The sequence below is a fragment of the Bufo gargarizans genome, chromosome 4 (genome assembly GCF_014858855.1).
Source record: "Bufo gargarizans isolate SCDJY-AF-19 chromosome 4, ASM1485885v1, whole genome shotgun sequence".
NCBI lineage: Eukaryota > Metazoa > Chordata > Amphibia > Anura > Bufonidae > Bufo > Bufo gargarizans.
In genome coordinates, this window is record NC_058083.1 from 5,212,705 (window position 1) to 5,284,793 (window position 72,089).

The following is a 72,089-nucleotide window of genomic DNA, read 5'->3' on the forward strand; positions in this document are numbered from 1 at the left end:
GGTATCGCCGTACTCAGGAGAAGTTGGGGAATGTGTTTTGGGGTGTCATTTTACATATACCCATGCTGGGTGAGAGAAATATCTTGGCAAAAGACAACTTTTCCCATTTTTTATACAAAGTTGGCATTTGACCAAGTTATTTATCTCACCCAGCATGGGTATATGTAAAATGACACCCCAAAACACATTCCCTAACTTCTCCTGAGTACGGCGATACCACATGTGTGACACTTTTTTGCAGCCTAGATGCGCAAAGGTGCCCAAATTCCTTTTAGGAGGGCATTTTTAAACATTTGGATCCCAGACCTCTTCTCACGCTTTAGGGCCCCTAAAAAGCCAGGGCAGTATAAATACCCCACATGTGACCCCACTTTGGAAAGAAGACACCCCAAGGTATTAAATGAGGGGCCTGGCGAGTTCATCAAATTTTTTTTTTTTTGGCATAAGTTAGCGGAAATAGATTTTTTTGTTGTTTTTTTCTCACAAAGTCTCCCTTTCCGCTAACTTGGGACAAAAATTAAAATCTTTCATGGACTCAATATGCTCCTCAGCGAATACCTTGGGGTGTCTTCTTTCCAAAATGGGGTCAGTTGTGGGGTGTTTGTACTGCCCTGGCATTTGAGGGTCTCTGCAATCATTACATGTATGGCCAGCATTAGGAGTTTCTGCTATTCTCCTTATATTGAGCATACGGTAATGAGATTTTTTTTTCCGTTCAGCCTCTGGGCTGAAAGAAAAAAATGAATGCCACAGATTTCTTCATTCGCATCGATCAATGTGGATGAAAAAATCTCTGCCAAAAAAAAAAAAAAGGAGGGGAAAGGCGTCTGCCAGGACATAGGAGCTCCGCCCAACATCCATACCCACTTAGCTCGTATGCCCTGGCAAACCAGATTTCTCCATTCACATCAATCGATGTGGATGAATAAATCATTGCCGGGAATTTTTATTTATTTTTTATATACAAAGTGTTTGCCAAAGCATAGGAACGCCGCCTCCTCCTCAGCTCGTATGCCTTTTACTGCAGAGTAGAAATATCGTCTTGCAGCGCCGCATACACCAACTTGTGTGTAATTTGACAACAGCGCAATGCTTCTGTCAGAATGCACATCAGTGCTGCAGCTAGTCGATCGGTTGGTCCACCTGGAAGGTTAAAAAAAAAAAAAAAACAGGCCGCAACGCAATAATTTTATATAAACTTTAACTTTTTGAACTAAACATTAACCTTTTTGCTTACTGGTGTTTTTTTTTTACCTTTATAGAACAAACCTCTCCTTCCCCATGGGTCAATGTGCAAAGCGCAAATCGCCCAAAGATGTGGCGAAGTGCGTTATGCACTTTGTCCCAGGTGAAAGGAGACGTTTGCAGCAGCTGTGTGAGTGAATGGGCCCTAATAGCCCTGTGTGCCTGTCCTGGTGAGATGTGATCCCTATGCTAGGTGTACCTGTGTGTGGTACTTCCAGAAACACTCCCCTAAGCATAGGGCAGGGTGGTCAGGGCAGTCAGGACAGAAATAGCGGGTGTCACGCCTTATTCCACTCCTGCTACAGACACGACATCTTTTTCGGGGTGACGGGTGGGTTGAGGTACCGGCAACGACATTGGGGAAATGTCGCTCGTGTAGACGGCTAACTACACTGGTGGATGGGGCCACGGAACCTCCTGGGTACAGGAGGCTCTCGATGATCTCTTCCTGAAATTTGAGGAAGGATCGTGTTCTCCCAACCTTACTGTAGAGAACAAAACTATTATACAGAGCCAATTGAATCAAATATACAGACACCTTCTTATACCAGCGTCTGGTTCTGCGGGAAACTAAATACGGAGACAACATCTGGTCATTGAAGTCCACCCCTCCCATGTGAAGGTTATAGTCGTGGACTGAGAGGGGCTTTTCAATGACATGGGTTGCTCGCTCAATTTGTATTGTCGTGTCTGCGTGAATGGAGGAGAGCATGTAAACGTCACGCTTGTCTCTCCATTTCACCGCGAGCAGTTCTTCATTACACAAGGCAGCCCTCTGCCCCCTTGCAAGACGGGTGCTAACGAGCCGTTGGGGGAAGCCCGCGCGACTAGTTCGCGCGGTGCCACAGGCGCCAATCCGTTCTAGAAACAAATGCCTAAAGAGGGCCACACTTGTGTAGAAATTGTCCACATAAAGATGGTACCCTTTGCCGAATAAGGGTGACACCAAGTCCCAGACTGTCTTCCCACTGCTCCCCAGGTAGTCAGGGCAACCGACCGGCTCCAGGGTCTGATCTTTTCCCTCACAGACACAAAATTTGTGGGTATAGCCTATGGCCCTTTCACAGAGCTTATACAATTTGACCCCATACCGGGCGCGCTTGCTTCGGATGTATTGTTTGAAGCCAAGGCGCCCGGTAAAATGTATTAGGGACTCGTCTACGCAGATGTTTTGCTCTGGGGTATACAAATCTGGTACACAAATTTCTGGTTGAAATGGTCTATGAGGGGCTGAATTTTGTGGAGCCGGTCAAAAGCTGGGTGGCCTCTGGGACGGGAGGTGGTGTTGTCGCTAAAGTGCAGGAAACGCAGGATGGTCTCAAATCGTGTCCTGGACATAGCAGCAGAGAACATGGGCATGTGATGAATTGGGTTCGTGGACCAATATGACCGCAATTCATGCTTTTTAGTTAGATCCATGTTGAGGAAAGGCCCCAAAAAATTTTAATTTCGGAAACTTGGACTGGTTTCCACCGGAAAGGCTGGGCATAAAAGCTTCCGGGGTTGGCGGTTATAAATTGTGTGGCATACCGGTTTGTTTCTGCCACAACTAAGTCTAAGAGCTCCGCAGTCAAGAACAGCTCAAAAAATCCCAGGGCCGAACCGATCTGAGCTGTCTCAACCCGAACTCCAGACTGGGCGGTGAAAGGGGGAACTACAGGTGCGGCTGAAGTTGGGGACTGCCAATCAGGGTTTGCCAGCACCTCAGGGATTCTAGGGGCTCTACGGGCACGTCTTTGCGGTGGCCACGACGGGGTAACTACTGCACGTGCCACCATACCAGCTTCAACTGCCCTTCTGGTGCTCGCTACTTCACCATGTTCTACGGCAGTGCTGGTACTAGGTCCAGGAAGGGCTGCGCTGCTGGTGTATGCCTCACCACGTAATCCGACAGCACCAGCCCCACTCTGCTGCTCTTGAAGCGGATCCTGCGCAACCTGCGGTCTAGCGACACGGGGCCGGGTACGCCTGGTGCTATCAGGGACCTCAGCCTCCTCGTCCGAACTTTGGGTCAGAGAGCCACTGCTTTCTACAGGTTCATATTCTGACCCGCTAGATTAATCAGATGAGGGTTCCCATTCCTCATCCGACTGGGTCAGAAGCCTGTAGGCCTCTTCAGAAGAATACCCCCTGTTTGACATTTGGGCAACTAAATTTAGGGGTATTCCCTGAGACTACCCAAGAAAAAAAGCAAGCCTGTCTTACAAATGGGAGGCTAGCGAAGTACCGGAGGCCGCTGCGGTTGATAAAAAATATCAAAACAGATTTTTTTTATCGCTGCAGCGCGTGTAAAGTGAATGTGCAGTGATAAAAATAAATACATTTTGTCACTGCGGTGGGGCGGGCGTGGGTGAACGCACGTGTGGGCGACCGATCAGGCCTGATCGGGCAAACACTGCGTTTTGGGTGGAGGGCGAACTAAAGTGACACTAATACTATTATAGATCTGACCGTGATCAGTTTGGGGGCCGTACGGATGGGGGCCGTATCCCCTCCAGTGTACCAGATACTGAAGGGAACCCCGAAGAACTCTAGAGTCGAGAACCCTGGAGATCTCGAACTCCAAATTTCCATCGACCAGAACAGGAGGAGGAGGCAATGGCGATGGTTCCACCGTTTTCACGTAATTTTTCAGTAAAGACCTGTGGAACACGTCATGAATCCTCCAAGTTTGCGGAAGATCCAGCAGAAACGCTACTGGGTTGATCACTGCAGATATTTTGTACGGACCGATAAATCTTGGACCCAGTTTCCAAGATGGCACTCTCAACTTAATATTTTTAGTGGTCAACCATACCAGATCACCCACACACAGGTCCGGACCAGTCACACGTCTCTTGTCAGCCATGCGCTTATACCTCTCACCCATCTTCTCCAAATTCCCTTGGATCTTCCGCCAGATGGAAGACAAGGCAGAAGAAAATCTCTCCTCCTCTGGCATCCCAGAGGAACCAGTCCCAGAAAAGGTACCAAACTAAGGTTGAAAGCCGTATGCGCCGAAAAACGGCGACTTACCAGTGGACTCCTGCCTACGATTATTCAAAGCAAATTCTGCTAGAGACAAGAATGAGGACCAGTCCTCCTGATTCTCAGCCACAAAGCACCTCAAGTAGGTCTCCAGGTTTTGATTAGTACGCTCTGTCTGTCCATTCGACTGCGGATGAAAAGCCGAAGAGAATGAAAGATGAATGCCAAGCCGAGAGCAGAACGCCCTCCAAAACCTGGAGACAAACTGCGTGCCCCTATCGGAGACCACATCCAAAGGAATACCATGCAATTTCACAATATTATCCACAAAAATCTGCGCAAGGGTCTTGGCGTTAGGCAGACTAGATAAAGATATAAAGTGAGCCATTTTACTGAAACGGTCAACTACCACCAAAATTACTGTTCTCCCGGAGGAACTCAGTAGATCCGTAATAAAGTCCATAGACAAGTGCGTCCAGGGACGAGACGGAATAGACAATGGAAGAAGTGAACCAGCCGGTTGAGTATGAGCAACCTTTGACCGAGCACAGGTTTCACAAGCTGCCACGTAATTCTCAATGCTCTTACATAACCCAAGCCACCAGAACCTCCGGGACACAAGATTAAAGGTCGACTTACTACCAGGATGCCCAGCAAGGACAGTATCGTGATGTTCCTTAAATACCTTGTATCGCAGGCCCTCAGGAACAAACAACCTCCCTGGGGGACAAGAACCAGGAGCCCCCTCCTGGGCTCCCAACACCTCCATTTCCAATTCGGGGAACAGAGCAGAGACAACCACTCCATCCGCCAAAATCGGAGCAGGATCCTCTGAATCACCTCCCCCAGGAAAGCTGCGAGACAAGGCATCTGCCTTGACGTTCTTAACCCCTGGGCGAAAGGTAACCACAAAATTGAACCTGGTAAAAAAACAGTGACCATCTGGCCTGTCTAGGGTTCAGACGCTTGGCAGACTGCAAGTAAGCCAAATTCTTATGGTCTGTATATACCGTAACGGGGTGAGACGCCCCCTCCAACCAGTGACACCATTCCTCAAAGGCAAACTTGATAGCCAGCAACTCTCTATCTCCAACATCATAATTCCTCTCGGCGACCGAGAGCTTCTTGGAGAAAAAGGCACATGGGATCCATTTGCCAGGAGATGAACCCTGCGACAGTACCGCTCCAACCCCCACTTCAGATGCATCAACCTCCACGACGAATGGCTGAGACACATCGGGCTGCACCAGAATGGGAGCAGAGGCAAAACGCTCCTTAATAGCCGAAAAGGCCTGCAATGCCTCATCCGACCAGACAGAGACGTCAGCGCCCTTCTTAGTCATATCTGTGAGAGGTTTTACAATGGTGGAATAGTTTTAAATAAATTTCCTATAATAATTAGTAAACCCCAAGAACCGCATCATAGCTTTCTGATTCTCTGGTCGGTCCCATTCCAGAACCGCCCGGACCTTTTCGGAGTCCATACGAAAACCAGAGTCAGAAAGCAGATATCCCAAGAATGGAAGCTGCTGCACCGAAAATAAACATTTCTCCAATTTAGCATATAATTTATTCTCCCGAAGGATCGTCCAAACCTGTCTCACATGATCCTGATGGGTCTTCAGATCAGGAGAATAAATTAAAATGTCATCCAAATAAACCACCACGAACCTCCCCACCAGGTGATGAAAAATGTCATTGACGAATCGCTGAAATACTGCTGGCGCATTCGTCAACCCAAAAGGCATAACCAGATTCTCAAAATGACCCTCGTGCGTATTGAAGGCCATTTTCCACTCATCCCCCTCCTTGATCCTGATCAGGTTGTAGGCCCCCCTCAAATCCAACTTGGAGAACACCTTGGCTCCCACAATCTGATCAAAAAGGTCAGAAATCAAAGGCAGGGGATATGGATCCCGGACCGTAATACGGTTCAATTCCCGGAAATCCAAACACGGTCTCAGCAATCCATCCTTTTTCTTTACAAAGAAATAGCCTACTGCTACCGGAGACTTAGATGGCCTAATATGACCTTTTGCCAAACTCTCGGCGATATACTTTCGCATGACCTCTCTTTCGGGTTGAGAAAGGTTGTAAAGCCGAGATTTTGGCAATTTAGCCCCAGGGATGAGATTAACTGGACAATCATAGTCTCGATGTGGGGGTAATTCCTGAGCCCCACCCTCCAAAAAGACATCCGCAAAATCTGAGAGATACTGAGGTAAAATCGTAGTGGACACCTCAGAGATAGATGTGCCAAGACAATTATCCGAACAAAACTCACTCCAACCAATGATTTGTCTCGCTTGCCAGTCTATAATTGGGTTATGTTTAATCAACCATGGCAACCCCAAAACTATAGGAGCTGGCAAATCCTTCATGACAAAACAAGAAATAATTTCAACATGTGCATCACCCACCCTTAAGTGAATACCATGAACAATGTGAGTAAGACTCCTTTGAGAAAGAGGGGAAGAATCAATTGCAAAAACTCGAATCTCATTCTCTAAAGTGCAAGTACTTAGTCCTAGATTTTGAAGAAAAAGAGAGTCAATTAGGTTTACCCCAGCACCACAATCAAGGAATACTTCAGCCAAAAGTTTTATTGACTCTGGCGCCACCACAGTTGGAAGGAGAAAACGGGAACTGCAGGGAGCTTGCATACCTGCTTGCTCCATCACACCATTCACGCTACCAAGTGACAGGGAAGTTTTTTTTTCTTTCTTTTTCACTTCCACCTGCAGTTTAACATAAGGACAAGCAAAAATAAAATGACCACTCTTTCCACAATAGTAACACAGTTTGTGCAATTTCCTAAAGTCTCTACTATTAGAATGGCAAGAAACCTGACCCAGCTGCATGGGTTCCTCCGCTATCCCAGAGTTACCTGTAACATCACCCGGGGAGGTAGTAGAGACGAAACCACTCGCAGAAGGGATCCCTTGCGCGGAGGGAGCCCTACACCTTTCTCTGATACGTCTATCTAACCATACTGCTAAAGACATGGCATTCTCCAAAGAGTCTGGGTATTCATGAAAAGCAAGGGCATCCTTCAATCTCTCAGATAACCCTTGACAAAACTGACTACGTAACGCAGGATCATTCCACTCTGATTCTGTAGCCCATCTCCTAAACTCAACACAGTAAGCCTCTGCAGTATGTTCACCCTGAAATAAATTATGTAACCTCGATTCTGCCATCGAGACCCGATCTGGGTCATCGTAGATTAATCCCAGAGCCTTAAAAAATTCCTCCACCGACCGGAGGGCCCGAGAACCGGGTGGCAGAGAAAAGGCCCAGGATTGCGTGTCCCCTTTAAGCAGAGAAATTATTATTTCTATCCTCTGGCTCTCATCACCTGACGACGATGGACGCAGCCGAAAATACAATTTGCAGGATTCTCTAAAACGGATAAAGTCATCCGTACCCCCTGAAAATCGATCAGGAAGAGCCACTTTAGGCTCCACACAAATTTGACCTGCACCTGATGCCAGAGCATTCTGACACCGTGTGACCGAACCACGTAGCTCCGCAACCTCTAGGCATAGCCCCTAAATGCGGTCAACTAACGCTTCAATTGACGCCATCACAAAACCGCAGAGTAATGACAGTCAAAGTTTGGCGGGTTATAATGTCACGGCGGACAAGCACTCAGACACACAGAAAAAACAACAACCAGGCTCTGAGCGAGAAGCAGGGGAAGGGTCACCTCCTAGCTAACTTCTGACCTCTCTCCCTGCACTGCTCAGCCCACAGGCAGACCTTGGTGGTAGGAATGCTGTGTCCTCGTGCCTAGGCTAATACACCCTAACTTCCCTGAGATGGTGAAAAGGGCAGCCTGCTTGCACAGAACCTGGATGCACAGAACCTGGATGAGAGAGAAGATATCAACACAACTAAAACAGCAAACAACAAGAACAGAAACCACACTTATCTTAACAGAGCTGGGACAGAAAACCTTCCTTGCTTGCTTGCTTCCTAGGCCAGACTGATTTCTATAACCCACTCAGAGCACTGGAAATGAGAGCCATTTAAACTAATGACCCCACCCAGTGCACCTAATGGGAGGCGGATCCAGCACGACTCCAAAACAAACACTAAAGACGTGCTGCTATTCTGGCCGACCTCCGCACATAGTCAGAGCCGGGCATGACAAGACCCCTGCGAGCCCCTGAAAAGACAGTGCAGAGGATAGGAGTGGTAGTGGCTCTGATGAGATATTGTGTTGCAATGTACTCCCTCACACCGTTGCTCCCTGGGGAACGGTGCAGTGCATATGTAACTTGAAGAATCAGGTCAGAAGTTGATGTATAACTGTCTCTTTTTAATCTGTGCAAAATATAACTTATGGTACATCCAGCAGCAGTAAATGTGAAGTGCAGATTCTGGCACCAGATGAGGAAGAATGGTGGCAGGTAGGCTGACAATTAATTGGCACTAGCAGGCACTCGTGGATATAGGTGTCCATTGTAGTACAGACTTGATGTTAGTCTGGCCTAGTGATGATTCTAGATGATGGGTGCCTGAGCCGTAGTCCCTCGCTTTGCAGCAGTGTCTGTAATGCTGTATTTTGCTGATCACTCTACTGTATTGTTGCACTGATGCTTTCTGGAAGCAGTATTCTTCAGTTTGCTTAACTATCTGAAGTGTTGGTCTCACTGGAGAAGAATATCCTGTTCCTATGAGTAAGAGCTCTGGCATGTGCTTCCTCTCCTCCCTCCAGCTAGACTGGAACTCGCCCTCTTGGAAGGAAGCAGGACCAGCCCACTCCTACCAAGTGGGAAGGAACAGGGTGGTTAGCCCTGTTCCTGCCAACCTTTGCCAACCATACTTTCTTCTTGCTGGAACACATTGCCAAAACAATAAAATAAAAAATATTACAATACATAACTATATTCAATTACAGATACCCCCAGGTCAGGGGCACTGCAACCTCATATACTGTTCTAGAGAGTTCTGACCCCACTGAGGTCAGATGTAGGTGATTCATAGAGCTGCTCTGGTGACATACTGTAGTGTGCTCAGTAACCAGGCCTGAAACCTGAGTGTTTACACCACTTGCCGCTGGGGTATCAGCCTTTACAACCAGTTTATTCCAGGGCCCACCATACCCAGGCTGTGTTTTATAAGACTACCAGAGAAAGGCTTTATTGAACTGGATGAAAAGACTGTGGAAAACGGACCCAGACTGTAAGTAAATAGTGCACTACTCAAAGGTTGGGAATCAATAGAAGAGGACATCAATAGAAGAGGACAAAGACCCACCATTTTTAGCACATGCCACTTACATTTAGAAAAATGGTACATGAGAGACTGTATATAGCCATAGGGCCTTGTGAACCATGTATTTTGAACAGAACTCTAGTAAAATGGCAGGTGCAGTACCCAGAACAGGTTTACTGCCAAATGATAATTGCTTTAGTGTTGCATTGTTATGTTAAATGTTCAAATTTGTTGTATTTGTACACATAATGGACCATTTAGGATTAACAACCTTAGCTCATGCTCTTAGGTTGCCAGGAGATGGACCTGCACCTGCCCCTTGGTTAGTCAGCAAAGTGTCTAGTTCTGCTTGAGGAACAGTGAGGGCCTGCATGTGCAAGCTCCTCTGAGCTCCTCAAAGACTTCTGCAGCCAAGGAGGCTAGTTTAATATCAAAATTGCACCAGATAGAAGGATATCAGAAGGTCAAGAATCTACAATGTCGTGCATTGGAGTCAGCAAGGTATTGTCCACTTTTATGTTGTGAAAGCGAACAATGCTAATGCACCTTTCCATGCTGCAAGATGGTTTGGCCAACCATATCTTATAACTGCACTCTTCAGCCTGAGAATTGCAGAAACAGTTAACAAGAACCTCATTGCCACTTATGGTTTTGTTGAGAGACTTTAGAAAGAAGGACAGAGAGAAGAAATACTGCAACCTCAATCATTGCAACTGTCCATATGTCAAATGTACTACTACTCCTATTCTGCACTTTAGTATTTGATACCAACTGGCCTGGTTACTGTCTCTACCATTCGTCAGCAATTGCAAAAGCCTCCTTGCCTTACAACCAGACCAACACCTAATATCAAGGGCGCCCAAACTACCACCAGCCAGGAGCCCCCAAACCAGGGTGTGCCCCAAGGGAAGAAAGTGTGCACCCTTCAGTCACTGCACAGACCCAGGAAGAGCAAGAGGGAGAGATTGCCACCATGAACTCTGAGTAGTACTTCTACTACCGTCAGGGCCACAACTATAACTCCCATCTTCCTCTGCTCCCCTCCAAGAATACTGCACAAGTTGTGTCTGGTTCACTGTAATCACAAATCACGGCTTCAGTTTTTACCCTCATCAAGGACATCTGACACAGCATTTGCTACAAGAGGTACATCTAGGGGTGCTCCCTGGGGGAACAATTACAACCATCATTGGCAGGTCCCCACCAGGTGATTCACCTGCTCCCTTGTAAGACAGTCTGAGCCCTTTTTTCTCTAAAGCATCCGGCACATCCATGCATTACACAGACACCCCACTGAGTTTAATGGACAACATGTAATTCTTCACCTCTCCTGTGGTGGGGAACTAAACACTTGTTGCCAGATTCCCCTACATATTACAGATGGTCGCTGGGGATTCGGCATACACATGAGTTCAGGTAAATGAAGGAAATTACTACTCAGCTTCTTCTTCATTGTTCCAATGTTGGACCTAATTCTGACTATGATGAAACGAAGCGAGGTGATGACTTTATTTTTCCCCTAGATTGGAGGTGATAATGAAACATATGGTGCCTATCACACAGTATTAATATACCTAAAGAGCATAATTGGGTGGAAGAACCTGTCTATAGTTCCCTCTTGTTGTTATGATACTTAAAAAGCAGCATTAACCCCTTTAAATCAGGTATATTTTCTAGTAGGGTGAATCCTACTATCTTGTGAAAATTGTTTGCAGTGTTCCAGAAAATAAAAATTATTCTTTACGCAAATTAGAGCTTCACTGCACCCAGGGCCGGCCTTAGGTGTTCAGGCGCCCTGTGCGAGCTAACCTTGTGGCGCCCCCCCCCTTACACCTGGTCGCATAAACACACACAAAGAGGAAAAAAATCTTTGTAACAAATATACTACAGATAACACAGTGATAACTCTCTGAGTACAGTCTACAGATAATGTAGTACATGTCACCTGCAGTCCTATGTAACACCACAAATAACACTTAGCTCTCTGAATACAGATAACACAGACAGTGATGGCTCTCTGATTTCTGAAAATGTAGCAGTGTTACCTGCAATCCTATGTAAAACCACAGATAACACTAATGTAGATCATGTGGCAGTGTTACCTGCAGTCCTATGTAAAACCACAGATAACACTAGTGCTGATAATGTGGTAGTGTTACCTGCAGTCCTATGTAAAACCACAGATAACACTAGTGTAGATCTCGTGGTGGTGTTACCTGCAGTCCTATGTAAAACCACAGATAACACTAGTGTAGATCATGTGGTAGTGTTACCTGCAGTCCTATGTAAAACCACAGATAACACTAGTGTAGATCATGTGGTAGTGTTACCTTAGTCCTTAGTGTGCCTTCCTGTGTCTATCGCACGGACTCCCTGCTGGCGGCGCTGCCTCATCTTCCTTCTTCTTCCTCCGCACAGAACGTCCTGATGCAGCTGCGTCAAGACATAGGAACAGTGGGCATGGTGATGGTGACAGACAGGAAGAGACACACACACATACATACTATAAATATGATCACATCACAGTTCCTGCCTGTCTGCTTTGGTAAAGCTGGGCATAGCTGGGCGATGCCAGGCTTTAGCAGAGTGGGCACAGGACAGTGGACACAGGGCACAATATGTATGCAAGCACAGCTGAGCGAGTGCAGGGCAAGGGCCCGCATACACATTACTCCTCCTGCCTGTCATACCCCCCCCCCCACACCGGGCATTTTGGGGGGCATTAGGGGTTGGATGATGCGGATTGTGCACATAGCCACCAATCATATCCCCCCCCCCCCTCCTAAAGGTAACTGATGTGCTGGGGGAGAGGAATATGATTGGTGGCTATGTGCACACTCAACATCAGCAGAGAGGAGTTAAAGTCCAACCCTTAATGGCCCCCATAATACCTGGGGGGGGGTTGATGTAGTAGCAAGAAAGCACACTGTCCCCCTGTCCTCTATGAGCCCCCCCTGAGTCCTCTCTGAGACCACCCCTCACCCATTGCACACTTTTCCCACTCCAGCACACCCCCCCCCCCCCAGTCACCATGGCATTGGTACATTTCTCCCTGTCCCCTCCAGATGGGCAGCATCAGCACATCTCTGCCCCCCCCCCCAGTCACCATGGCATTGGTTACCAATGCCATGGTGACTGGGGGGGACGGGACAGAGATGTGCTGATGCTGCCCATCTGGAGGGGATAGGGAGAAATGTACCAATTCCATGGTGACTGGGGGGGACAGAGATGTGCTGATGTTGCTGCCCATCTGGACGGGGCAGGGAGCAATGTACCAATGATTGGTACATTTCTCCCTGTCCCCTCCAGATGGGCAGCATCAGCACATCTCTGTCCCGTCCCCCCATCCCCCATGGCACACTGTTGGCACATTTCTCCCTGTCCCCTCCAGATGCTGCATCTCTGTCCCGTCCCCCCATCCCCCATGGCACTGTTGGCACACACATTTCTCATTTTCCAAATAAATACATACTTGTTCTTGTAGATAGACCATAGACGACTAGCTCTAGCCTCCTCTAGCTGTAGTGCTGCCACCTGCCGCGTGGGCCTTGCTGTGTCTGCTGGGCGCGCTCCGTCTTCTCTCTGGGGGCGGAGCTCAGTGGCACTGGCAACGTCAAAAGGAAAGACGTGCCTGTGCAGTGCGGGCCGCGCCAGCTACGCTCCGTCTCCAGCAGCCACTGGTCTGCCGTCTGCTCTCTTAAAGAGACAGGCAGGCCAGCCAGGCAGCAGAGAGAGCGGAGCTCAGAGCGGCCGTGAGCCCCGCCCCCTCCTCAATCCTTCAGTCCGGACCGGAGCGCTACCTGTGTCAAACTGTGACTGTGTAAGTCCGCCGCCCGCACGCAGGCCCTGCAGAATAAAGATTTGCGTCACGGCGGGCTGTCGGCCGCCAGGCGCCCCTATTGCTATGGTGCCCTGTGCGGCCGCACAGCCCGCACACCCCAAAGGCCGGCCCTGACTGCACCCAGAGGTGGACCAATGCCCTCGGTGCACCTCAGCTCCTTTGCTCTCTAGTGCTGGCCGCGCGCCTCGGTTTTACTGAAGTCCTAATTTGCATAAAGATTTTTTTCTATGGAACTCTGCAACAAATTTTGACAAGACAGGTATCAGTTTAACCAGCCCTACTAGGCAGTATGCTTGGTTTTAATAGGGTTGATCTGATGACAATTGCTCCTTAAAGGGGATTCCCAAATCCATAATTATTTTTGGAGTGAAGAAGTAACACCTTACAATCTCATGCCGCTCCTGTGCCGATGCTTCCATGGTCTACCACCAGTCTTTATTTACTAGGTTCCAGCAATGATTCCACGTGGTCATCACAGCCAACCACTGCGTTCACCTCTGTGGCAGCAGTAACGTGACTTTGAGACACGACATCGCTGGTGCGGGGTGAACAGAGACCAGCAGGGGACGAGAGAAGCATTGGCATGGGAGGGGTAAGGGATTAGTAAGTTGAGAAGTACTGAGCTTCTTATTTTTATACCAATGTAAACAGTTTTTTGCTTTTTTTCATGGGTTTGGAAAAAACCCTTTTAGTTTGGATGATGTCCAGATTGTCTCCTCAGGATAATAGCATCAGCTTCAAATAATGTAAAAGTAATTGTTATAGAAAACTTCAGACATAACAATGCGTGTTCTTGAAAACCTGCATAGGCACGGATGAGAAAATAATGTGTTACAGGTCCTAGAGTGCAGAAGAGCCTCCTGCTCGCCAAGAAGGATCCACTTCTGGACATCATGAACAGCTTCTACATGCCAAACGATCAGCCTGGAACATCTGTTCTCCTCCCTTTGGACATCAGGAATGGGCTATCCTCTCACACTACTTAGCAATTGATATGGTTCGAAGGAAACAGGATACTGATCTGGCTGCACAGTATTAGGATGATCAGAAAACTGATATGAAATGAAGGTTGGAGCATCACACTTCATATAAATGAGAATAAACAGATCCTGTCAAGACATATTTCTGAAATCAAAGCCTAAGATGACTAAATATGGATTCACTAGTACAAGAATATACAATATGGGTAATATTTGGGTTTGTTTTTGGAATCATTCTCAGAAGGCTTCAGATGGATACTTGGAAGACTGCAGTATCTACATGTCTAAATGTCTCCTTCCTAGTAGAGATAGCACGTAGCTAATTTCTTGTATGGCACCAGTTGCCACTTTATTTGCTCATTTTTATTCAAAACCTCCTGATTTTCTGCATACTTTTGTCTGTGCAGCACAGAGAGGCAGCATATTGTGTAGGTGATAGAACGTTCTGCGACCATCTTGAGCCAAGTAGTGTAGCATTTACAGTCTATATCTCAAAGATGGTACAGGCTTATCGTTTACAGTTCTTTACATAGGCACAAGGTGTGGCAATTACATCTGGCATAGGCACTATTCTTGGCAGTTAAAATCCCTGGCAAGGGCACTATGCTTGGTGGTTACAATTCTTGACAGAGGTCTTATGCTCGGCAGTTACAACACTTAGAAGAGGCACTATGCTTGGCGGTTACAACTCTTTGTAGATGTACTATGCTCGGCAGGTAAAACTCTTGGCAGAGGCACTATGCTTAGTGGTTATAACTCTTGGCAGAGGCATTATACTTGACAGTTTCAACTCTTGGAAGATGCACTATGCTTGGCGGTTACAACTCTTGACAGAGGCAGTAGGCTTGGTGGTTCTGCAAATTGGTAGTCTCTCATAACTCTCCTCTGCAGGTGTACCAAACAGCAATCCACTCAGTCAGCAATCACCGATGATATGCCATGTGTGTACAATGATAACAGCTGTCATAACACACACATTGCGCTCTGTTCATCTGCTCTGCTGCCATGCTAAAGATGCATCTTGTACCTAACTCTGATCCTGGAACTTGCACCCTGAAAACACTTTGAGCTTGCTTTGGCAGTGTAGGGGCCCTTGGGGTATAAACCTGTGATTTGTACATTCTCATGGGAAACTCTAAGGGCCCTTGGGGTATCTTCTCTAGAGAGCCCAATGAACTGCAGTTTGACAACTCTGCTGCTTCACATTCCATGAAATGAAGATCAGAGATAGAGGAAGACTGCAAATACAGTGCCCTAGACCTGGTGTAATTTGCAATGTATATAGTTATTCTCCCGTGAGACCAACACTCCAGAGGGATCAGTAAAATCAAGAATACTGCTTCCAGAAAGCATCAGTGTGGCAAAGCACCAAAATTATGTGCTTTACATACACTGCTGCAAGGTGAGGGATCATGTGACCTTTACCTTGCCCTATTTAGTCTGACTTTTCCCATCACTCCTTGCTTGGGATAGTTCATTTGGTCTTGGAAGAGCTGGAGTGTGGTTCGTGTTAAAGTCCTGTTCATCCTTCATCCTCTGAAGTTAAGTGTTCTGCTTGTCGTGTTTTGTATTCCCCCCCGCCCTGGTTGTTTACTAGGCCTCAGTGAGACGCTAGTTCCTTCACCAGGGAAGGAACGTGTGGTCTCTGCCCTGTCATTATCTTCAGGGCATCTGAGGGTCACCAGGGTTTTCTAGGTTCCCATGTATGGGTATCTCTACCATCGAGAGGTGCCCATACGGATAGGAGTTAGGGACAGGAGCAGGGTTATATAGGTGGGGACCCTTTTCCTTCCCTAGCGGTGAGGCCTAGTGTCTTTCCCCTTCCTTCTTGATTGTCTTTTGGTGTTCTCCCCTACTACATTCGTGACAATGGCTCAGACACCCATCACCTAGACCACCACTAGGCCAAACAAATGACAAGCCTGAATCTTGAGTGGACAACTGTATCCACAAGTGGCTGCAAGTGCCAATCAATAGCCATCCAACCTGCCACTATATGTCTTCATTTGGTGCCAGAGAATTTGCACTTTATACTTAATACTGCTGGATGTACCACAAGTTATATTTATTATTAAGAAAAGAGACTGTTAAACTTTTACTTCTGGCCTAATTCTTCAAATTACCTTTCCACTGCAAAAGTCCCCAGTGAGCAATGGCCTAAGGGAGCACACTGTGACCCAACATCTCATCAGGGCCACTACCATTCCAATCCTCTGTGCCGGCTCCTCTGGGGCTCACTGCACAAATGCTCAACTAACTGCTACAACAATAGAAACCATACTGTATCAGTTACTTCTGGTAGCACACAGCTTGTTACACAGACATAAAAGTGTCCAATCTCACCTTAGATGTAATTTGTTTTAAGTATTCCAATTTCTCAGGAAACAAAGGCTACAGTCCACAACACAACCACTGGGTGGCTGCACATAGACACATATTGGATAGACATCTTGTGACAGAGTGTCATAAAATAATGTTGTTTTGTTATGTGGGTCATAAGATGATCAGCTTATCAGGACATGTCCAGTCAAGAGGAAAGGTAAGGAAAGATAGATTTGTATAAACACGATTGGACAGCCCCGTTTTGAATGTAATTTTCATCTATTTAATCTATGTATTTAATCTGTTTCACAGTTGTTACATTGCACAGTGAAGAGATCGTCTTTCAGGGAAGCAGCATCCGTTTCAGTTCCACAAAACGTGACAAGTTCTTGGGGCAGGATTTTCCTGCCATCCATGGGTAATGAAGTAGCTGTGAACGTAATAAGCTTCAGGCTCTAGCAAGGAGGAAATCTCTTTGTAGAAAATCTAGATATTCAGTATTTGGTTCAGGACCATGCACGTCATTACTAAGAACAAGCACTCCTGGAAATGTGATTGCTTTTACTTCTGGGCAGTGAGCTGTTGTCATTGGATGTCTTACTTCACTGACAGAAGAACAGAGTACAGTTTTGAAGGATTTACAGAATATCCCATAACAAGTTTCCTAGCATCTCACCGACGAGCCAGCTGTCCGGTATGGCGCTATTATCACAGGGCCTCTTGGATAGAACATTGTGTGTAGACAATGTGAACTTGTGGTTGAAGATTGGACGTGCATATTGCTGTACGTTTTAGGAGGATTTTCCATTGCAACATAAAATATCCTAAAGTCACCATTAAAATAAAGATATCTGTTGTTCCTGCAGTGACACTACACCATTATGCCCTGCTGGGTCTTTCTGATTGACATCCTACCCTGGACATATGACCGTGGCAGCCAGACAGTGGTTTCACAATGACATTACTTGTCCAGGATGAGACACCATTGAATCCACAGAAAGTCCAACTGGTTGCTTTCAAATATTGCTTTCCATCTTTAGATAATCCTGCTTTAAAGGGGTTATCCTGGAATTTATATTGATAACCTATCCTCAGGGTAGATCATAAATATCAGATCGTCAGGGTTCGATCTCCCTGGACCCCTGCCGGTCAGCTTTTAGAAGATGCTTGCACTTAGCCCTTTTCCTAGGCCGTGTGATGTCTCCATACATCAGTCACATGACCTAGTTGCAGCTCTGCTCCATTAAAGTGAATGGGGCTGAGCTGGGATACCAAGCACAGCAACTATACAATGTACGGCGCTCTGCTTGGAAAGCTGCCGGGAGCCGGTTGCGCTCACCGAAGCTTTCCCTGAAACAGCTAATTGGCTGGGTTGCCAGGACTCGGAGCCCCACCGATATGATAATGATCCTGAGGATAGGTCATCATTATCTATTCCTGGATAACCCCTTTAAATACCCCATATGGCAAAAGCATAAGATCCATATAGGAAAATGTTCACATGTGAACAGAGCCCAAAGGTGCAAGACAAGTCCAAATAGGTAATCCAGATGCAAACACAGTGGAGGTGAATCGAGTGTTCTCACACGCAGATACAACATTTCGTGATCCACCCCCATCCTCAAGCATGCTGGGAGACCACCACTGATTTTCTATCCCTTTAAAAAGAACCTCATAAACAGATTCAAATTGATTTTATTTGAAAACTCATTAGCTCTTAAACTAAAGACATTCAAATCTAATTAATGAAAAAATAATTAAAAAGGTTTTTAAGGTCCATGCAGAATATGTAATTGAACCTACCTCCCTTAGAAGTTGGCTCCAAACTTGGCTCCATACAGTAGGGGTGGTGCTCTGATCGGGCACGCACCACTCTGGTGCCGGCCTGATCAGCATAATGCACTAGTACGTCAAAGGTCGCCAAGGCACTGGCTACCATAACGTACTAGTATGACATGGGTCTCCAATGGGTTAAAATATAAGTGTATGTATCTTGTACGGTAAATGCTGATATGGAAAAAAAATAATCAAGATGAACTTTTCACCGGGTTTATTTTGCCACTTCACCTACCATTTTTTTAAATCTATATTTTTTATTTTTGGCGAAATTGTTTTATGTAGGGGCTCATTTTTTGCGAGATGAGGTTATGGTTTGATTGGTACTATTTTAGGATACATATGGCTTTTTGATCACGTGATATTACACTTTTTGTGATGTAAAGTGACAAAAAACAATTTTGGGCACAGTTTTAATTTTTCTTATTTACGGCGTTCATCTGAGGGGAAGGTCATGTGATATTTTTCTAGAACAGGTTGTTATGGATGTGGCTATACCTTTTTTTTACATTTATTTCACTTTGACACAATAAAAGCATTTTTGAAAGAAAAAAAACATGTTTTTGTGTCTCCACTGAAAGACATATTTATTTTATTTTTCAGAAGATTGTGTTATGTAGGAGCTCTCTTTTTGCAGGATGAGGTGACAGTTTGATTGGTACTATGTTGGGGTACATGTACGTCACTTGGTATTACACTTTTTGTGATGTAAGGTGACAAAAAATTGCTTTGTTGGCACTGTTTTAAAAAAAATTTTTTATGGAGTTCACCTAACAGGGTGGATTATGTGATATTTTTATAGAGCCAGTCATTACAGATGCGGCAATACCTAAAATGTCAGTTTTTTTCTATTTTTTACAAGTTTATATGTGTTTATTATGGGAAAGGGGCATTTCTTTACTTGAAACTTTGGGGGACTGATCCCCTCTGCAATGCATTACAATACATCTTTATTGTAATGCACTGCCTGTCACTGACAGTTGCCTAGGAGACCCAGCCTGGGGGATGGATCTCCTAGGCTTCAATAGAAGGCTGGTCCCGATGCCTCTGCAAGGCCTTCTCACCACAGCACGGGGACATAATGGGTATACGAATGCTGGCGCAGATCCCCACAAACCAGCATACAGATCAGCTTTGACCACAGCATACAAGGGGTTAATCTGCCAACATCACCGTTTACAGCGATATCGGCGGATACAGTAGGGGCCCGGCTGTCAGTGACTGACGGTTCCCTGCACTGATCAGGCACGCACCGCTCTGGTGCCGGCCTGATCAGCATGACGCACTAGTACGTAAAAGGTCGCCAAGGCACTGCCAGCCATGAGTACTAGTATTTCATTTGTCTCCAAGGGGTTAAAATATAAATGTTTTTATCTCATATGGTGAATGCTGTTATGGAAAAAAAATCAAGATGGACTTTTGGCCAGGTTTATTTTGCCACTTCACCTACCCCAAAAAAATTAGAAAAAGTGATCAAAAAGTCATACACACCCCAAAATAGTATCAATAAAACTAGAAATTGCCCCACAGAAAATGAGCCCTCACACAGGTCCATGTGCCTGATTCATGTTGACAAAGGTAATGTTCTTGACAGTTGCCCAGGACAATTTTGCCGACTTGGGTGTGAATGAAATTGCCCTGCTGAAATTGGCACAGTCATTTAGAAAACAAGACAATTTGAAACATTTTTAGAAGAAAATAAAATTGCAGCTGGCCAGAAGAAGAATATCGTAGAGCAGAATTAAATTATGGTGAAGGAGACAATTTTTACAGACAGCTTGCCAGAAGTACCGATGTTGTACAGAAGAATTACTGTATTTTTCGCTTTATAAGACGTACCTTATGATAAGACGCCCCTAGGTTTTTGATAAGGAAAATAAGAAAAAAAAATTTGAACCAAACGGTGTGCTTTTGGTGGGTTTTGAACTAATGGTGGTCTGTGGATGATGCACTGTTATTGGGGATCTGTGAAGGACACTATTATGGGGAATCTGTGGATGATACTGGTATGGGGGAATCTGTGGGTCACACTGTTATGTGATTATAACCCACATCATCCTAAAGAATACACTGATGTACTGTAGGTACTGTACATTGATGTATTCTTAAGGATGAGGGGAGTTATAGTCACATTAAATATAAACACTGTCCAGAGACTGTACCAATATTAGCTTACGGTAACTGATATGACTACAGTATAACCCCCCTCATCCATAGGAATCCACCCATATACAGCAGGACTCGCTCACCAATCAGCTGGATGGCCAGGCACTGGCAGCACAGAGAAGGGGATCCTCCTGCTGCTCCGGCTGTGGTGAGTGAAGGACGTGCAGGCTGGCGGCAGTACAGCGCCAACAGAGAAGCTGCCAGCCCGCCTGCCCAACGATACTGAATGGCATGAATAGAAGCGCGGGCTGCCTGCATCATTTAGGATTTAGTGAAGCCGCCAGCCCACCCAAGGTGCTGCTTAGTGCCGCGATGTATGCACGGGCTGGAGGCTTCAGTGAAGGCTAACTTCTGCTGCCAGCCTGCGCTAACTCCCGCTCGCCCACAGTTTCATGGAGGCTCAGGAGCCATTAGTGAGAGCCCCTGGGCTGCCACAGCCTGCACATTTGGGGTCACCTTGTGTTTATAAGACGCACTGACTTTTTCCCTCCACTTTGGAGGGAAAAAAGTGTGTCTCATAAAGCGAAAAATACGGTACATTTGAGCAAAGGCAAGGAATTGCATTAATGGAGACAATTTTTTACTGATAACTGTTGAGAAGTACTTATGCCGGATTTATTTTGGTGAAGGCGTGGAACTGCAGGACAAAGCACAATTACATGTAACTGTAGCAACTGAACCACCAGCAACTTGGCCAGGTGGGATTTCAGCATGCACACAAGCTAATTGCTGATCATAAATAGTTTTCTCATGGCCACACATTCTGATATGGATGTCTCACAATGGAATAGAGGATACAATGGAGGAGGAGTCTGAGGAGGGGAAGAAGTAGCTGATGATGATGATGATGACAAGGACACTACTGCTTGGGGATGCAGCCTGGCTGCCACAAAGAAGACGAAGAAAAAAGGAGGACAGACCTGTTCTCCAGTATCAGGAAGTATTACTTTACTGAGAGAGTAGTGGATGCATGGAATAGCCTTCCTGCAGAAGTGGTAGCTGCAAATACAGTGAAGGCGTTTAAGCATGCATGGGATAGGCATAAGGCCATCCTTCATATAAGATAGGGCCAAGGGCTATTCATAGTATTCAGTATATTGGGCAGACTAGATGGGCCAAATGGTTCTTATCTGCCGACACATTCTATGTTTCTATGTTTCTGAACACTGGGCAGTTCTATTTTCCCACTGGATACGGTGATGCTGCCTTATGTGCTGCAATAGAGCCCTGGTATCTATGTTTGTGTTTTAAAGCCCACAGCTTATTTTCATCCTGCAGATCTTGCACATGGCAGTGGTTTTGTGTGCAGTCTTGTCGAGAAAAACTGCCATATTGGACATACTTGCACAGAGCTAGGAGAAGCCGAGCTTGGCCTAAGTCTGCTCCTACAGTATCAGCAACATCACCAATTCCTGAGCTGACCACAATAGAAGCAGATCTGGCCCTGGAAGTTTTTTGGTAGGTTTTGATCAAATGTTGCCTCGACTTTTTATTGCTGCTCCTCCTCTGATGTCACCTCCTCTTCAGCACCCCGATCTGGCTGTGAGTTCCTGCCCAATACATCATCATAGTCCTAACCCTCCCTGCTCTGTCATTGTGGTCTCATTGGCCCCCTTTATGACTATCACTACCCTTTCTTACACCACTGTGGCAACAAATGGCAATACTACTATTACCACCACCCCCACCAACACAGCTATGCATTAGGTCCTCTGTCTCCACCTGAACATCCTCCTCATGGCAGTCCAAACACTAATGCATCTCACAGAAGTCATCAACAGGAAGACTATCTTAAAGGGAACCTGTCACTGGGATTTTGTGTATAGAGCTGACATGGGTTGCTAGATGGCCGCTAGCACATCCGCAATACCCAGTCCCCATAGCTCTGTGTGCTTTTATTGCGTAAAAAAGACGATTTGACAAATTAACTCACCTCAGTGACAGGACTCATCTGCATATTTGCATATGTATCAAATCTGTATTTTTACACAATAAAAGCACACAGAGCTATGGGGACTGGGTATTGCGGATGGGCTAGCGGCCATCTAGCAACCCATGTCCTCAGCTCTATACACAAAATTCCAGTGACAGGTTCCCTCCATAGAATATGGGGTGTTGTTGCCTTTTCTTAGGAAAAGAGAAGGCGCTCACAAGGAGGGGACAGTGAAGACAGAGATGATGCAAATAAAAGGCTTCTAAGGGGCAGCAAAGAGGAGGAGCAGGAGGAATGTGCTCACCCCTGGCTAAAGGGAACAGTGTCAGACTCAGAGGTGGCATCAACATCATCCTACTGCAAATGGGAGGATGAGTGAGCCATCCAGTCTACAATGTCATCCTCTTTGTTCTTGATAATAATAATAATTATATCTGTTGCCTACCAGAAGAGAGGGAGAGGTGTGGCCTGATGCCACAACTACTACTGGCCGGACGGGTGGTGCTGCTACGGCTGTTTGCACTACTATAGCGACCCACATTCTTACTTATGAGGAGTCACAGGTTTTTAGTTTTCCACTCTGTCATATACCATTTTATTGTGAAGCCTATTTAAGCAATAAAAAGTCACAGGTTTGGTACGCTAATTTAAACAGAAGCACAAATAAACATACCCTTCTATGAACACACTGCACATTGGTATTGACGATTTACAATGGTGTATTGATGCAGTAAAATGCATTGAATTAAACTTGTATATTGATGTAATAAAATGTATTGAATTGGTATATTAATGCATATTGGTCTGTCAGTCAGTCATGGTGGTTGTGGGCAAGCCCCCACCCCCTCCTCCTAGGGTCCCATGATTCTCAGTTTTCTTGCTTCCTACTCTGTTTCCCTAACATTTTAACAGTAAAATGGAGAGCACAGTTTTGGGTGATTCGTCCAAAGCGAATCACCAAAACTTCTGATTAATTTACAATCAATTTGCTCATCTCTAATGCCCATTTTGATCTTTGCTGAGACCCCATTGTATCAAACAAATAAACAAATCTGCCACACAGAACGAGCAAACTTGAACTCAGTTCAAAGCTTGTTGTTGTATGCTAGAATGTAGAGGTCTGGAAAATACATGATATTTCTTAGATGACATTAACAGACAGTTAATTCCTGTGATGAATACATTAAACGTTCTGTGACATCAAAATACATTACACTGATGCGTCTCTCTAGTCTATTATGGGCATCTCCCAATCCCACTTTTTGTCTATCACACAATGGTTATCAGGCCGTCCATGTCCATATATCCTTTAAATGGGGTCCTTTACTTTGATGTTTTCGATTAGCAGCGTGAGTAATAATCTGAACTGACTAGATGTTAATTCACTCAGTGCTCCTTTCTACGTTTTCCATCTCTCTCGGCTGATGTCATTATGCTTCATGTTATTGGTTTCAGATGCTGGAACACGGGATTTGTTCAGCAGATGTGAGCTCGGAGAGGGGCGGAGAGGTGCTGACAGGAGAAAAAGGTGCTATTACTTCTCCTGGGGACTATAATGTTGGGATCCAAGATGAATCTGTTATTTTTGGACTTCCCCAGATATGAATAATTCTCAATTACGCTTTTTGTCTTGCTTTCTCCCCCTCAGCTATATTAACTTCCTCATATTGTAGATATAATAGTATTTACACCTACATAGCCATTTTGACGGCCATTTTATCACAATTTATATTCCAGTGTTTTGGGTTTGTTTTTTTTGTCTTCGGGAGGTTTCCTCACTTCTACATTAAGGAACATACAAACTGCTCTGAGCTCCCAAAAAAGGGGTCTCACATTTTAGCCCCTCTAGATAGTTAACCAAGGTATACCTGTCATGTGTAGTTATAAAGCTCATGGTAGAGTGGATTTCATCACTAGGTGGGATTGCTCTTCAAAGAGCTTCGCTGTGTAAACTATTATGGAATAAAAGCCAAGTTTGAACTACCAAATCCCATTACCCCTTATTTCAGCTAGGTAATCTAAGAGGAACCCATAAAGAAACAGTGTGGGCCAGTACCTTAGGGTGGCAAGTATAATGTAGGGGTTGCATTTTTAGAGAGTGGTTACCATCTCATTGCTGCCAGAGCCATTGATTTCTCCTTGGAAAACAGTGGAAAGGTGTTTTCCAAGTCAACTAATACTGTGGTGAAGAGGTGTAAATGATCACACAGCGCAACATCCCCTTCATTCTACTGATCCATGGGATCCAGTCCATTGGTATAACATTGATGAACTATTCTTGATGGGGAAAAAAATGGAAAAATTCTTAAACTGTGTATATCTTTCTCGATCCTACCTTCTGAGCCCAGGTCTCATCTGTGTCGAGAAAAACCAAAACCGGTAAGCCACATTGGTCATAGTTGAAACTAGACCTTCTGTCACCCGCACAAAGATCTTGGTCACAAACCTAGCCCTATATCTCAATACCCTGGCCAAAGCAAAATGGCTTGTTAGCACTCCCCCATATTCCGGCACTTGAAGTACCAGTCTCCTGGCTACATCTATGAAATTTGCCAGAAAAATGGCGTTAGGATATTGACATTTTGACATGCCCTGTACTTTTCAATTGGATTAAACAGATATTTTTTTAAAGAATCTGAAAAAAAAAACATTGATCTATTATGATATAGAAATCAAAAGGGGGGGCATTTTACTCAGGAATTCTCAAATAGGCAGAGTGAAAAGTGGCTGAAAAATCCTCCCACATAGGAGGAGTCCATGATGGCTTATTCATTTGAATGTACGTAATGCAGTACCATGGTTATCCTGTAGTGGCTGCTGTGTAGCCATCAACATCTTTCCCAATTATAGAACCAAATTTTGCCCCAACTACAGGAATCTATGTTCATTAGCTAATCACTGTCATAAGTAGGACTATACACATAAGCCTATGGTATAACTAAAAAGTAAATACCTATAAATTACTGCCAGACTGCCTATAAATCAATATAAATTTATTACATGATTGCAAAAACATATATCACATACATAACTAAAAAGGGGTATAAGTGCACGGAAAAGGCGGCATCATCTGGAGGAAGGACATAGCGCATACAGAGTTCATATATATGTCCATATACACAAAAGCATAAATTGACAATAAAGTGCAAGTGCAATTATATCACATAACAATCAAATGGACAAAGAGCAGTTACCCATGCTGTGCTCCCTCCAGGATGGCGCGTGCTTCGGTGAAGCTTTGTCTCTTTTAATCTTTCCCAATTAAAAGAGTTGCCCAATTGAGAAAACCCATTTTAATATGCCTTATGGGCGAATTCTATGTTAGTAGAGGAGGGTCCCTGGTTGTAGAGCATTTACAGCAGAAAGCTGATCACTAGAATGTCCTTATTTAAGAAGAGACCTTACATAAGAATTATGAATTGATATGGCCCCATTAAGTAAAAGGCGGCCATTTGTCTGTACACAGCTTAGCAGTAATCGGAATAACACAGAATTTACTAAGAAATACCATTGCTGCCCCTGAGATGCACGATAGAAAATGTAATCTCCCCCGGGGCTTCTAAAGCTTACTTTTAACCAACTCTTTGTTTTTCTGCCAAAAATATATCTTGCTTTACTTTAGATTGGCCAATAAATGTACTATCCATGTCGGTGACATTACGTTTTGCTTTGAAGCACACATTACCGTTTTAAGCCTTTAAATATACAGTAAAGCTTCTATCATATTCATATGACTCATTTAAAGTGATATCACCAAGCATTAGAATTGTGATAGACAACCTGCACGGTTATGGGATATAGACAGGCTGATCGTTGTAATCATTGTCTTCTTTGAGAAATGACAGCTGATCAAAATTGAGTTTGGAGTTTAGTAGGTGTGGTCACTTCTATGTGTCATGTGATGAGCTAGAGCCAATAGCAATGGAGAGCATCCTGGCATGACACAAAGGAGGTCAATTACCCCTACTGAGCATGTGCAATGCCAGAGAAGAAGCTGGCATGTGAAATGGCGCTTGCCATTAGCTGAAATTAGTTGCCCTTGGGAACAATAAAAACTTTTATAATTTGTCTTATATTAAGGGGGTACTGAAAAGTAAGTACTCCACCCCCATACTTGTGCTACATTTAATAAATACAGTAATACATGAATTTGACCATTATTGGAATACCGATAAATAACCCAAAGGTGTTGTGTCACAAAATATATTTTACATTTTACAAACCAGCACCTGGATCTGAATAGTTATGTAATTGAATATCATAAAAAATTTTGCATAGCTAGTAAGCTATTCAATAAAATGTATCTGTATACCGCCACCTGCTGTTTATTATTTTCCTTATTTTTTGGTCCATCTCACTGAACTGGTCACACGTGCTCAGTTTAAATCTTTAACTGCAGAGCAATTGGAGCAATGAAGGTGGAGATCTTTGCATCCATGTGAGGTACAGGGCTGGTTCTAGGTTTGTTAGAGATTGTCATGTACTATATGATGTCTGATTTTAATTTTTTATATCAATCATGGCACAACCCCTTTAATTATGAAGACTGGCCCTCCGTGAACTAGAAAGTCAAATCTATGGCATCTATGAGCTGGCAGAGATCTGAGCTATAATATTCATGAATGTCTAGCGTAAGTTATAGTAAATTTACCATGCTGGGGGGCCCCTCGACTACCCAACCCACTTTTCAGAAAAGTCTAAATAGTAAAAAATATATATATATTAAATGATGCTTGTGCAAAAATTTTGACTTTAGTACACCACTTTTCTTGTGAAGAGGGGTTGATAAATTCCTCTAAGAATTTGAGAAGTGCATCCACTTAGCCACAATATATATGGCGATGGTTAGAGGAGGGTGCGATGTCCAAGGAATCTTCTCATTTTTCACCCATCCTCTACAAGGAGCTGTTGGACTTTTTCAGTTGTTTCCCATCACAGTCCCCAGAACTGTGATGAGTTAGCGATGGGTATGGTATAGCAAGAACTGGTAGCTCGAAACATAGCCAGCGGTTGTCATCAGAATAGTGGAGGTAAGGTAAGCCAGAGGATAAGAAGGAAACATAGCCAGGAGAAAGGCTAGGAGTCAGTACCAGGAGAGGAACTAGAGGTTCAAGGCAACAAAGATCAAGGATGAGAAAGGAGTGTAATCCAAGGGCAAGGTCAAGATCAGGATCAAGATTAAGGTCAGGAATAGCCATCATTAACCCCACAAATTCTGTACATACTTTTAGACAACAGAGTCATCGTAGGTAGAGTTGAGCGAACACCTGGATGTTCGGGTTCGAGAAGTTCGGCCGAACATCCCGGAAATGTTCGGGTTCGGAACCCGAACCCCATTGAAGTCAATGGGGACCCGAACTTTTCGGCACTAAAACGGCTGTAAAACAGCCCAGGAAAGGGCTAGAGGGCTGCAAAAGGCAGCAACATGTAGGTAAATCCCCTGCAAACAAATGTGGATAGGGAAATTAATTAAAATAAAAATTAAATAAATAAAAATTAACCAAAATCAATTGGAGAGAGGTTCCATAGCAGAGAATCTGGCTTCCCGTCACCCACCACTGGAACAGTCCATTCTCAGATATTTAGGCCCCGGCACCCAGGCAGAGGAGAGAGGTCCCGTAACAGACAATCTGGCTTCATGTCAGCAGAGAATCAGTCTTCATGTCATAGCAGAGAATCAGGCTTCACGTCACCCACCACTGTAAGAGTCCATTTTCATAAATTTAGGCCCAGCACCCAGGCAGAGGAGAGAGGTCCCGTAACAGACAATCTGGCTTCATGTCAGCAGAGAATCAGTCTTCATATCATAGCAGAGAATCTGGCTTCCCGTTACCCACCACTGGAACAGTCCATTCTCAGATATTTAGGCCCCGGCACCCAGGCAGAGGAGAGAGGTCCCGTAACAGACAATCTGGCTTCATGTCAGCAGAGAATCAGTCTTCATATCATAGCAGAGAATCAGGCTTCACGTCAGCCACCAATGCAACAGTCCATTGTCAGATATTTAGGCCCAGCACCCAGGCAGAGGAGAGAGGTCCCGTAACAGAGGATCTGGCTTCATGTCAGCAGAGAATCAGTCTTCATGTCATAGCAGAGAATCAGGCTTCACGTCACCCACCACTGTAAGAGTCCATTTTCATAAATTTAGGCCCAGCACCCAGGCAGAGGAGAGAGGTCCCGTAACAGACGATCTGGCTTCATGTCAGCAGAGAATCAGTCTGCATGTCATAGCAGAGAATGAGGCTTCACGTCACCCACCACTGCAACAGTCCATTTTCATAAATTTAGGCCCAGCACCCAGGCAGAGGAGAGAGGTCCCGCAACAGAGGATCTGGCTTCATGTCAGCAGAGAATCAGTCTGCATGTCATAGCAGAGAATCAGGCTTCACGTCAGCCACCACTGCAACAGTCCATTGTCATAAATTCAGGCCCAGCACCCAGGCAGAGGAGAGAGGTCCCGTAACAGACAATCTGGCTTCATGTCACCAGAGAATCAGTCTGCATGTCATAGCAGAGAATGAGGCTTCACGTCAGCCACCACTGCAACAATCCATTGGCATATATTTAGGCCTAGCACACAGGCAGAGGAGAGGTTCATTCAACTTTGGGTAGCCTTGCAATATAATGGTAAAATGAAAATAAAAATAGGATTGAATGAGGAAGTGCCCTGGAGTCCAATAATATATGGTTATGGGGAGGTAGTTAATGTCTAATCTGGACAAGGGACGGACAGGTCCTGTGGGATCCATGCCTGGTTCATTTTTATGAACGTCAGCTTGTCCACATTGGCTGTAGACAGGCGGCTGCGTTTGTCTGTAATGACGCCCCCTGCCGTGCTGAATACACGTTCAGACAAAACGCTGGCTGCCGGGCAGGCCAGCACCTCCAAGGCATAAAAGGCTAGCTCTGGCCACGTGGACAATTTAGAGACCCAGAAGTTGAATGGGGCCGAACCATCAGTCAGTACGTGGAGGGGTGTGCACACGTACTGTTCCACCATGTTAGTGAAATGTTGCCTCCTGCTAACACGTTGCGTATCAGGTGGTGGTGCAGTTAGCTGTGGCGTGTTGACAAAAGTTTTCCACATCTCTGCCATGCTAACCCTGCCCTCAGAGGAGCTGGCCGTGACACAGCTGCCTTGGCGACCTCTTGCTCCTCCTCTGCCTTGGCCTTGGGCTTCCACTTGTTCCCCTGTGACATTTGGGAATGCTCTCAGTAGCGCGTCTACCAACGTGCGCTTGTACTCGCGCATCTTCCTATCACGCTCCAGTGCAGGAAGTAAGGTGGGCACATTGTCTTTGTAGCGTGGATCCAGCAGGGTGGCAACCCAGTAGTCCGCACAGGTTAAAATGTGGGCAACTCTGCTGTCGTTGCGCAGGCACTGCAGCATGTAGTCGCTCATGTGTGCCAGGCTGCCCAGGGGTAAGGACAAGCTGTCCTCTGTGGGAGGCGTATCGTCATCGTCCTGCCTTTCCCCCCAGCCACGCACCAGTGATGGACCCGAGCTGCGTTGGGTGCCACCCCGCTGTGACCATGCTTCATCCTCATCCTCCTCCACCTCCTCCTCATCCTCGTCCTCCTCGTCCTCCAGTAGTGGGCCCTGGCTGGCCACATTTGTACCTGGCCTCTGCTGTTGCCAAAAACCTCCCTCTGAGTCACTTCGAAGAGACTGGCCTGAAAGTGCTAAAAATGACCCCTCTTCCTCCTCCTCCTCCTCCTCCTCCTGGGCCACCTCCTCTTCCATCATCGCCCTAAGTGTTTTCTCAAGGAGACATAGAAGTGGTATTGTAACGCTGATAACGGTGTCATCGCCACTGGCCATGTTGGTGGAGTACTCGAAACAGCGCAACAGGGCACACAGGTCTCGCATGGAGGCCCAGTCATTGGTGGTGAAGTGGTGCTGTTCTGTAGTGCGACTGACCCGTGCGTGCTGCAGCTGAAACTCCACTATGGCCTGCTGCTGCTCGCACAGTCTGTCCAGCATGTGCAAGGTGGAGTTCCACCTGGTGGGCACGTCGCATATGAGGCGGTGAGCGGGAAGGCCGAAGTTACGCTGTAGCGCAGACAGGCGAGCAGCGGCAGGATGTGAACGCCGGAAGCGCGAACAGACGGCCCGCACTTTATGCAGCAGCTCTGACATGTCGGGGTAGTTGTGAATGAACTTCTGCACCACCAAATTCAGCACATGCGCCAAGCAAGGGATGTGCGTCAAATTGGCTAGTCCCAGAGCTGCAACGAGATTTCGCCCATTATCACACACCACCAGGCCGGGCTTGAGGCTCACCGGCAGCAACCACTCGTCGGTCTGTTGTTCAATACCCCGCCACAACTCCTGTGCGGTGTGGGGCCTGTCCCCCAAACATATGAGTTTCAGAATGGCCTGCTGACGTTTACCCCGGGCTGTGCTGAAGTTGGTGGTGAAGGTGTGTGGCTGACTGGATGAGCAGGTGGAAGAAGAGGAGGAGGAAGCCGAGAAGGAGGAGGTGGCAACAGGAGGCAAAGAATGTTGCCCTGCGATCCTTGGCGGCGGAAGGACGTGCGCCAAACAGCTCTCCGCCTGGGGCCCAGCTGCCACTACATTTACCCAGTGTGCAGTTAGGGAGATATAGCGTCCCTGGCCGTGCTTACTGGTCCACGTATCTGTGGTTAGGTGGACCTTGCTACAGATGGCGTTGCGCAGTGCACACTTGATTTTATCGGATACTTGGTTGTGCAGGGAAGGCACGGCTCTCTTGGAGAAGTAGTGCCGGCTGGGAACAACATACTGTGGGACAGCAAGCGACATGAGCTGTTTGAAGCTGTCTGTGTCCACCAGCCTAAATGACAGCATTTCATAGGCCAGTAGTTTAGAAATGCTGGCATTCAGGGCCAGGGATCGAGGGTGGCTAGGTGGGAATTTACGCTTTCTATCAAATGTTTGTGAGATGGAGAGCTGAACGCTGGCGTGTGACATGGTTGAGACGCTTGGTGACGGAGGTGGTGGTGGTGGTGTTGGTGGTACATCCCCTGTTTGCTGGGCGGCAGGTGCCAACGTTCCTCCAGAGGCGGAGGAAGAGGCCGAGGCGGCAGCAGCAGAATAGGCCGAGGCGGCAGCAGCAGAAGAGGTAGCAGGGGGAGCCTGAGTGACTTCCTTGGTTTTAAGGTGTTTACTCCACTGCAGTTCATGCTTTGCATGCAGGTGCCTGGTCATGCAGGTTGTGCTCAGGTTCAGAACGTTAATGCCTCGCTTCAGGCTCTGATGGCACAGCGTGCAAACCACTCGGGTCTTGTCGTCAGCACATTGTTTGAAGAAGTGCCATGCCAGGGAACTCCTTGAAGCTGCCTTTGGGGTGCTCGGTCCCAGATGGCGGCGGTCAGTAGCAGGCGGAGTCTCTTGGCGGCGGGTGTTCTGCTTTTGCCCACTGCTCCCTCTTTTGCTACGCTGTTGGCTCGGTCTCACCACTGCCTCTTCCTCCGAACTGTGAAAGTCAGTGGCACGACCTTCATTCCATGTGGGGTCTAGGACCTCATCGTCCCCTGCATCGTCTTCCACCCAGTCTTGATCCCTGACCTCCTGTTCAGTCTGCACACTGCAGAAAGACGCAGCAGTTGGCACCTGTGTTTCGTCATCATCAGAGACATGCTGAGGTGGTATTCCCATGTCCTCATCATCAGGAAACATAAGTGGTTGTGCGTCAGTGCATTCTATGTCTTTCACCGCTGGGGAAGGGCTAGGTGGATGCCCTTGGGAAACCCTGCCAGCGGAGTCTTCAAACAGCATAAGAGACTGCTGCATAACTTGAGGCTGAGACAGTTTCCCTGGTATGCATGGGGGTGATGTGACAGACTGATGGGGTTGGTTTTCAGGCGCCATCTGTGCGCTTTCTGCAGAAGACTGGGTGGGAGATAATGTGAACGTGCTGGATCCACTGTCGGCCACCCAATTGACTAATGCCTGTACCTGCTCAGGCCTTACCATCCTTAGAACGGCATTGGGCCCCACCATATATCGCTGTAAATTCTGGCGGCTACTGGGACCTGAGGTAGTTGGTACACTAGGACGTGTGGATGTGGCAGAACGGCCACGTCCTCTCCCAGCACCAGAGGGTCCACTAACACCACCACGACCATGTCCACGTCCGCGTCCCTTACTAGATGTTTTTCTCATTGTTATGGTTCACCACAACAACAAATATATTATTTGGCCCAATGTATTGTATTCAAATTCAGCGGGATATAAATTTGAGGCCTAGTATTTAGGCGCTGGGTGACCGGTATGGATTTAGTGACAGAATTAGACTTGGAAATGCACAGAAGCGTGTGTGTGAAGTTATTCTGAATGACCCTATGTGCACCTTCAATATGATCTACCCTTTTAGGGATAGATTTCAAATAGCTCTGATATAGCAGAAACGACTAAATTATGAAATTGCTAAATTGGGAATTGTATTTCAACCCAGAACAAAAAATGTGCTTTGACGGACACTAAATAACTTTCCCAGCCACAACAGGACAGCGGTAACGAGAGATTTAGCGGGATATAAATTTGAGGCCTAGTATTTAGGCGCTGGGTGACAGGTATGGGTTTAGTGACAGAATTAGATTTGGAAATGCACAGTAGCGGGTGTGTGAAGTTATTCTGAATGACCCTATGTGCACCTTGAATATTATATACCCTTTTAGGGATAGATTTCAAATAGCTCTGATATAGCAGAAACCACTAAATTATGAAATTGCTAAATTGGGAATTGTATTTCAACCCAGAACAAGAAATGTGCTTGAACGGACACTAAATAACTCGCCCAGCTACAGCACTAGGGACAGATTTAGCGGGATATAAATTTGAGGCCTAGTATTTAGGCGCTGGGTGACAGGTATGGGTTTAGTGACAGAATTAGACTTGGAAATACACAGTAGCGGGTGTGTGTGAAGTTATTCTGAATGACCCAATGTGCACCTTGAATATTATATACCCTTTTAGGGATAGATTTCAAATAGCTCTGATATAGCAGAAACCACTAAATTATGAAATTGCTAAATTGGGAATTGTATTTCAACCCAGAACAAAAAATGTGCTTTGACGGACACTAAATATCTTGCCCAGCAACAACAGTACAGCGGTAACGAGAGATTTAGCAGGATATAAATTTGAGGCCTAGTATTTAGGCGCTGGGTGACAGGTATGGGTTTAGTGACAGAATTAGACTTGAAAATACACAGTAGCGGGTGTGTGTGAAGTTATTCTGAATGACCCAATGTGCACCTTGAATATTATATACCCTTTTAGGGATAGATTTCAAATAGCTCTGATATAGCAGAAACCACTAAATTATGAAATTGCTAAATTGGGAATTGTACTTCAACCCAGAACAAAAAATGTGCTTTGACGGACACTAAATATCTTTCCAAGCAACAACAGTACAGCGGTAACGAGAGATTTAGCAGGATATAAATTTGAGGCCTAGTATTTAGGCGCTGGGTGACAGGTATGGGTTTAGTGACAGAATTAGACTTGGAAATACACAGTAGCGGGTGTGTGTGAAGTTATTCTGAATGACCCAATGTGCACCTTGAATATTATATACCCTTTTAGGGATAGATTTCAAATAGCTCTGATATAGCAGAAACCACTAAATTATGAAATTGCTAAATTGGGAATTGTACTTCAACCCAGAACAAAAAATGTGCTTTGACGGACACTAAATAACTTTCCCAGCTACAACAGGACAGCGGTAACGAGAGATTTAGCGGGATATAAATTTGAGGCCTAGTATTTAGGCGCTGGGTGACAGGTATGGGTTTAGTGACAGAATTAGACTTGGAAATACACAGTAGCGGGTGTGTGTGAAGTTATTCTGAATGACCCTATGTGCACCTTCAATATGATCTACCCTTTTAGGGATAGATTTCAAATAGCTCTGATATAGCAGAAACCACTAAATTATGAAATTGCTAAATTGGGAATTGTATTTCAACCCAGAAGAAAAAATGTGCTTTGACGGACACTAAATAACTTTCCCAGCTACAACAGGACAGCGGTAACGAGAGATTTAGCAGGATATAAATTTGAGGCCTAGTATTTAGGCGCTGGGTGACAGGTATGGGTTTAGTGACAGAATTAGACTTGAAAATACACAGTAGCGGGTGTGTGTGAAGTTATTCTGAATGACCCAATGTGCACCTTGAATATTATATACCCTTTTAGGGATAGATTTCAAATAGCTCTGATATAGCAGAAACCACTAAATTATGAAATTGCTAAATTGGGAATTGTACTTCAACCCAGAACAAAAAATGTGCTTTGACGGACACTAAATATCTTTCCAAGCAACAACAGTACAGCGGTAACGAGAGATTTAGCAGGATATAAATTTGAGGCCTAGTATTTAGGCGCTGGGTGACAGGTATGGGTTTAGTGACAGAATTAGACTTGGAAATACACAGTAGCGGGTGTGTGTGAAGTTATTCTGAATGACCCAATGTGCACCTTGAATATTATATACCCTTTTAGGGATAGATTTCAAATAGCTCTGATATAGCAGAAACCACTAAATTATGAAATTGCTAAATTGGGAATTGTACTTCAACCCAGAACAAAAAATGTGCTTTGACGGACACTAAATAACTTTCCCAGCTACAACAGGACAGCGGTAACGAGAGATTTAGCGGGATATAAATTTGAGGCCTAGTATTTAGGCGCTGGGTGACAGGTATGGGTTTAGTGACAGAATTAGACTTGGAAATACACAGTAGCGGGTGTGTGTGAAGTTATTCTGAATGACCCTATGTGCACCTTCAATATGATCTACCCTTTTAGGGATAGATTTCAAATAGCTCTGATATAGCAGAAACCACTAAATTATGAAATTGCTAAATTGGGAATTGTATTTCAACCCAGAACAAAAAATGTGCTTTGACGGACACTAAATAACTTTCCCAGCTACAACAGGACAGCGGTAACGAGAGATTTAGCAGGATATAAATTTGAGGCCTAGTATTTAGGCGCTGGGTGACAGGTATGGGTTTAGTGACAGAATTAGACTTGAAAATACACAGTAGCGGGTGTGTGTGAAGTTATTCTGAATGACCCAATGTGCACCTTGAATATTATATACCCTTTTAGGGATAGATTTCAAATAGCTCTGATATAGCAGAAACCACTAAATTATGAAATTGCTAAATTGGGAATTGTACTTCAACCCAGAACAAAAAATGTGCTTTGACGGACACTAAATAACTTTCCCAGCTACAACAGGACAGCGGTAACGAGAGATTTAGCAGGATATAAATTTGAGGCCTAGTATTTAGGCGCTGGGTGACAGGTATGGGTTTAGTGACAGAATTAGACTTGAAAATACACAGTAGCGGGTGTGTGTGAAGTTATTCTGAATGACCCAATGTGCACCTTGAATATTATATACCCTTTTAGGGATAGATTTCAAATAGCTCTGATATAGCAGAAACCACTAAATTATGAAATTGCTAAATTGGGAATTGTACTTCAACCCAGAACAAAAAATGTGCTTTGACGGACACTAAATAACTTTCCCAGCTACAACAGGACAGCGGTAACGAGAGATTTAGCGGGATATAAATTTGAGGCCTAGTATTTAGGCGCTGGGTGACCGGTATGGATTTAGTGACAGAATTAGACTGGGATATGGCCAAAAAATAACCACACTATTGCTGGTTAAATGCACTTGGTGACGGGCGCAGCTTGCCCCTGATGTAGTATATGGCCAAAAAATGAACAGACTATTGCTGGTTAAATGCACTTGGTGTCACAGCTTGACCAACCACACTACTGAGGGTTAAATGCACTTGGTGACGGGCGCAGCTTGCCCCTGATGTAGTATATGGCCAAAAAATAAACAGACTATTGCTGGTTAAATGCACTTGGTGTGACAGCTTCACCCTGATGTAGGCTTTAGCCAGAAAACAACCACACCATTGAGGGTTAAATGCACTTGGTGACAGGCGCAGCTTGCCCCTGATTTTGTATATGGCCAAAAAATGAACAGACTATTGCTGGTTAAATGCACTTGGTGTGACAGCTTCACCCTGATGTAGGCTTTAGCCAAAAAACAACCACACCATTGAGGGTTAAATGCACTTGGTGACAGGCGCAGCTTGCCCCTGATTTTGTATATGGCCAAAAAATGAACAGACTATTGCTGGTTAAATGCACTTGGTGTGACAGCTTCACCCTGATGTAGGCTTTAGCCAAAAAACAACCACACCATTGAGGGTTAAATGCACTTGGTGACAGGCGCAGCTTGCCCCTGATTTTGTATATGGCCAAAAAATGAACAGACTATTGCTGGTTAAATGCACTTGGTGTGACAGCTTCACCCTGATGTAGGCTTTAGCCAAAAAACAACCACACCATTGAGGGTTAAATGCACTTGGTGACAGGCGCAGCTTGCCCCTGATTTTGTATATGGCCAAAAAATGAACAGACTATTGCTGGTTAAATGCACTTGGTGTGACAGCTTCACCCTGATGTAGGCTTTAGCCAAAAAACAACCACACCATTGAGGGTTAAATGCACTTGGTCGCAGCTTGTGCTGGCGCACCACAAGACACAAAATGGCCGCCGATCACCCCAGAAAAATGTGACTGACAAACGGTCTGGGCAGCCTAAAAACAGTGAGCAATTGAGGATCAGCAGCTCAATGATCCACAGCTGCAGATCGATCAGTTAATCAAGTCCTTTGGAGGAGTTAATCTGCCTAATCTCGCCCTACTGTCGCAGCCGCAACCTCTCCCTACGCTAATCAGAGCAGAGTGACGGGCGGCGCTATGTGACTCCAGCTTAAATAGAGGCTGGGTCACATGGTGCTCTGGCCAATCACAGCCATGCCAATAGTAGGCATGGCTGTGATGGCCTCTTGGGGCAAGTAGTATGACGCTTGTTGATTGGCTGCTTTGCAGCCTTTCAAAAAGCGCCAAGAAAGCGTCACAAAAGCGCGAAGAAAGCGACGAACACCGAACCCGAACCCGGACTTTTACGAAAATGTCCGGGTTCGGGTCCGTGTCACGGACACCCCAAAATTCGGTACGAACCCGAACTATACAGTTCGAGTTCGCTCATCCCTAATCGTAGGCGTGTCTATAAAAAAGCTGTGGTTCACAAGTGGCCACGCCAACCTCATCCATCAGTATGTTGTATAGGGAAAAATAAAAGCTGCCATGGAGTTCTTTCACCAAATTGTGGGCCGCATCTTATATTTTTTTCTTTTTATCCAAGTGACATCTCATCCTGATAGTTTATTACAGAGACCGGCACTCCAGCTGTTCAGAAAGTACAACTTCCAGAACAGCCGGTCATGTTTGCATGTTGGTAGCTGTAGTTTCACAGCAGCTGGATTGCCGCAGGTTGCTGATCCCTGGTCTAATATAACATTTTTCCATTGGTCTGGATCACATCCTTAGGTAAAGGCCACCAGGTAACTTATCCCCTGTGCTATAGGCAGATGCATGGGGCAAACTCACAACCTATGAAGGAGCCTTACGAGTGGTCCAGCTCTTAAAGGAGTAGTACCTTTTTTGAATATTAGGGCATGTGGATACATTACATTGGGGTCTCTGGCTTGGATCCTCCTCAAGTGATGTGTCCAAGATTTTACATTATTCTATTGGGAGCTATTTAAAGGGAACCTGTCACCAGTTTTATGGTGTCCTAACTAAGGGCAACATAAATAAGTGACTGATTCTCTTAGCAAAATGCTGGGTCACTTTCTTTAATTAATCCAGTCAATCTGCCAACATCTTGTATTGAAAAGCTCCAGCTGATAATGATGAGTCATGAATATTCATGAGCTCCTGACTCTCCCCGCCCACCTGCTGCTGAGTGACAGTTTGTTTCCATAGGAATCAGCAGCAGGTGGGCAGGGGAGTGGCTATAGCTATGAATTAAATATACGCTGGACTCAATGACATCATGCTGGACTCAAATCAGCTCATTAGCATGTGGCATGCGGCATCTTTGTGTGTATATTATGAGGTAACCATCTGTCACACCAGTAAGTGAATACATCTAAGGTACTTTTTAGTGGTTAATGATTGTATATAATTAGTTAGATTATAATCAAATATCCACATGACAGGTTCCCTTTAAGCTATATGTGTCTGAAAGAGATATTTAATTTGTATTGTGAGAAACTGGAGTCTTTAAAGGGGTTTTCCGAAACTTTTTAACGATGACCTATCCTCTGGATAGGTCGTCATTATCTGATCGGTGTGGGTCCAACACCTGGAACCCTGCAGATCAGCTGTTTGAGAAGGCTTGGCGCTTCTGTGCTCTCCTCATGGGACAAGCCCTGGACCACACCAGTGTTATACTCCATGACGTAGAGAAACTTTGCAAACAGGTCGCTTTAGGTTTCTGCCAGCAAATTTCTAATGTGAATAGAGTATAAGTCATATAATTCAAGATCAGTACAAGTAAAGCAGATTATTTTTTACGTTTCAGACCGTTAAATGCACAGTCCTCCTAAGAGCACTTCAATGTTCATACAAGCGCCTTCAGGATCTCCCACTCCGACAGTATTCCATGTGTTTTAGAAATACATCTCAAATGTCTACCTTCCTGTGAATGTCCTGCGTCTTTTACGTTATCACCAGTGATTGTACTGTATATAAGCCAGTTCATATATTAGGTTTAGAGCTCCTTGAAGTAGGGATAAACTGAGCTTTTTGGCCAGCAAGACCGTAGTCGGAAAAAAAAGTAAACCATCTGCTAGTGTATTAAAGACAAAACAAGTCAACGTCTGGCCAAGTCCTGCACGTCCCTGCACAGCTTGAGGTGTAAAGGCCTGCAGACATTACCTAAATAATAAAACATAAAGCTCATATAGAAGCAGCAATTAGCCTTTGCTTGTCTTTCAAATGCTGTGTGAACGCGGTTGGTTTGGAATCGCACTTAGCCTAAGATTTACGTCTTGGAGTATTGACATGGGATCTTGGAAATATCAGGAAAGAATTCAGGCATAATAAATAGTAAGACAGACGAGCAAGGAAAATAGATCCAACAGCAAAGAGAGATATCAGAGGATAGTAAGTGCAAAGTGGATAGAGGTGCAACCCCTGGGCCCATGTTATCTGACTATGGGATGCAGGGGTGCACCTAGCCTTTCTGCTGCCTGATGCGAAAAGTGAAACGGTGCCCCCCAATGCCAATTTCTTAACCCAACCTCTTTGCCACAATGAAAGCGCTTATTCCCTATGGCCCTTCTGCTGCTCCTCTCTTGCCCCTACCTGGTGCTGCCTGAGGTGATCGACTCACCTGGCCTCATTTGTGGTGCACTCCTGATAGAATGTAGTGCAGGTGATGGTGCTTTAAAGAGGACCTTTCACTAGAATAAAACTTCTAAACTAACTATACAGACGTGTAAAGCGGCGCCCAGGGATCTCCCTGCACTTACTGTTATACCTGGGCGCCGCTCCGTTCTCCGGTTATGTCCTCCGGTATCTTCAGAGTTAGGCTCCACCCAGGGGAACCTGCCAGCCTCTCATCCTCCCATGCTGTAGCGCTGGCCAATCGCAGAGCTCAGCTCATAGCCTGAGAGAGAAAAACCCCCCTCAGGCTATGAGCTGAGCTCTGCGATTGGCCAGCGCTACAGCATGGGAGAAGGAGACACCAGCAGGTTCCCCTGGGTGGAGCCTAACTATGAAGATAGCGGAGGCTATACCGGGAGAACGGAGCGGCGCCCAGGGATAATAGTAAGTGCAGGGGGATCCCTGGGCGCCGCTCTCCATGTCTGTATAGTTAGTTTAGAAGTTTTATTCTAGTGAAAGGTCCTCTTTAAGTAGGATAAAACTTTCTTAAAGGTCTATAAATCTAAAGTTCTAGCACTTTCTATTATACTGTTTGTTTCTGTTCTTCACTATTTTAAGTTTGTACACAGTCTGTGCTAGTATCTAATATTTCAACAAGATCACAGTTCATATGGACACACCACAGGAGGTATAGAAGCGTTCAGCTTCAATGGAGCTGAGATGTAATACCAGGTGCTACCCATAAACAAGTGTTGCGCTGTTCCTGGGTGAAAGCATTCAAGTTTTTCTAATCATGTACAATTCTTTTATGTAAAAATGGCCTTTACCAACAGAATCTGCCTATCTAAGAAAAACAGACAGTTATATCCAGATATTGCGCCTCGGCTTGTAGACCTTGAGGACACAGACACTTTCTAAACTGTCTGCTCTTATGTTTTCTTCCAAAATGTCCATTGAAATTGCACAAAATAGCTGAACGCCCTCTTCATTTTCTGACTCCTCCTCCATATTCGCCCTTCATTAGTACCCAATTCTATGTGTTTGGCTCTCTATTATGAAGTTTAAAGGAGTCGCCAGTTTGATTGGCTCCATTAGTCTCGTAGACTTCAGTGAAGAGGTCCATGTGGAATGAAACTTCCATCAACCTTAATTCATGTAGTAATTGTGTCTAGTCTTTCCCTTTTAAGCTCAGCTGTATGCTTCCAGCTTTGGGGACAAGTTCTCATGGGAGTGATATCTCAGTTTCCCAGTCATAAACAAGCTACATATATATGTAAGCAGCCTCTTTCTTACCTCTTCCCCAAGGCATAATTAGAAGCTCTGGGGCCTCAATGAAAATCTGCATCGAAGCACCACCATGGCTGTAGGAGGGGCAGAGGTAACAGTCACAACTGGGCCCTGGCTGACGCTTGAGGAGGCCCAAAGGACCTCTGTCTTGTAAGAAAACATAAGTAACATTGTTGCCAACAGTGCCAGGGTTTGTGAAAATTTGCCCAATAGTGGGAGTTTTCTTGGTGTTTTGGGGTGGTCCCAAGGTGTGACGAGGCATCCCCAGGGGTGCAGGGCCGGTTTTAGACAAAGTGTAACCCTGGGCAAGATTGAAAGTGGGGCCCCAAATCTTAAAATATTGGACTAGCAGTTTGACAGAACTTTGTAGGCACAGAGAGCTGATTGTAGAACGCCACATCATCTCTCTTTAGCCTTTCCACTGTAAGCTGATGATCCTGCAGCCTCTTTGGGTATGTTCACACAGATAATTTTCTGTGCTTAAAAAAACCTAATGCAGAATCCGCCTAATTTTTTTTTGGGATGTTTTTTTTTTTTTTTATACTTATTTTATAAAACACTTTTTGATTCAGTTTTAGCGTGGAATTTTATTCCTTCCCATTTTCAATAGGAATTCTGGACATGGACCCCGCGTTATGAATGGCCAGGGCACTTCTGTTTTTCCATGGTGCAGTTTATAAAACCACAAGCTGAAAAGAAGGTATTGCGCCATCCAGGCCTCTGAAGTGAAGGGAGAGCACAGTGTGCATGCACCGTCATCCTCCATTATGCTATGAATGTTCTGATTATAGCTGATCTTTGGCAATTCCATAGCAGTGAATGGAGATAATGCTGCGCATGCACACTGTTATGGGGGATCTGTGGATGTCACACTGTTATTGGGGACCTGTGGATGTCACACTGTTATTGGGGACCTGTGGATGTCACACTGTTATTGGGGACCTGTGGATGTCACACTGTTATGGGGAACCTGTGGATGTCACACTGTTATGGGGGACCTGTGGATGTCACACTGTTATGGAGGATCTGTGGATGACACACTGTTATGGGGGATCTGTGGATGACACACTGTTATTGGGGACCTGTGGATGTCACACTGTTATTGGGGACATGTGGATGTCACACTGTTATTGGGGACCTGTGGATGACACACTGTTATGGGGGACCTGTGGATGACACTGTTATGGAGTATCTGTGGATGACGCACTGTTATGGGGGACCTGTGGATGACACACTGTTATGGGGGATCTGTGGATGACACACTGTTATGGGGGACCTGTGGATGACGCACTGTTATGGGAGATCTGTGGATGACGCACTGTTATGGGGGACCTGTGAATGACACACTGTTATGGGAGATCTGTGGATGACGCACTGTTATGGGGGACCTGTGGATGACACACTGTTATGGGAGATCTGTGGATGACACACTGTTATGGGGTACCTGTGGATGACACACTGTTATGGGAGATCTGTGGATGATACACTGTTATGGGGGACCTGTGGATGACACACTGTTATGGGAGATCTGTGGATGACGCACTGTTATGGGGGACCTGTGAATGAAACACTGTTATGGGAGATCTGTGGATGACACACTGTTATGGGGGACCTGTGGATGACACACTGTTATGGGAGATCTGTGAATGACACACTGTTATGGGAGATCTGTGGATGACACACTGTTATGGGAGATCTGTGGATGACACACTGTTATGGGGTACCTGTGGATGACACACTGTTATGGGAGATCTGTGGATGATACACTGTTATGGGGGACCTGTGGATGACACCGTGTTATGGGGGATCTGTGGATGACACACTGTTATGGGGGATCTGTGGATGACACACTGTTATGGGGGATCTGTGGATGACACACTGTTATGGGGGATCTGTGAATGACACACTGTTATGGGGGATCTGTGGATGACACACTGTTATGGAGGACCTGTGGATGACACACTGTTATGGAGGACCTGTGGATGACACACTTGTAACGGACCGTTTCAGCAGACAAGGGGTTAAAATCAGTTTAGGCGATATGCCCCTTTCCGAGAGACAGGCACAGCTACTGCAGAACACCAACCTCCCGAACTGGATACAAAATAGCACTCCAAACTGGAACCTCGCGGATAGCTGCCAGCAGACGAACAGGAAAAGCGTATCAGTCAGCTTACACTCCTGGCAATCAGTCTCCAACAGCATACAGGGAATCCCCCCAATAACGAGACAAGGCTCCGTGTTGAGGGTCAAACAGTGCTCTGACTGTACTTCAAGTACAGCCTCTTTTATTGATAAAAACCAAACATAGTACTGCCCACAGGGTTTTGAAATCCAACCAATCAGTAATTCACAACACACACAATGTAAATACAGCAACCAATCGTTCCCGCCCCCTAGAGGACCAGAAGGGAGACTGCGACACAGAACAGATACAACATATCCCCACAATGCATCATGGTTTCCTCCTCTCTGCCTGGGAGACGACCGAAGACAATCCAATTATCTCTCAGGACAAAGGGGAGATCACCAATACACATGTGGAGACAACAGGGCAGACATCACCATTTAAAAACACAATGGGACAATAGAACCACACCCAGCATATTCCTCCCAAGCTGACAAGTTACACTTATTATAAGTTGTTACAACTTTGTGAGGTTACATTGTCCATACATATAACTTACATCAATTTAAACAGTATAACTTGGGGACAAACCTATCCAAAATTTCCCTGGAATAGGTTCAGGGGTTCAAAAGTTAGCATGGGCCATAATCCTGAGGCAAGAGGCCTTCAAACAGCCCCCTCCAAAACCCAGTGGCGAGGTTGGTTTCGCCACAACACTGTTATGGGGGATCTGTGGATGACACACTGTTATGGGGGACCTGTGGATGACACTGTTAAGGGGTATCTGGCTGTGATATGGCCACAATGTGTGACATAGTTTTACAGATTCCTTTATTAGCAGTTCTGGTCTGCTCCCCCCAAGTACTGAAAAAAAAAAGACACTGCTAATTTAGACTCAGGTTCTTAATCTATACTTCAATGCCCCACCCCCCCATTTACAATGCAGACCACCTAAGCAATGTTGTCTTCATTAGTTTAACTAGAGCCCTCTATGGCCCAGACAGCCATGTGGTAATTGAATGCAGCATGGCCACGTCACAAGCACCACACGAGCATGCTGTTTGGTTGTGCCCAGCAGTCACACGGCGCCCACAGGACACAAGGAGTTCACACAGAGGTACAGGGAGCTCACACAGTGGCGTCACACAGGGTGGGCACAGGAAGCACACTCAGCGGGCACAGGGATCACACACAGAGGGGGCACAGGGAGCGCACACAGCGGGCAGAGGGAGCACACACAGGGGGCTCACACAGGGGGGCACAAGAAGCACACACAACGGGCACAGGGATCACACACAAGGAGCACACAGAGGGGGCATAGGGAGCTCACACAGCAGGCACAGAGAGCATACACAGTGGGCACAGGGAGTACACACAGTGGGCACAGGGAGTACACATAGTGGGCACAGGGAGGGCACAGGAGGGGACACAGGGAGCGCACAGGAGGGGTCATGGGGAGTGCACAGGAGGGGGCACAGGGAGCACACAGGAGGGGGCACAGGGAGCGCACATAGCAGGCACAGGGAGCTTACACAGGGGGCTCACACAGGGGGGCACAGGAAGCACACACAGCGGGCACAGGGATCACACACAGGGAGCACACATAGGGGGCATAGGGAGCTCACACAGCAGGCACAGAGAGCACACATAGTGGGCACAGGGAGTACACACAGTGGGCACAGGGAGCACACAGGAGGGAGCACAGGGGGCACACAGGAGGGAGCAGACAGGAGGGAGCACAGGGGGCACACAGGAGGGAGCAGACAGGAGGGGTCACAGGGACCCCATAGGAGGGGGCACAGGGACCACACAGGAGGGGGCACGGAGGAAACACAGAGCTGACAGTGGGAACTCACAGGTCAGTGACCATCAGTAGTTGAAGGCAGTGCAGGGCTGCTACAATAAGAGTAACCCCAGCAGCCCTGCACCCCCATCCTCCACAGACACTGCTGCATGATTCTTACTAGATGGACTTACCAGGTGCTTTAATAGGAGGGTCCTGGGAGCTCCTGCAGTCCGGCACCTGAGGTCAGAGCCTGTGGGTTGGACACAACAGAAGGACCAGTCATCCCAGTCTGACGTTTGGGCCTTGCAGCCTGGAGCAAGTACAGGCAAAGGATGGGGGGCCGGAGCTATGTAAGCTCTGCCCACACAGAATGTCCTGATGCCAGTCTGTGGCATCAGGATTGTGGATAATGCTGGCCTGTCACCGAGCTCTGGTGAGACGGGGAGACTGTGCGGCGTGGGGGATACTTAAGTATCTAACAGCAAGGGGCCCCTTTTAGAAGGGGGCCCTGGGCAATTGCCCTGTTTGCCCCTCCTAACGCCGGCCCTGCCGGGGTGGACCTTGAAATTCCTGGGAGAGGTTGACAACTAGGGAGTTTTATAAAAAGCACATGATAAATGAGGGCCCTGTTATAGGTGATTTCCACTGTGGCCCAGGTGCTTTTAAGGGATTGTTGAGAATTTTTTTAACCCCTCCTCTAGCCAGAAGTAATTATGAAAAAATTTATACTTACCTGCTCCTGCCACACTGTACCAGATCCGTGGCTCCTGGGCTCTCTTTACTGGATTTCAGGTCCCGAAAGAAACGGTGTCATGAGCGCCACAGCAGTCAATGACTGGCCTCAGCCATGACATGTCCTCCATCCCTCTCACTCCAAAATTGTTGACCAATGCAAAATGTCACGTGTACCATATATGCCTCACACATTTATGTAAAATGTTAATGCATAAAGAGTTAATACTTACGGGGCACATAAATAATACTTGTGAGTATTGATTGGTAATGAATAAGCTGGACAATGTTATTCAGTGATGACATCATCGAGAGAGGAGGTCCATATAGCAGGTAGTGAAATCACAGCTCTTGGTCCAATAAAAGACATTCAGTGGAGCATGCTGCAATATTTGTAAATGTGGACATTACATAAATGGGGACAGTTGGATGCTAATGTCTGGAAAGCGCTGCGGAATATAGTAGCGCTATATAAGTGCATAAAATAAATTAATAAAAAAGTTCTTTGTATTCTACCATTGTTTTATACAGCAGCGTGCATGGACCATTTGACATGAATTTGTGACAACAGTTTTAAAAACTGTACAATAAGGAGTAAAGTGGAGTCAAAATACAGTCATATATATGAATGCCCAGAAGTTACAGGTTTTTTTTTTCTGTTGAGGTCTGGTCTGGGTCTGGATTTTTTGTAAAGTATCTAGTCTGGGATCTGGATTTTTTTACAAGTACAGGTATTTGGTCTGGGGTCTGGATTTTTTTTTTGGAAAGTATCAGGTATGGGGTCTGGATTTTCTTTAAGTACCGGTATCTGGTCTGGGTCTGGATTTTTTTTGTAAAGTATCTGGTCTGGGGTCTGGACTTTCTTTAAGTACCTGTATCCGGTCTGGGTCTGGATTTTTTGTAAAGTATCTGGTCTGGGGGTCTGGTGGGTGTCTGGATTTTTTTTGTAAAGTATCTGGTCTGGGATCTGGATTTTTTTAAGTACGGGTATCTGGTCTGGGGTCTGGATTTTCTTTAAGTACTGTAGGAAGGCGCAAGGGTGTCACCAAGGTTCCTGGCCTCGGTGGAGTAAGAGCCAATTTTCATGTGTCAGCTGCAGTTGCTGTTTGACACCTTGCTATTTAGTATAGCTGTAATAGCTGATCCCAGGCGGCTCTTACTGGGAGTAACCAAAGTGCTGGGTGGGTGACTACTCCCCACGTTCCAGGCCAGGTTTTGAGAGGCCTATCAAAAACAGCCAGTAGTGTCAGGTGGTGGTGATGATCTCTCTCTGGCAATCTCTGTGGAAACTGAGCCTTGTGCCAGGCTGGAGGCCTGAATCCGGGAGGACTGCTCTGTCCTGTGCTATGCCGACCGGGTGTGGATTAACACCCAGGATAAAAGGTGACTGTTTTTGCTGTATGAACTGTCTAGGTGTGAACGGACACCAAAACTGCAAATGGACTGTCGTACTGTTTTGTTGCCATAAGTGTGAATAAAACACTGAAGTTTTTGAGTTACAAACTGGTCTTTGCCTCTATACTGCGTTCGCTTGTCCTGTCTACCAGAGCGAATCCCCACAGTACCTGTATCTGGTCTGGGTCTGGATTTTTTATAAAGTATCTGATCGGGGGTCTGGATTTCTTTTTTTAAGTAAAGGGAACCTGTCATCAACTTTATGCTGCCCATACTAACGGCAGCATATAGAAGAGACAGGTGAGTTGATTTCAGCGGTCGGTCTTTTATAAGTTAACATCACAGTCATTGCAGACTGGGCCTGGAAAAGAGTCACGGCCACCTGAGAAGAGTCCTGGTTATTCATGAATTCCTGCTCTGGTCTGGGGTCTGGACTTTTTTAAGTATCTAGTCTTGAGTGTATGTTTATTTAAAGGGTTTGGCATCTGTATTTATTTTGGGTGGTGATGATAGGGGTCATGTTCATTACTTGGATACAACCACACTATCAGGAGTGGTTGATAAATGGACAGATACGACGTCTGCTCTTTTTTGAATTCACTCCTTATTTTGGCTTCCAAAGCTGCATGCAGTAACCTGACCGTGTGGCTGTACCCTATTGGGCGGGTGACACTTATACTCAAGCGGTAGTTGCAATTAACTATTTATTTACTGGAGAGTATGCAGCAAAGTATAACAGTGCAACAGGCAGAACAAAAAAATAAAAGTAAGCCGTCTCTATATGCTGGCAACAATGGTAATTAGTAGCTACAGTCTCCAGAGCAGTCGTAAAACTGGGGACTAGAGCAATAAGATTTAGCAACAGTCCCTGTGCTTCCTTTGATATTAGTTGTTCCTAATACCAGGTACCCTTGTTTTTATGGATGGCTGTTCCTCTGCATAAAATTTCTTTGCACAGAGCTCACATGTGCTCCCACGTGAACAGTTCTGTTCTCATGTGCACTGGCTGGAACACTACACACTGGCTGCAGAGTCGAAGGAGGCTGTATGAGCTTCGTTCATGAGAGGGGGTTAGAGACTGCCCTAACATGTCAACTTTGACCAATAACGGGCTGCTCTAGGGAATGCATGGGGTGAAGAAAAGCCACTGCCTGACCAGACTTAAAGGAGCCCTGAAAGTCAAAACCTTCCAACTGAATTATCCGGTAGGTTGACAGTCTATCGCTAGGTAACAATTATGCTCCCCTTTGGGCCTACTCAATCAAGGAATCATCCAGATACTGTCAGGTAATTCACAAATGCTACCTTACTGTATGGGAATAATGCCGCTATTTTGCACTATTTTACTTTGCTCTACATATGACGGTGTGTTTACAGGCTTCGGTTTTGTAGTTAATGCACATTTAAATGTTGCAATGTTATCTAGATGTAGACGCAGTCACAGTGGACTGGTGAGGTGTCCAATCATGTGTGTAGATGCAGGTGTGTGATGTTGCACAAACTCTTTGCTAAGTTGGAACCAGGCTATGTAATGTAATGAGGTGCTTTGGCGTGCCTCGAGGACTAGATTGCGTATATTGAAAGAGTACAGAGAGTCTCAGGTGTGAGACGAGTAGCCCATTAGACTGAGCCTGCTGCTGAGATCTAGCGGAGATAGCATATGGCCTCTGCCAGCTTTTGTCTCTGTAAAAGCAATGACACTGAAACCCTGCTAAGTGGTTGTGGACCATTTCCAGCATCTTAATCCTGAACTGGACTGCTGTATTATTTGTGCTGGGAAACGCAGGGGGAGAGCCTGGCGAGGGAAGTGGTAGTTGTGGCAATGATAGGAGTGGTGGTGCTTCACAGTGGCAGTCCTGACAACATTCCCAGGGGCTGTGTAGTGAATGAAGGGCATACCCTTTCTTCCCTTGGAGCACACCTTGGACTTTTTGGGGCTCCTGCCTGGGGTTAGGTGGGGTGCCTTTTATGTAAGGTAGATGATGAGTGCAAGTCAGGAGGCAGATGGATTATGGAATGACCAAGCCCATTTTGTTACAATAAACAAAGTTTTTCTTTATTGAACTGATGATGAGAGTTTCAGTACATATAGCAGCAATAGTTACAAAGTATGTTACCGAGTAGTATTTTCCCAATAGCTGTGTATAGACAGCAATGACGATAGTAGTCCTCCCTGAGTCTCTTTTTAGACGCTTTGCAATCTTCCCAGATAACCACAGGTCCATCTCAAAGTGTGGTGGGCGCTAAGGCAATATAACCTAAGCACAAGCAGTAAAGTCTTTTTGCCATAAACATGCGTCCTTCCACTAGGCTTGCTCAGCTTAGACATCTTAACCAGGGGGGGCAGGAGCAGCCCATCCCCCAGGCTAGTGAACTGAAAATATGCAATTTAACTATTTAATATCTGTACATAACCACATACTGTGTGGACACATTGCATAAGGAAACAAATACATCTCAAAATGTAGAATTCAATTTAACCCTTTACAGTGATCCACTGGATCACTGAACTTCTGTTTGCCAAAAAGAGTGTCATCACCAGAGCTTTATACTGAAAGTGGTTTCAGACCGCTTCCAGCATGTTCCTCAACCAAATGTGGGTGGAAGCCATGGCCCTGTGTACCTAGGTGCCCATTAGAGTCTATAACATTCTGTACCACTACTTGTAACCTCCAAGGTGTGTGTCTAATTAAGACTGTAACCACCAAGCTAAGTGCCTCTGTTTGTAACCTCTACGCATTGTGCCCAAGCTGGAATTAGACTTTGCTCCTTTGAACTATGTTAGGGTCACGGGCCACTGACTAAACACTGCTCCTCTTCTCATGATACTTTTGAACGTGGCCACAGAATTTGGTGAACTTCCTGTACGCCTGCTATTGTCATTCACATTGAAGTTTGCTAATTTTTGGAAGAAAGCAGGTAACGTTACATTGCACAGAGCCCCCTCAGGTCTGGACAACTCATTCACCTCTTTTATATTGTCATGAGCCGACACTATGATGATGAATTAAGCCCGGATAATAACGTGATTTATCTTAACCGCAGGAACAATGGACCTATTGTGTAAAGTAGGAAATTGTTCTGCTCCATCCCCCTCCTCCTCCTCCTGAAGTGTTAATAGTCCACCCGCTTAATATTATTATTTTTCAATTTAGCCTTTGCTCATAAATTTATTTTTTTTTAAATCAAGACTGGTAGACGTCTTCTAGATAATTACACTCTATGGATTCCAGACTAAACTCCTTCAGATTTTTTTAAGGCTCTATAAGTTTATGGAAATAATTCACTTTAAGATCATAGATCAGAAGTATCCATTTGCAGTCTGTTGGGAATCTATTTTTTTTTTTATAAGGAAAATGTAAACAAAATAGCGGACAGCCTATCGCTTTACATGGCTGTGAGACTTATTGATTTAGGAAAGAGGCTACTGAATTCCAGATGAAGTCTACCACCCACCTTGCTCATTTGCCTGGCTGTAAATTGTATGATGTGGTGCTAGACGAGCCCCCAAAGTGTTTCGTTCTGGCGTAGAGTCTGGCTGTGAGGAGTAGGAGAGAACGCAGAACGTGCGCTGGATGACTGCGCTGTTATGAGTTTTGGCACAGAATGTCCAGATAATACAACATTGCTGGTGAATGTATAGAACAGGAGGACAACGCTGGGGAACAGCTCATAGGAAACTTCTACCAAAAGACAAATTTCCTGAATTATAAGAAGCTGAGATCTTTGCTCAATGACGTAATTTCTTCTTTCTTACATCCAATCTCCAGTTGACATAATCCTACAGCTCTATCTACCTCCAAAGAGGTATATCCCAAGAAAGAGAACCACCTCACCAGAGCCACTTAATGGAAGCGGTTCCCTATGAGTAAAGATCTGATGGATTAATGGATGGATATCAGATTTGGCTATATTTCCTTGTCAAATGTCAAGGCTTGTTGATAAGTCAGATCTTGACTCATAGGTAGCCATTTCCAATAGGTGTCGCTGGCAGGATGGTTCTCTTTCTTAGAGATACCTTTTTGCTTATTTGTTTCCCATGGAGCATTGCCAATAAGTCTCCATACAGGACTGGTCTCTTTAAGGAGATTCAGCACCCTGCCTAAGTACCTTATATGTATCCATCTATCCATCTATCCATCTATCTATCTATCTATCTCATATCAATCCCCTTCTATGTTTGTGTAGAGATCCTAGGTTTGAATCTTGGGAGAGACTTTCAGATTTATTTTCTTCACATATTAAGAATAATGTAATTATAATAATAATGAAAGCTTAGGCTACTTTCACACCTGCGTTAGGTGCGGATCTGTCTGGTATCTGCACAGACAGATCCGCACCTATAATGCAAACGCTTGTATCCGTTCAGAACGGATCCGTTTGCATTACCATGAACAAAAATTCAATGGGAGGCGGATCCGTTTTCAATTGCACCATATTGTGTCAGTGAAAATGGATCGCTCCCTATTGACTTACATTGTAAGTCAGGACGGATCCGTTTGGCTCAGTTTCGTCAGACGGACATCAAAACGCTGCAAGCAGCGTTTTGGTGTCCGCCTCCAGAGAGGAATGGGGACTGATCGGAGACAAACTGATGCATTCTGAATGGATCCTTATCCATTCAGAATGCATTGGGGCTAAACTGTTCCGTTTTGGGTCGCTTGTGAGAGCCCTGAAACGGATCTCACAAGCGGACCCAGAAACGCCAGTGTGAAAGTAGCCTAATATATATTGCTGGTTTCTTTCTAATCATATATTGTGCCAGCAAATAAACCAATAATATGTTGTAGGTTTCTAAGCATAAAAAAACACTATTCTCAATATAGTAAAGTATTAATCTTTGAACTTAAACTTAGGATCTGTACATGCAAGGCTGACCACTTAAACTTAGGATCTCTACATGCAAGGCTGACCACTTACCTCAAGACCACAGCCTTATTTTAAGACTATACTTTCTATACTTAGAAAACAAATATGGTGCTCCAACTTGTTGATTTGCATATAAAGAAAAAAATCTGATATCTCTAGAGCTGTTTAGCCTCTTTAAATTTGCTGCAAAAGCGTATGTGCCTCCGTTTGCCATTATTTCTGCGCCATCTAAACAACCTTCTCACTTTACAGAGAGGTGACAGACTGGTTGTGATTAACTCTTGAAGAGGAAACAATATACAAATTTAAACTGAAACTGTTGTGACATGGTACATGTAACTGGTATATACAGGGAGTGCAGAATTATTAGGCAAGTTGTATTTTTGAGGATTAATTTTATTATTGAACAACAACCATGTTCTCAATGAACCCAAAAAACTCATTAATATCAAAGCTGAATATTTTTGGAAGTAGTTTTTAGTTTGTTTTTAGTTTTAGCTATTTTAGGGGGATATCTGTGTGTGCAGGTGACTATTACTGTACATAATTATTAGGCAACTTAACAAAAAACAAATATATACCCATTTCAATTATTTATTTTTACCAGTGAAACCAATATAACATCTCAACATTCACAAATATACATTTCTGACATTCAAAAACAAAACAAAAACAAATCAGTGACCAATATAGCCACCTTTCTTTGCAAGGACACTCAAAAGCCTGCCATCCATGGATTCTGTCAGTGTTTTGATCTGTTCACCATCAACATTGCGTGCAGCAGCAACCACAGCCTCCCAGACACTGTTCAGAGAGGTGTACTGTTTTCCCTCCTTGTAAATCTCACATTTGATGATGGACCACAGGTTCTCAATGGGGTTCAGATCAGGTGAACAAGGAGGCCATGTCATTAGATTTTCTTCTTTTATACCCTTTCTTGCCAGCCACGTTGTGGAGTACTTGGACGCGTGTGATGGAGCATTGTCCTGCATGAAAATCATGTTTTTCTTACCTTGCAGACTTCTTCCTGTACCACTGCTTGAAGAAGGTGTCTTCCAGAAACTGGCAGTAGGACTGGGAGTTGAGCTTGACTCCATCCTCAACCCAAAAAGGCCCCACAAGCTCATCTTTGATGATACCAGCCCAAACCAGTACTCCACCTCCACCTTGCTGGCGTCTGAGTCGGACTGGAGCTCTCTGCCCTTTACCAATCCAGCCATCTGGCCCATCAAGACTCACTCTCATTTCATCAGTCCATAAAACCTTAGAAAAATCAGTCTTGAGATATTTCTTGGCCCAGTCTTGACGTTTCAGCTTGTGTGTCTTGTTCAGTGGTGGTCGTCTTTCAGCCTTTCTTACCTTGGCCATGTCTCTGAGTATTGCACACCTTGTGCTTTTGGGCACTCCAGTGATGTTGCAGCTCTGAAATATGGCCAAACTGGTGGCAAGTGGCATCTTGGCAGCTGCACGCTTGACTTTTCTCAGTTCATGGGCAGTTATTTTGCGCCTTGGTTTTTCCACACGCTTCTTGCTGACCCTGTTGACTATTTTGAATGAAACGCTTGATTGTTCGATGATCACGCTTCAGAAGCTTTGCAATTTTAAGAGTGCTGCATCCCTCTGCAAGATATCTCACTATTTTTGACTTTTCTGAGCCTGTCAAGTCCTTCTTTTGACCCATTTTGCCAAAGGAAAGGAAATTGCCTAATAATTATGCACACCTGATATAGGGTGTTGATGTCATTAGACCACACCCCTTCTCATTACAGAGATGCACATCACCTAATATGCTTAATTGGTAGTAGGCTTTCGAGCCTATACAGCTTGGAGTAAGACAACATGCATAAAGAGGATGATGTGGTCAAAATACTCATTTGCCTAATAATTCTGCACATAGTGTATGTATTAAACAGTCTTACGGCTCATAACAGCAATCACGATAATGTAATGCTTGAAAAGTCTCTGCAACTCAGCAATTACTATTCATCAAGCTAAAGGCAACTTCAGAACAGTATTGTGCAGCGCTGTAGCTTGTCCTGGGCTCCCTTCAGCTCCACTTAGCTGCTCCAGTATCCAGCAGCTTCAGTATGCTGTTGATATTCTGCACCATAAGGCTGTAACTTCTCCTCTTGTAGCTCCCCTTCTCCACTCTGGCTGCTCTCATACACAAGCTCTTGCTCTGACTGAGTTAGACATTTGCGCTCTGCACACATGTGCATACTCTGGAGCAGTATTTCCTTTGCATTTCCTGTTTGGTTAGCATTTTCTTTCCTTGGCGATCCTGGCTATGGATCTGGAGTCAGCTGGAGTTAGACACTACAGACGTGTCTCTGTTTCTTAAAGCTAGAGCTACACCCCTGAAATCCCCGTCTGTCCAAGGACATCTCCCTTGGATATCGCACAACAGCCATGTTTATTTACTTCAGAGTGGAGATGCCCTGTAGATTTGAAGCCCTTTATATTTTAAATATTTTTATATCTTTATAATTATATTAAATTTTAGTCACAAACATTTTATGGACTCTAAATACCACACCGGCCTCCATTACATTCAGGGAATGCAGTGAGGCACCAAAGAGGTACATTATAGTGTGGGGTTGGCATGCATGTGGAGCCTGCATCCCCTTAATATAATGGAGGCCATTGTGGCACCATGAGAGGTATAATATAATGTGGGCTTGGCATGCATGTGGAACCTGTAATAGAGGCCGGTATGTCACTAGTAAATGTGGTATTTAGTGTTAGGTTCCCCTCTTAATGAGATCACCTTGACGGCAGCAGACGGGCACAAATAATTTTGTACAAAATGTATTTGCCAAGAATCTCACATTTATAATACAGAATTAGCATTTTCCATTTTCTATGGTGAGTATGGCACTATTGTATTTACTTATTTGTGTTTGCAGAGTGCTGTTGCATTGTTAGTTTTTTGCTTTTGTGCACCTGCGCACTGGGACGTGCTGACTGACACCCAATTTTTTTTTCTTTGCAATTTTATGGATTCCACTCATATTAACCTGTGAGATAAAAAGCTGTAGGTTCTTAGAGCCACAATTTTGGTATCATTTATATCAAAGAGGCAGACTAGGAAATTACTATACGGGACTATTGCAAGAGATCCGGTTTAGGTGTTTCGTTCCTTTAGAAGTTTTCCATAGACGGTGGTGGTCCAAGCTACCCGTCTGCGGCTAGTCCCATTCACTTGGAGGTCCTTACACAGTGGGTGGTCAGGTCATTGCTAGGCAGGAGGGGGATGCAGAGTACACATAGCTGAAGCCTCTTCATTCTTAGGATCACTGGAATCCCCAGAGGTCACATCCCCACCAATCATATCCTAGTTATATACCATATGGGGCAGATCTGAGTATTGATATGATTTCTGTGTACCCCCTGGTTCATGTACTAAGGCTACTTTCCCTCTTGCGGTAGCCTTTTAAGGCAGGCTGTTCTGGCAGGGGTACAGAATGTCAGATCCGTGCTACCACAAGTCCCCCGTGCCGCCGGAACTCCGCTCTGGCCCCATTGACTATAATGGGGGCGGGCCGGAGGTCCGGCCACAGCACGGCAAACAAGCCGAGAGGCGGCCGGACAAAAAACGCAGCATGCTGTAATTTTTGTCTGGCTGCCTCTTGGCATGTTTGCCATACTGTGGCCGGACCGGCGGCACATTGGACTTGAGTTAGCATGGATCTGGCAGGCTGTTCCCCCACCAGAAAAGCCTGCCGGAAAAGGCTACCACAAGTGTTAAAGTAACCTAAAATATAAGCTTTCATGGCCCACATTCTGATATGAGGTCGAAAGCTCAGAGCAGTTGCATTTCCATCAGCTACACACATTTCTAACTACAGCAAAACAATAAGAGATGTGAAAACTCCTTCCATGACAAGGGGTAGGCAGCATAGGTGACTGCCTGGGGCACCATTCAGGTAGTGGAGGGCACAATTTACTGATTAAAAACATACTCTGACTTTATAGGGGTTGTCAGGGTTCAGAGTTGAACTCGGACACATCCCCATTTTTAGCCCTCCGGCCCCTCTAACATGAGCATCTCTCTTGGCCTGCGCTGGATCGTGCTTGTTTGTTTATATTTTCACACTGCTAGGTGGAAGCTTCTGCCTAGCAGTGTTGCTGGTGACGTCACTGGGCTCACTGCTAGGTGGAAGCCTCCACCTAGCTTACCCTATGGAGAGCCCTGTATGTCACAGGATTTTCATAAAAAGTGTTTGTCCTGCGCGATTCAGTGCAGGGCAAAAGAGTGCATCGGAGCATGAAATGCTTCGATGCTCATATCAGGTGGGCTGCCTGGGTGAAAATGCGGGTATGTCCCGGTTCAGCTCTGAACCCGGACAACCCCTTTAATCATACAACCAAATGGACAATGACCAAGTCACTACAAAGGGTTGAAGTTTAATGAACATTTGCCCCAGTTCTGCCTGTGGGCATTGGCAATATCAAGTAATGCTCATCAGAGCTACAGCCTGGTGACTACTGTCTGAGTACAATCCATGCATTGAATGTTATACCCTTCCTATAAGTAGTATAGTGAAGTTTATTATACACTTTGAATTTATTGTCTTCGCCTTTTATTGTCATAGTGGGACCACTCCGATGCTTATGTATACATGTGAGCCATACCACACATACATAATAAAGATATTAGGGTCGTGCAGGAAGAGGCCTGTTTTCAGTAGGTGGCAGCCAAAACCTGTGCCAAGGGCAATAACAGTAAATATGTTTGCACCCTTAATCACACCTCAGGGAGCCCATGTGATGTATGCAGCAGCACAGATCAATAGGACAGCAGCTCAGAACCGGCAGCAGTCACGTCTGGCCTGGAACGCTGTAATTGTCAGGTCGAAATGAAATGCAGATTTTATTACAGTGAAGAGTGTAATATGTGTAGTCTGAGATTAGGATAAACATTTCACTGCTACTACTACACTCTTATTAAAGGAACAGGCGAGCAAAAGGGGAGCCGAATTTGGAGATTTAAAGGCTACGTACACCAATTTTTTATGATTGCGTGTTACTTGTTTTTGGCTAACAATCATTTTTTCAATTGGCCTTAATTATAAATATTGGGCCATTCTGCCGCAAAGGGTTAAAGGGAGTCTGTCACCTACCTGACCGGTTTCAAACAGGTGACATTGTTAAGTGGGGCACAAAGACATGACACAGATGTTACCCGTGTTTAGTTCTTCTGATTCTTCAAATCGCCCAAAAAGTGGTTTTTATCATATGCTAATGAGCCGTCGCAAGTGCCCAGGGGCGGAGAGTTTTCTAAAAGTGCCCAAATTCCCCTGCCTCATTCGCGCCTAACTCCGCCCCTCAGTAAGCTCAGGCCCGCCCTGTGGCTCTGTGACATCATATTTCCCCATAGGCTGTTCGCGCATCACTGCCGGGCCCGGGCATGCGCACTGTTCTGCCCACTGTGGTCAGAGGCACAGAGATATGCAGTGCGCATGCGCCAATTTCATGCCAGTAACTGGTGCATGCGCACTCCATATCCCTGTCCCTCTGCCCACAGTGGGCAGAACACTGCGCATGCCCGGGCCCGGCAGTGATGCGCGAACAGCCTATAGGGAAATATGATGTCACAGAGCCACAGGGCTGGCCTGCGCTTACTGAGGGGCGGAGTTAGGCGCGAGTGAGGCGGAGGAACTTGGGCACTTTCAGTAAAGTGTATAATAAAACTCTCCGCCCCTGGACACTTGCGACGGCTCATTAGCATATGATAAAAACAAATTTTTGGGCGATTTGAAGCATCAGAAGAACTAAACACGGGTAACATCTGTGTCATGTCGTTGTGCCCCACTGAACAATGTCACCTGTTTGAAACCGGTCAGGTAGGTGACAGACTCCCTTTAACTGTTTTTCTAGCTTTGTTACTGGTACTTTCACTTTGTGCGGGTCATCTAATAACCCTCATCTCTAAACTACTGAGAGATCATTAACACTTATTTAAGCCACATTGTTTCAGTAAGATAAGAACTGAGCTATAATGAGTGTTTATAATGTCAGAGAGCAGAGATAAGGAGCCCCTCAGCTCCCTGCCTGATGGAAAAGACAGGAAATAAAGGGTGCTATTAGGGCATATCAACTATGTACAAAAAAAGGACACTATATTCTTAATAAAGACCATTTTAAAAAAATATTTTTACCTCAAAATGAGTACAATGCAATAAAAAAATAGCCTTTAACAAAGATAATCAAATGTTTACAGTCCATTACCAACCTAAATGATGTCTTCTTGATTTTGCCTAATGATACATATTATTTTCAAAAATAATGGTTTTGTTAAAGGGTTTATCCGGGACATACAATATTAGATCGCTGTGATCCAACTCTTGGCATCCATGCTGATCAGCTGTAGGAAGGAGGTGTGGCTTCTCGGAGGGCGTTGTATTCCTCTCATTGATTACCAGGCATGTACCAGGTGTTACCACTCAGTCCCATTCATTTCCGTGACCTGTAATACAAGGATATCAGATAATCTAATATTTTGCATGTTTAGTGTCTGACTATCCCCAAAACTTTACAGTATGGTCTTCCATTGTAATACTATAACTAATATTACACTGATCTTATAGAGATAACATATCAACAATAATACTGCCCCTATTTACAAAAACCTAACTACTGTAATACTGAATCCTATGTCAAGAATATAACTAATACTGCTCCTATGTGTCATGGTCTTACCTTCTCACTGTTCTCCTTCGTTTGACATGTGCTGGCGGCCATCTTGGTTTCTGGGTTTCTTGTAGCCTCCCACCCTGCGGCTCCTCCTTCCCACTGGGAGGAGCTGGATGCCTAGCTCATATATATATAGAAGGTCTGTGGCTTCAGTTCCTTGCTTGGTCCTCCTGTGTGCACATGCTTCAAAGACTGCTGCTGCTTCTGGTTCCTGATCCTGGCCTCGTCTGACTACCCCGTTGGTTCCCGATCCTGGCTTCGTCTGACTACCCCGTTGGTTCCTGATCCTGGCTACGTCTGACTACCCTCCTGGTTCCTGACCTCCGTCTACGCAAGACCCTGCTTCAGTTTAGCCATCCGTTTGGACTTTAGCTACGGCTTGATTTTCAATAAAGCCTTCTTATTCCACCTATCTCTGTTGTACGTCTGGTTCATGGTTCCATGACATTAGGACCAAGCCATGAATTCTGACGGTACAGGGCCATCCTCGCTACCTACGCTGGTTGCCAGACTTGATCAGCAGGATCACCTGTTGGGTCGGTTCGCTGTGGCGTTACAAACCCTGCTTGAACACACGGCTCATTTAGCTTCCGTTGCCGATGGGTCGGTTGTCGCTCCTGGGCCCGCTCCTACTGCCGCTCCGGTTGTTGCGCCAGAGTCTACCCCGACACCTGTTGCTGCACCTGCGGTGTTTCGGGGTATGACCGGTTCTGCCCCCCTTCCACAGCGCTTTGGGGGAGAGCCAACTCAGTGCCGAGGTTTCCTTAACCAGGTGGCCATTTATTTCGAGTTGCTGCCACATGCCTTTCCTACTGAGAGATCAAAGGTGGGCTTCTTGATCTCGCTGCTCTCGGACAAGGCCTTGGCCTGGGCCAGCCCTTTATGGGAGAACAACAATCCGGTGGTTGCCGAGTTTTCCGGTTTTGTTGCTTCTCTTCGGAAGGTATTCGATGTGCCGGCTCGTGCTGCCTCTGCTGCGAAGCTCCTTATGTCCATCAGACAGGGTTCACTATCCGTAGCTGAATACGCCATTGAGTTTCGTACCCTGGCAGCAGAGGTGGGCTGGAATAATGAGGCTCTGGTCGCTGCTTTCTCTCATGGTCTCTCGGATGCCTTGAAGGATGAGATTGCAGCCAAGGACCTACCAGTGGAGCTCGAGTCCCTTATTTCTTTCCTGATTTTGATTGACACCAGACTCAGGGAGAGACCTTCCTTTAAGGAGAGCCTGCGGAGGCCTTCTAACAGATTGGCGCCTACGTTTGCTGTCCCACCCGTGCCTCCCTCTCCTCCCACGCCTCCTGGGGATGACTGGTCTGGGGGTCAACCCATGCAGCTGGGGGTTGCTCGCCTGTCCGAGGGGGAGAGGGTACTCCGGAGACGCGAGGGCCGATGCATGTACTGTGGTCTCGGTGGGCATTTTCGGTTGGCATGCCCGAACCGTCCGGGAAACGCTCGCACCTGAGATCCTGTCGGGGGCAGATGTTGGGTGGAGTCTCCTCGTCCCCGGTTTCCCGTGTTGACAAACCACTGATTACTGTTGTCCTCTCCTGGGTCGGGGGCTCGGTGACGACCCAGGCGTTGGTGGACTCTGGTGCTGGTGGCTTGTTCATTGATAGTGTGTTCGCCGCCGCCAATTCCATTCCTCTGCAGCCTCGAGGTTCCCCACTGGCTCTTGAGGCGATAGACGGCAGACCCCTTCTGCCGCCACACGTGACTCAGGAGACCCTTCCAGTGGGGATGGCCATTGGTGCCGTTCACAGAGAGTCGGTCTGTCTCCAGGTTATTTCGTCTCCACACTACTCGGTGGTCTTGGGGTACCCCTGGCTCCAGAAGCATAATCCGACTTTCGATTGGAGATCGGCCGAGATCCTCTCGTGGTCACCGCAGTGTGGGGCTAGTTGCATCCATGGGCCTGTCAAGTTGCTGTGTACTTCCTCGGACTCTCTGTTGCCTCCTGAATACGAGGAGTACCGGGATGTATTCGATAAGGTGCGTGCGGTTGCCCTACCTCCGCACCGCCCATACGATTGTGCCATAGAGTTACAATCTGGTGCCGTTCCTCCTCGTGGCAAAGTCTATCCACTGTCGGTAGCGGAGAATGAGGCCATGGAGGAGTACGTGAGGGAGGCGCTTTCACGCGGTCACATTCGCAAATCCTCGTCCCCGGCAGGGGCTGGTTTTTTCTTTGTGAAAAAGAAGGGCGGTGAGTTGAGGCCTTGCATCGACTACAGGGGTCTCAATCGCATCACGATCAAGAACGCTTACCCGATACCCTTGATTTCCGAGCTGTTCGATCGCCTCAAAGGGGCCACGGTCTTTACCAAACTCGACCTGAGGGCGGCATATAACCTGGTAAGGATCAAGGCGGGCGATGAGTGGAAGACCGCGTTTAACACCAGGACCGGTCATTATGAATCCTTGGTTATGCCCTTTGGGTTGTGCAATGCGCCCGCAGTCTTCCAGGAATTCATCAACGATGTTTTCCGTGACCTGTTGCAGCAGTGTGTGGTGGTCTATTTGGATGACATCTTGGTATATTCTGCATCCATGGAGGCCCACATTCTGGATGTCAGACGAGTGTTGCAACGCTTACGAGAGAACAAGCTGTTCGGTAAGCTTGAGAAATGCGAATTTCACCGATCCCAGGTAACCTTCTTAGGTTACATCATTTCCGCTGAGGGGTTCTCCATGGATCCTGAGAAGGTTTCGGCTGTCTTACAGTGGCCCCAGCCCAGTGGGCTTCGTGCCCTGCAGCGCTTTTTGGGCTTCGCCAATTATTATCGGAAGTTCATCAGGGACTTTTCCATGCTAGCCAAGCCTCTCACGGATCTGACCAGGAAGGGCAGTAATCCTCAGGTCTGGCCGCTCGAGGCCATCCGAGCTTTTGAGGCTCTAAAGTCCGCCTTTGTGTCGGCTCCGATTCTGTCGCATCCCAACCCTGGGTTGCCTTTTGTCCTCGAGGTGGACGCGTCTGAGACGGGAGTAGGCGCCCTCCTGTCTCAGCGTAGAACACCAGAGGGTCCTCTGCTTCCTTGTGGGTTTTACTCCCGGAAACTGTCTTCCGCGGAGTGCAACTATCAGATTGGTGACAGGGAGTTATTGGCCATCGTGCAGGCCCTTAAAGAATGGAGGCACTTGCTCGAGGGCTCGGTGGTTCCGGTTCTCATCCTGACGGACCACAAGAATCTGACCTACCTCTCTGAGGCCAAGAGATTGACACCACGTCAGGCCAGATGGGCTCTGTTCTTGTCACGTTTTAATTACGTGGTCTCCTACCTACCTGGCTCCAAGAACATCAGAGCGGATGCCTTATCACGGCAGTACTCCGAGCTGTCCGGGGAGGAGTCGATTCCGACTACGGTCATACCCCCGAATCAGATCCTGGCTGCTATTCGCACCAGCCTGACCTCTCCTCTGGGTGAGCAGATTTTGGCGGCTCAATCTGGTGCTCCCTCTGGGAGACCCAACGGCAGATGTTTTGTGCCTGAGGAGTTGCGCACTCGGTTGTTGCGAACCTACCATAACTCCAAGGCCGCGGGGCACCCTGGAAAGAATCAGCTGTCCTGGGCGGTTTCACGTCTGTTCTGGTGGCCTTCTCTACGTTCCGACATCGCCGCATATGTAGCGGCATGCTCCGTTTGTGCCCAGAGTAAGTCCCCTCGGCACCTTCCGTTGGGCCTTTTGCAACCCATAGCCACCGGGGAGCGTCCATGGTCACACCTTGGGATGGATTTCATTGTGGACCTTCCTGCATCCCGAGGCCATACGGTCATTCTCATGATTGTGGATCGGTTTTCCAAAATGTGCCACTGTGTTCCTCTCAAGAAGTTACCCTCTGCACAAGAGTTGGCCTCGATTTTTGCCAGGGAGGTCTTCCGGTTGCACGGTTTGCCCAAGGAGATTGTGTCGGATCGGGGGAGTCAGTTTGTGTCCAGGTTCTGGCGCGCCTTTTGCTCCCAGTTGGGGATTCATCTCTCTTTCTCCTCGGCCTACCACCCTCAGTCCAATGGGGCCGCAGAACGATCCAATCAGGCCTTGGAGCAATTCCTTCGTTGCTATGTCTCCGATCACCAAGACAATTGGGTTGACCTCCTGCCTTGGGCTGAGTTTGCCAGGAACACGGCGGTGAACTCTTCCTCTGGGACGTCTCCCTTCATGGCCAATTATGGGTTCCAACCTGCCGTGTTACCGGAGGTATTCTCTCCCCAGGATACTCCGGCTGTGGAGGATCACCTTTCCGTCCTACGTACTTCTTGGGTACAGATCCAGAGGTCCCTTGAGGTCTCTGCGCAACGCCAGAGACTCCAGGCTAATCGCAGACGAGCGCCCGCTCCTTCCTACCAGGTCGGAGACCGTGTATGGTTGTCCACCCGCAACCTCAACCTTCGAGTGCCCACTCCCAAGCTGGCGCCTCGCTTTGTTGGTCCCTTCCGAGTGCTTCACAGGGTAAACCCGGTAGCCTATGCCCTTGCGCTTCCTCCTGGCATGCGGATCTCCAACGTGTTTCATGTCTCCCTGTTGAAGCCATTGGTGTGTAATCGTTTCACTTCCTCGGTTCCTCGGCCCCGTCCGGTCCAAGTGGGCAATCGTGAGGAATATGAGGTGAGCAATATCCTGGACTCACGCCTGGTCCGCGGTCGGTTGCAGTTTTTGGTCCATTGGCGTGGTTATGGTCCAGAGGAGCGTTCCTGGGTTCCCTCCACAGATGTCCATGCTCCTGCGTTGCTCCGAGCCTTCCACGCACGCTTCCCTCTGAAACCGTTCCTTACTCCGCGGAGGAGGGGCCCTTGAGGGGGAGGTACTGTCATGGTCTTACCTTCTCACTGTTCTCCTTCGTTTGACATGTGCTGGCGGCCATCTTGGTTTCTGGGTTTCTTGTAGCCTCCCACCCTGCGGCTCCTCCTTCCCACTGGGAGGAGCTGGATGCCTAGCTCATATTTATAGAAGGTCTGTGGCTTCAGTTCCTTGCTTGGTCCTCCTGTGTGCACATGCTTCAAAGACTGCTGCTGCTTCTGGTTCCTGATCCTGGCCTCGTCTGACTACCCCGTTGGTTCCCGATCCTGGCTTCGTCTGACTACCCCGTTGGTTCCTGATCCTGGCTACGTCTGACTACCCTCCTGGTTCCTGACCTCCGTCTACGCAAGACCCTGCTTCAGTTTAGCCATCCGTTTGGACTTTAGCTACGGCTTGATTTTCAATAAAGCCTTCTTATTCCACCTATCTCTGTTGTACGTCTGGTTCATGGTTCCATGACACTATGTACAAGAATATAACTACTATAATACTGTATCCTATGTACAAGAATATAACTACTATAATACTGCTCCTATGTACAAGAATATAACTACTATAATACTGCCTCCTATGTACAAGAATATAACTACTATAATACTGCCTCCTATGTACAAGAATATAACTACTATAATACTGCCCCTATGTACAAGAATATAACTACTATAATACTGTATCCTATGTACAAGAATATAACTACTATAATACTGCTCCTATGTACAAGAATAACTACTATAATACTGCTACTATATACAAGAACATAACTACTATAATACTGCCTCCTATGTACAAGAATATAACTACTATAATACTGCTCCTATGTACAAGAATAACTACTATAATACTGCTACTATATACAAGAACATAACTACTATAATACTGCCTCCTATGTACAAGAATATAACTACTATAACACTGCTCCTATGTACAAGAATATAACTACTATAATACTGCTCCTATGTACAAGAATATAACTACTATAATACTGCTTCTATGTACAAGAATATAACTACTATAATACTGCTCCTATGTACAAGAATATAACTACTATAGTACTGCTCCTATGTACAATAATATAACTACTATAATACTGCCTTCTATGTACAAGAATATAACTACTATAATACTGCTCCTATATACAAGAATATAACTACTATAATACTGCTCCTATGTACAAGAATATAACTACTATAGTACTGCTCCTATGTACAATAATATAACTACTATAATACTGCCTCCTATGTACAAGAATATAACTACAATAATACTGCCTTCTATGTACAAGAATATAACTACGATAATACTGCCTCCCATGTACAAGAATATAACTACTATAATACTGATCCTATGTACAAGAATATAGCTACTATAATACTGCTTCTATGTACAAGAATATAACTACTATAGTACTGCCTCTTATGTACAAGAATATAACTACTATAATACTGCTCCCTATGTACAAGATTATAACTACTATAATACAGTGCCCTATGTACAAGAATATAACTACTATAATACTGCCCCTATGTACAAGAACATAAGTACTATAATACTGCCTCCTATGTACAAGAATATAACTACTATAATACTTCTCCTATGTACAAGAATATAACTACTATAATACTGCTCCTATGTACAAGAATATAACTACTATAATACTGCCTCCTATGTACAAGAATATAACTACTATAATACTGCTCTTATGTACAAGAATATAACTACTATAATACTGCCTCCTATGTACAAGAATATTACTACTATAATACTGACCCTATGTTAAAAAATATTACCACTATAATACGGCCCATTTTGACAAGGATATAAAATCATATGGATTTAGACTGGTAGAAGAGTTTTTATGGTATAGCAGTGTAGATTGTTCGTCTGGTATTCATCTTCGGTACTATCATTATTTTCATATGTAAGGACGGTATTAGCGTTCCCTATCAGGCGCCCAGTGTCAGGTCAATGCTGTGCTTTATCTATCCTGGAAGCTCTCAGCTCCTTCTTGATCCATTTTTCGGAGATGCTTCTCTCCTAATGGAATCTGAGGCCATTTGATGTTCCAATAAAGCATTCTCCTGGCCTGCAATAAAGATGATGCACAGAGGTGTTGTAAAATCTTCAAGTCAACTGGAGGCAGCTGCTTGAAAGATTTCCCAGTTTCTCATATGACTCATAAACCAGTTACATGGTGAGGAAATTCCCTGAAAGCTTTTTGGCAGGAGGCAGAAGTCTGACCAGTAGCTAAGAAACACATCTACTTCCAGCCCAAAAGAAATGAGGCTCTAAGCGTCACTGTTCACACTGAGGTCATTTATGGAGGGTGTTTCTTTTAATTAAGACTCAAGAATTTATCAGCTCTTATAGGAGGCTGTCCAAATCCACTGCCGGTCCTGTATGGTCACAACTGCTAGTGAAATATTAGATTATACTGTATTATATATGTGCCTTAAAGGGGTTGTCCTCTCTTGACACATTGCATGTCAATAGGATATACCTGTCCCAAGAATGAAAAGGACGCTACGCATGTGCAGATTTCTCTATTCACTGCTATAGGACTTCCAAATATAGCTGCTGGGTTGGCGGTTTTGGGATGTCCCATAACAGTGAATGGAGAAGGGACTGCATGTGTTCAGGTAGGACAACTCCTTTAAATGAGGTGTATTGGAATAAAAAAACATGGTTTTATTGAAGTTAATAGGGCTGAGGTGCAATACCACATATAACCTGTGGACAGGAGTGGCACTGCTTAGAAGAAAAGCAGCCATATTTTCTAATCCTGTATAACCCCGTTAAATTATGATTGATGAGAGTCATATTTAAGACTAAATCTATGCCTTAAGTTTGGGCTAAGCAAACCAATGCAGACTGCATGGGTGACCCATGATAATCTGGTAGAACATGCTATATTCTGGTCAAACCATGAGATGGATAACCTTTTAGGCTTGATGTTAATCTTGGACCTTCTCCTTTAATATAATGACTTCTCAGTAAAGCATGACCATGAAGGCTCTGTAATTTATAGGCCCTCTAAATTTTATCTGGTTTGTTATTTTCAATATTTTTCCCCCAAAAAAGTATTGTTCAAGACTTTGAGTAGGGCAAACATTGGCACAGATTCTCTAAAAATAGTATCATGAAGAATCAGAATAGGAGGAGATGGCTGAACAATTTGTGAACACCATATTGAAGAGGTCTAAGATAACATCACACCGACAGCTATTACTGCAATCTCCCACAATCCCTGCAGTATTCCCATGGACAGCTAGAGTATGGGTATACACGATAATCCTTCACCTGTACTTGCATTGGGCTGCAGGTGTTCTAAAAATGGCCATAAACCTTCATAAACTCTTGGCCGACAGATATTCCACCTAACTCCTCCATACATGTATTTTCCATCGAAAGCAGAGAGAGTTGCTGATAGACTCTTTTGGCAGCAACTTTTTTCCAGTTAGAACGAAGGATCAGCATGGTGAAGTTAAACTCGCTTGATCATTCCCCTGACATCATCTGTTGGGGAGCAGCCCCCCATAAATATAAGATTTCAAGACTTTTTGCTTATGTGTACAGGCAACTAAAGCTTTTCTTTTTGAATTTATCTTTTTTTTCTGGCCTGTTGTGATCAATGGACCCTGGATTCCTATCTTCCTAATAGGCTCCTCCATGGTTAGTCCTTCTGCCGGTGCATGACTGTGTTAAGATTTTTGATTCTCTCTTTCGCACTTTGAATTGACTACCTATTGGTGGTCCCAGCAATCCTAGACAATTTTTTTTTTTTCCATCCCGTGGCAGTTGTCAATTGGAGGAAGTTATTTTCTAGGGGTTGTAGCTTTTGTGATGCGATGTATCCAAGCCCTTTCTTTTTATCAAGGGTGCGCAACCAGGGTCCTGGTGACCATGTGTCCCACAATGTCATTTTGTGGCTCTTAACCATGGTGCACACACAGGCTTTTCTGTGTCCCAGTGGTTTAGAAAGTCATTTGCCTTTAGACAGCTGCGTTCTTCCGAAGCTAAGAACCGTGCGGTCATTAGCTGGCAGCTCTGTTTTCTCTTTCCTGTAGTGATCATAGATATCAGTGCAGGTCTTCAAAGCTACATCTGAGTGCCTTACGCTGTTCACTATGTGGCTGACAATTTGAAGGCAACGTTGTGACTGACACTACTGAGGTGGCACAGTGTGGCTCGCTCTGTTATAAGGATGCTCTGGGACTGGCATTACTAAGAAGACAATGTGTGGCTGGCACTGTTATGAGGAACAATTTATTCCAACAATGTGGGGCCACCTCATTGTCTCTTCTATGGAGTGATACAGTGCCAAACCAATGGGCAGAAGACTACCGCTCTCCTGATATTTGCAAGTCTCAGAAGCGAAACCCCCATCTGACATTTATGACATAAACTGTGGCTATGCTATAAAAGTCGAAATACCCTTTTAAAGTGGTCGTAACATAATAAACATATCCCCTACTCACAGGCTGGAGATAGCTGAGCTTCTGACAAAGAGAAGCATGGAGTGGCAATGCATACAATCAAGTGCCTCTCCATTTATATGGGTAGACACAGGACCCCTGTTCTTAATGTGAGGGGACCCCCCACCAATCAGACACTTTTCCCCTAAACTGTACACTACATAGGAGTTAAGTTTAAAGAGGTTGTCCAAGCTACAGATATTGATGACCTATTCTCAGGATAGATATCAGATCGGTGGGCTCTGACACCACGCATCTCCATGATCAGCTGTTTCAGCCAAAAACTGTACACCGTACAGAGCATAAACAGAAAGCTGCTTACACTACGTAGTTTTCGGTGTTGGCGTACTGAGCTGCAGTACCTGAGCACGACCACTACGCCATGTGTGAGTTCTGCTCCGTACACAGTATGGTTTCCAACGCCATAGTTGCCTGACTGCAGGAGTTGGACTTCCACAGATCTGATATTGATGGCCTATCCTAAGGATAGGTCATCAATAACTGTAGCCCAAACAACCCCTTTAAATCTTGGCACAACCCCTTTAAGTTGTATGGTAGGCACTTGGGAGTGACACATGTGGCCCTGAAGTCAAACCCCTCACTGGCTGCTGGCTAGTCTTCTCTTGTTCTTGGCCGTCGGTGAAGTTGGGCATCTTCTTGCACACTCTTTTCAGGTTAGGGTGATAGACTTTTTCAATACCCCTTTAATCGAAAATAGATCCAAGCTACACTGTATTATCTTTAACAAAAGACGAGTAAAAAGACAAATTGCTCTGTAAATATTGGGTTTGTCCTCATTTTGTTCCAAGACCTGCATCTCATCATTTCAAAACCCTAAGCAAACAAGAAAATGAGTCCTTCTATTTTAGCCCATAGTACGTCCCTTTCCTTCATACGTTCCATCACACTGTATATAATAACAGCATTACAATGTGCTAGCCTGCCAGGGATCACAAAAGCAAGGAGGCACACAGCGCCTTTCACAATGCCAAGAGCAACAGCAGAGGCGCTCCTTCCAGACATTGTGTTTTCCTAGAAGCCGATAGCCCTTCATGTGAAAACATTTTTACATTCAGTTATCACGTTTTATAGCCATCATAAATCTGCAGAAATTGTATGAGCAGTGACACAAATGACCGCCTTCCCCGGCACCAAATAAATATTATTTTATCGTTTTTTATTTTTTTATTTTACTTTGCTCTTCAAAAATAAAATTGTAAATAAAAATTAGAAATGGAAACAAAAGATTCATATTTTCATGGTGAAGACAGAAATATAATGGCCACCATCTTATCCAGGGTTGGACAGGTCCACCAGAAACCATAGGATCATCTGGTGGGCCATGTTCTAACACTATAAAGTGAGGAGCTTATCACATTTGCAGCTATTTTCTATATAAAATTATACTTGTTTATGATATAATCTGTGTGCCCAGCAATTAAGGCTAGTTTCACACTAGCGTTAAAATAATCCAGAGTAACAGTCTGCCGGAGTTCATCGACAACGGCAAGCCGGAAATGGCCAGAGCACTGCAAAACCCCATTGACTATAATGGGACCTGGTGGGGATCCAGCCTGTTTCTGGCATTAGTGTGGGATTCAGCTGGACAATATAATTGGGTCTGGTGGGTTTCCAGCTGCTTTCTGGCTATACCAATACTGGAACAGCCTGCGGGATGATTTTAATGCTAGTGTAAAACTAGCCTAAAAGGTGTCTCAGACAAGTCCTTTAATAGCCTAAGAAATTTTTTTTTTATAGTCACCCTTCTCTCCATGGTTGAGCATAAGATAATTTTTTATTTCATTTTAGGCTATTGCAGGGCGTATGTGAGACTTTTAATGATCACAGACAACCCCTTTAAGGACCAGACATTTTTTTATTCAAAGACCTAACAAATTGTTAATTCCATTCTGCATTGTAAAACTTTTTAAAAAAATATTTTTGCCTCAAAGTGGGTAAATGTCACTACCAGAGCTTTGAGACGTTCTCACGGCTCTGTTTCTCCACCCCTGTGATGATGTCACTACTAGAGCTTGGAGGAGTTCCCTCTGCCCTGTTTCTCCGCCCCTGTGATGAGGTCTTTACTTTCGGTTTCCTTCCTCCCAGCTGTCTCTCCTGTGTTTGATTTAGCTGCCTTTAAATCACCCCTCCTCCTTTGTAGAGGTGCGGATTATGCTTTTAATTTGAGCTGTATCTCTCGCTGTTTTCCGGCAGGAGGAAACTCTGAGGACCCGGGTCCCATTTTGGCAGAGGGGTGGTTGTTTCTGCTCTGTATTCTGATTTGGAGGCCGAGGTCCAGGCTGCCCAGACTGAGGTACCTGCCCGTTGTCCTCCTGGGAAGTTGTTTGTGCCTCCTGAGTTACGTCACAAACTCTTCAAGGAGCATCATGATACTGTTCTTGCTGGTCACCCCGGGAGTAGAGCCACGGTAGATCTCATTGCTCGGAGATTTTGGTGGCCGGCTCTTTGTAAGTCGTTGGAGGGTTTTGTGGCTGCTTGTGAGACGTGCGCTCGCGCTAAGGTCCCTCGTTCACGGCCTTCAGGTCCCCTTCTCCCGTTACCCATACCTTCCCGTCCTTGGACACACCTCTCCATGGACTTTATCATGGATCTTCCTCGTTCCTCAGGGAAGTCGGTGATCCTGGTGGTGGTGGACCGTTTTAGCAAGATGGCTCATTTCGTACCCTTCCCTGGTTTACCCAGTGCTAAAACGTTGGCGCAAGCTTTTGTCGACCATATTGTTAAATTGCATGGCATTCCCTCGGATATTGTTTCCGATAGAGGCACGCAGTTTGTGTCCAGATTCTGGAAGGCCTTCTGTTCTCGCCTGGGGGTTCGGCTGTCCTTCTCTTCTGCTTTTCACCCGCAGTCGAATGGTCAGACTGAACGTGTCAACCAGAATCTGGAGACATATTTGCGCTGTTTTGTGGCAGAGAACCAGGAGGATTGGTGTTCATTTCTCCCTCTTGCTGAGTTTGCTCTGAACAACCGTCGTCAGGAATCTTCTGATAAGTCACCATTCTTTGGTGCATATGGGTTCCATCCGCAGTTTGGGACATTCTCGGGAGGGGCTCCCTCTGGTTTGCCTGAGGAGATTTTCCTTGTCTTTGTCTACCATTTGGCAAAAGATTCAGAGTAATCTTAGAAAGATGAGTGAGAAATATAAGCGTGTGGCTGATAAGAGACGTGTGCCTGGTCCGGACCTGAATGTGGGTGATCTGGTGTGGTTGTCTACAAGAAATATTAAACTGAAGGTTCCCTCCTGGAAATTGGGTCCCAAGTTTATCGGGCCTTATAAAATCTTGTCAGTCATCAATCCTGTTGCCTTCCGTCTTGATCTTCCACGGGTTTGGAAGATACATAATGTATTTCACAGGGCTCTTTTAAAACCATATGTCCAGCCCACGGTACCCTCCTCTTTGCCTCCTCCTCCGATTTTGGTTAATGGCAATCTGGAGTTTGAGGTTTCCAGAATTGTGGACTCTCGCATTGTCCGCGGTTCTCTTCAGTACCTCGTTCATTGGGAGGGTTATGGTCCTGAGGAGAGGATGTGGGTTCCGGTGTCGGACATTAAAGCCACTCGCCTCATCAGGGCATTTCATAGGGCTCATCCTGAGAAGGTGGGTCCTGGGTGCCAGAGCTTTGAGACGTTCTCACAGCTCTGTTTTTTCAGTTTTTGGGCGATTACCTTGGGTAGGGTATGATTTTTGCAGGATGAGATGACGGTTTTATTGGCACTATTTTGGGGTGCTTGTGACTTTTTGATCGCTTGGTATTACACTTTTTGTAATGTAAGGTGACAATTTTTTTTTATTTAGCACAGTTTTTATTTTAAATTTTTTACGGTGTTCATCTGAGGGGTTAGGTCATATGATATTTTTATAGAGCCGGTTGATACGGACGCGGCGATACCTAATATGTATACTTTTTTTTATTTATGTAAGTTTTACACAATGATTTAATTTTTGAAGCAAAATAAATCATGTTTTAGTGTTTCCATAGTCTGAGAGACATAATTTTTCAGGTTTTGGGCGATTACCTTGGGTAGGGTATGATTTTTCCGGGATGAGATGACGGTTTTATTGGCACTATTTTGGGATGCGTGTGACTTTTTGATCGCTTGCTATTACACTTTTTGTGATGTAAGGTGACAAAAAA